Source organism: Zea mays, chromosome 10 (assembly GCF_902167145.1).
Source record: "Zea mays cultivar B73 chromosome 10, Zm-B73-REFERENCE-NAM-5.0, whole genome shotgun sequence".
NCBI classification, from domain to species: domain Eukaryota; kingdom Viridiplantae; phylum Streptophyta; class Magnoliopsida; order Poales; family Poaceae; genus Zea; species Zea mays.
The window spans coordinates 110027598-110099189 of record NC_050105.1 but is presented as its reverse complement, the minus strand read 5'-3'; the positions used below and the strand labels follow the sequence as shown (position 1 = coordinate 110099189).

The 71592-nt window shown below is 47.8% G+C and overlaps 2 protein-coding genes across 3 annotated transcripts; both read right to left on the bottom strand.

Annotated features, from left to right (window-relative positions):
* Positions 1–27737: 27737 nt before the first annotated feature.
* LOC103641571 (serine carboxypeptidase 1) lies at positions 27738–36052 on the bottom strand. Of its 2 annotated transcripts, none has more exons than XM_008664913.3 (14): positions 35730–36052; positions 35481–35626; positions 35282–35358; positions 33649–33771; positions 33452–33554; positions 33299–33336; positions 33104–33205; positions 32943–33023; positions 32613–32852; positions 32460–32525; positions 32248–32369; positions 31731–31844; positions 28426–28471; positions 27738–28089 (listed from the first exon to the last, which is right to left on the bottom strand). In XM_008664913.3, the coding sequence occupies exons 1-14, from the start codon at positions 35945–35947 to the stop codon at positions 28006–28008; spliced, it is 1560 nt and encodes a 519-aa protein (XP_008663135.1). In that variant the 5' UTR covers positions 35948–36052; the 3' UTR covers positions 27738–28005. The 2 variants fall into 2 exon arrangements, with proteins under 2 accessions (XP_008663135.1, XP_020401300.1); XM_020545711.2 differs by having other exon boundaries at positions 33649–33836; positions 35730–36043.
* A 4262-nt stretch (positions 36053–40314) lies between these two features.
* LOC103642702 (uncharacterized) lies at positions 40315–41651 on the bottom strand. Its single transcript, XM_020545455.1, has 2 exons — positions 40539–41651; positions 40315–40428 (listed from the first exon to the last, which is right to left on the bottom strand). The coding sequence occupies exons 1-2, from the start codon at positions 41649–41651 to the stop codon at positions 40315–40317; spliced, it is 1227 nt and encodes a 408-aa protein (XP_020401044.1).
* Positions 41652–71592: the final 29941 nt, after the last annotated feature.

Sequence of the window (71592 nt, the reverse complement as noted above, 5' to 3'; positions counted from 1 at the left end):
CCACATGGATTCCTTCCTTGATTGGTCTTCTGGTGCTTCATCAACAAAACTTGGGTGACCACTTCTCATCCAGAAACTTATATGCTTTGATGATCTGGTCCTCCATAAGCTTGCTACAGGCCTTCTTCCTTTTCTCCATAGCAGGAACCTTACTGGAATACTAACCCACTTAAAATGAATGAGGGTAGAACTCTTGAATCTTGGGGACTTGAACTCCTTGAAGTACCTCATAACAAGGGCGTTACAAGGCCTTCTTCTGCTGTTGCTGCTTGAACAGGCTGCAGAGAGATGACTGACACAGGGTTGATTCTGGGAGAACCTTCTTCTTATCTTCTCTTCACTATCTTCTTTTCTCTTCTCACTTTTCACTTTTCACTGCCTCTTTCTTTCTCTTTGCTCTTCCCACTGTAGGATTCTATCAAAGAGTATTACCATCATACAGAGGAGGAAACCGAAGACTATGAACCATGTACAACAGTCTTCAACCCAAGAATCACCAAGCATTGTGATCTTAGGGGCGAGGGAGTGGAAAATGGAGTTGCTTGCTATTTGGCAGGGGGGTCTATCTAGAGTGTGCTTTGCTTTGAGCGAGATGGGAGTTGAGGTAGCTCGTGGGGGGTTTTTATAGGCGAGCGGGGGTGCTCGGGGGGGGGGGGGTGTGGAGTGGTAGTGATGGAGCAGGTGACACAAGGCAGCAGGTGCGACAAGGGGAAGGGGGGTTGTTGCCGGCGATGATGGCGGTAGTGGGTGCGCTGCAAAGGGGGGTGGGCGGCGGTAGTGCGCTGCAAAGGGGGCATGGGGCGGCGGTGGTAGTGCGCATGGAGGCGGGCACGCGTGCGGGGGGCACGGGTGAGTGGTGGGGTCGATGACCCTAATGTTTGTGGTCTCTGGTTCCAAGAATCTTTGCCTCTCTGTATGGTAATAACTCCTTCTGTCCTCTTTTCCTGTTTACTTTGACTTAGGGGCAGTGCTTTGATTCTCACGGTCGGTCCTTTTGACTGAGCGGCTGGACTGGTTCCTTCTGTAGCTTATTCTAGGCTTCAAGGGTAAGCTTCTCAGTATCTTCTTGGGTAAAGCACTTTTCTCTTGAGATGGGTTAAGATGAGAATGGAAGCATAAGGTGAGGATTAGATCTAATTTGTGATCTATGTTTTTAGAGAAAACCTTTCTTAAAAAGAAAGAAAACACATAAGTTCAGCAATGATAAGCACAAACAAATCAAATGTTTTGAATAAGGGAAGGATAGAGTTTTTCCAAAGCACGGACTACTCAGATTCGGGGGCTAAGCATAACTACTATTGCTTGGCTCCTGAATTGAGAACTATGCTAAATGCGACTTATGAGCACTAACGTTAAAGCATCACATATGCACTCAAAAGGGGAGAAAACATCAAGCGAAATTCATTTTGAAATGCCATAGGGGGCCACACAAATAGGGTTTTTCAAAGCACGGGACTACACGATTACCTCTCATACATGCAGGGCTCTAGCCAAAGTGAAGAAAAACTTCACTACCCAATGCATGAAGAGGACTGGGCATACTAACTTCAGATCTGGCAGCTTCTCTTCTAGCAAGGCTGACGCACAACTTCAATCTGAGATATCTCCTGGATGGGTCAACAGGGAGCTGATGTTGATGACTTCTTCTGGCGGCGACTGAGATGGCAGGACAGGGTCGAACTCTTCTTCAAGCGGGACTGGCTCTTGTAGCTCCTCTGAGGGCGGCGGTGCTGGCGGGGTGCTTGCAGCTTCTTCCTTGACCTCAAGGGACGGTGCTGGAATCTTCTTCATGGTGAGGGGCTCAAACAACTCTGGCGGGGGATCTTGGGAGGATTCAGGGTGCTCTTGCTTATCCATAGCCTTAGGGGAGACTGGAATTCCTTCCAAGACTATGACTCCTTCTAGGAGTTCCCAAGCCTTCTTCTCTCCTTTGATAGAGACCGGGTGACCTTCAAGAATCTAGGGATCTTCAGCTCTCACAGATTGAACTGGGTTGGATGAAGCGGGCTCTTGGATCCGCAGAGCTCTACGTTGGTTATGGGTTACCAAGTAGGCATCCATCAGCTTCTGGACATGCTCATCCTTGGCTTGCTTCAGGGCTTCAACAGCAATGACTTTACGACTTTCCATAGCAGTTGCACGGGCTTGAGCTGTGGTGAGATCCACATGGAGCTGACGGTTGCGCTTCTCTGCATCTTCTGCTCGGGCAATCATCTGATGGTGGTGCCGAGCCAAGAAATCATATTGTGTATCAAGGGTGAGCAGGTATGCAGTGAGGTACACGACTGTGGGGTCGTCCTCAAGCAGTTGCAGCTCTTCCAATGCATGCATCCTAGCCATCCAAACGGGACGTCTCTCTGAAAGGGCGGAAAGAATCTGAGCGGGGTGTCGGCCATTTCTTCTTCATAGATCTGACACAGGGCCCTCAATGCCTTGCGAACGACGACTTGGCAGGTGTCTCTGAATCTGTGCCCAGCAGCAGTGACACTCCATTCCACATGGTGTGGACTGGATCCAATGTATACAGTCACGACACACTTCTCTGTGCCATGCTCGACGAATTCACGACCATCATACTCTGGCTGACTCCTGATTCTGAGGCGAACTGTGCATGCTCTCAGCAACTTGGGGAAACCATCTTCATTCTGGCAAAAGCTGGTTTGGCAACAAACTTCCATCTGACTTCTGAGAGAAGGAAAGGAGGAAAGCATTTTTGAAATGAAGGGATGAGAGCAAGAATTTTTTTAAGAAAATAGTTTGGACTCAAAAACTTTTGGATCAGGCTAAGGGTTACATCCTGCGGCCAACCTAACAGCTCTGATACCACCTGAAGCGTCCCAATCCTCTGGGACTCAAATGTGATACAATTACTAGTCCCAGGAGGCTAGTAAACACATTTATACATCAAATGATTCCAGATCTGCTTAAACGAGACAAACCTATAAAGGTGGCGAACAACTTTAAGAGTTGGTCCACAACTCGGGACATATCATCAGAGTGGGGCTGAAGCAGCCCGATATACGCAGCGAAGGAAATCAGCAGTCCAACAGCCACAGGCAAGGTTGGGAACAGTCGTAACTCTTACCCGATCTCCTTTTTCTGAAAAACAACAAATAAGCAAGGGTGAGTACAAACGTACTCAGCAGCCCACCTTCACCCGCGGAATGGGGAAATCAGATATAATGCATGGAATATGTGGAGCTCAGAATATTTTGCAGAAACATCAATAGTTTTTTGCAGGGTTGTTTTTGAAAAACATTTTGTATTTTGCAAAGCGCATCCTCTCCAAAAGGAGCAGGAAGTTTTTCAGTATTATAACAAAATCCCTTGGACTAAACCATCCAGGTATCTCAGCAGTTCCCACTGGTTTTCATTTTCAAAAACAGCTACTGGACTTCCCGTCCACCATAGCTCACGGCTCAACCGCCGAACCTTTTAAAAACCACTTTTCTCAAAACCATCTCTTTTTTTTGAAAACAAAACATTAATTGCCATACCATACCAGACTCGTCAATTCCTATGGACACATACTATTCGAATAGGTTTGAACTCTGCGCAGAGGGGTACACTTTACCCACTAGTTCGGCTCTGCGATCCCATGGCCAATGAGACCCGAATCCGACTCTCTTTCTTTCCTCGCACGTCCTAACCTTAACGATTATCCGGAAGGAGTCAGGCCACCACCATGTCCAAACCGGACAAAACTTTCTCCCTCCTTATCCTCCCGGTGCTCCCCAGCCTTCATAACCCTGGGGTTGGACCGTACGAGTTCAGATTGAGTGACTGCCCACACAGTCTCGAGTGGTTGTACTATTAAAGAGTACATGTAGTGAAGATGACAAACCGGTCCTTGTATGAGGGGACAATCCTTCTGCTCACGCCTAAACCAGCTGAGCCAACACCTTAGGCCCTCCCCTAAACTAGGGAGTCCCTGATTATCCCACTCACAAGGTGATAAGGGTGAAAACCCTTCATCACACACATTTTGAAAAACATTTTCTTTTGAAAAGTCACACCTGTTCTCAAGTCATTTGGAACATATATATCAGGGATTGCTTGCGGCAAGCGGCTGGGTGGCCATAATAACTTGTCCCAAAATCATATCATGCATAAAATAACAGGCTGAGGGTTGTGGTTGAAAAATCATAGGTAATTTATGCATCAAAGGGATCCAGTGAGCTTGCCGTGCTTATTCGGCGAAGGGGGAAGGGGAGCTCATGGAACTGGCTTCTGGCTCCACCGCCTAGCGTAGACTTGCGGATCTGGCCTCCACGAGACGGCACGAACTCTCCGATAACTATGCAACATGAACAAGCAAACATACAAATGAGCAAGTATACCAACAAATATTTAGTATAGTGGTCAGAATAGTGATACATGGATGGGTAGAGTCTTGAGTAGAATATGTGTCATGTGGTGTTGAGATACTACTAGTGGTGGAGCGGAGGTGCTTACCAGGAGGGTGGACTGGAGGCGAAGCGACACTATGCGTGTAGCCGGCAGAGCAGAGTAACTGAGTGGGTGGGGTGTTTGCCTTGGCTGAGGGTGTTGAGTGTGTGTGGAGAGGGAGAGGGTAGATGGGTGTATTTATAGCTGGGTGTATGTGGTGTAGCACAGTGAAGTTCACTGTTGGTGAGAATAGTGACGAATGAATCGTCTGACTTAGTATGAACAGGAGAGTTATAGGCAGAATATGGGACAAGAGTATTTTGGGAGTTTTCTAGAATATGGACCATGCTTAAGGGATGACATGGTTGGATAGAGAATAGTTTGATAAGAATTTAGAAACGAGAATTATTGGAATCTGAGTTTGGGAGCCTGGTTCGAAGGAATCTCAAAGTTAAGTGTGCTTAACTTGGAGAAACCTAGGATGGGTGACCAGATGGGAAGTTCCCTACTGGAAGGAAAATCACAGTCACCAGAGTTCGTATGACTGGAATATGGGTCTGGCTGGTCTTAGGTGGACTGGACAGCATGATGTATGAGTAGTTGAAATTTGGGGTGATCGACTAATCGATGAATAGTAACGATGAATAATGACGACGAAAAAGTTACTAGATATCATCGATGAGTAGTAACGATGATGAATAGTGACGATGATGAATAGAAACACTGAATAGTAACGATGGTGAATAGTGTTAGTGAATAGTAATAATGAATAGTAACGGTGAATAGTGATGATGAATAGTAGTATGAACGAACGATGAACGATGAATAGGAACTATGAACGAACGATGAATAGGAACTATGAACGAACGGACGAACGATCGGAATTTCGACAGCATAACGGCAGGACAAAGATTATCTGGAAGAACGATGAATAGGGATCATGAACGAACGATGAACGATGAATAGGAACTATGAACGAACGATGAACAATTGAATGATCGAACGAACGAACGATCGGAATTCAGAGTATAACATAAACTATGGCATACATTAAATTTATTTGAAAATAGATTATTATTTCCCTAGGTGTTATTTACAAGTACATAATCATAGATCAATTTATTTTATGGTGACCTAAAATTTAGAACAGATATGAACTTATGTAATACATACTATCAATCTCACAAGCTTAAACAAGTTTAAATCTCTAAGGTTCTCCTTTTATTTATTTTAGTAAATAAATGAAACATACATCTACATCAGTTCATATTCAATCCTAAAAATTAGAGTGTGCAGTCAGTAAGTGAAACCATTTTATTTAAACAGAGAATAATTCTATGAACATTTTTCAATTTGAATCACTAAATTTGGAGTTCATATGCAAAAGTTATGAAATAAACAAGTTTGGGAATTCAAAATATGAAATTAGGGCTAATTCTATGAATATTTAAAAGTCTAGTGCTAAATCTGCAAGATTACAGGGGCCTGTGCGCGAAAACCAGGGACAATAGGTTGATTTCCATTAAACCGAGGGTCTCTTTAAGAAAACTACCGCGCGAGGGGGTATCGGGTGAATCTAACCGTCAGATATAAAACCAATGACCGAGATTAGATCTGCGGTCAAGGGCGAGCGCTGACAGGAGGGCCAGGGAGTGTCAGCGACAAAGGCGGAGAGCGCGCTGAACGAGCGGGCCCAACGCTAGAGGGTTTGGGCGCTGACAGGCGGGCCAGGGCGGCAGTGTGCGCGTGCGCGAAGCGTTATCCGTGATCTGAGCCGTTTGGTCCAAATCGGACGGAGGGGATCAGACCAGGGGGAAAACAGATGGCTGCGGGCGGTGCCGCTCCTCTCTGCGGCAGTGAGGTCGCCGGAGTTGAGGTTGGCGCGAGCTAGGGTGGCTCCGGGGTCACCGGAGTTGGGCCGAGAGGAAGAGGGCGCCACGGCGAACTCAATAGCGGGGAAGGGGCCATGAATCCACGGGCCGAGAGGGGGGAACAGTGGTGAGAAAGCCTCAGGCGGGCCGGAGCAACTTCGGTGAGCCATTCCGGCCACGGGCAGGGGACTTAAGGTGCGCTAAGGCCTTGGCTATCTTCAGCAGCGGCAAGGGCGACACAGGGACCTACTCCGGTGAACTAGACCAGGCTAAATCGACCGGCCACCTCGCGAGCACGGCGGACAGCTGCGGTCGAGCACCGGCGAAGGTGAAATTGGCCGAACACAGGGCGCAATAGAGGAAATTAGGCATGGGGATGGGTGTCTCACCTCGGGGTGAAGCTCGGGGAGGCTTGGAGCGGTCTCCGGCGAGCTGGATGGCTGGGAACGCGGGCGCGGGTCTCTTGCGGCGGCTGGCGGCGTGGGCAGAGCGCGAGAGAGGGTGAAGCTGAGCGAAATGAGGCGAGGGGTGTGCGCGGGGCACTGGCGGGGCTCTAAGAAGGGAGCTAGACGCGTGGGCGGGCGTCGTGGCCGAGAAATCCGGCGACGTGCACGAGTGCGCACGCGTCGGTCCACGGCGAGCGCGGAGGGGGCGGAACTGACACGGTAGGCCCACGGCGCAGAGAGAGGAAAAAGGGGGCGCATGGGGCAACGACTCGGCGACTAGCGATCCGGGCCCGCGAGACAGAGAGAGAGAGAGCGCATGGGTGAAGGAAACTTGCGCCGACAGATCGGCCCCACTAGGCAGCGAGCGAGAGAGAGAGGACGCACGTGAGGGAGAACTGCCGCTGACAGGCGGGGCCCGCCTGTCAGACAGCGCAGGCGCGTGGCCTGGCTGGGCTTAGTGGGCCGACTAGGCTGCTTTCTCTTTCCCTTTTCTCTGGATTTTCTAACTCCTTTTCCATTTCTTTTTCTATAGAGTTTTCAAATCCAAATTCAAACTAGGTTTCAAATTCAAATAAATTCAAACTTGTGAAACACTTCAAAGAATATTTTAAGCTCAGCATGATGCAACATGTCATGACCCATAAGGTTTTGGTAAAAATAAATAATTAATCTCCACTAGTTTAAGCTATTTCTAACCAAAAGGAAAAAAGAGAGAAAGAATCTAGAGAGAGAGAAAGCCTAGAGTGAGAAAAAGAAGAGTAACACATGATTTTGGGTGATAATTAGAAAGAAATTTTATATCCCAAAAATCAGGGTGTTACACCATTCCATTTTCAATGTTTTTCTTGTAGATTCTTTAGATTATAACTTGCTTTCAGTTTCTCAATTATGCAAAATGGGTTACAATTGTCTTTTTACGGATATAGGTGTTACTGTCTTTAGAAGAAGTGATGATTCAGTAGCATTTAAGGGAGTATTAGAGGGTCAGCTATACTTAGTTGATTTTAATAGAGCTAAACTCGATACTTGCTTAATTGCTAAGACTAATATGGGTTGGCTCTGGCATCACCGACTAGCCCATGTTGGGATGAAGAATCTTCACAAGCTTCTAAAGGGAGAACACATTTTGGGACTAACCAATGTTCATTTTGAGAAAGACAGGGTTTGTAGCGCATGTCAAGCAGGGAAGCAAGTTGGTACCCACCATCCACACAAGAACATCATGACGACCGATAGGCCGCTTGAGCTACTCCACATGGATTTATTCGACCCGATCGCTTACATAAGCATCGGCGGGAGTAATTATTGTCTTGTAATTGTGGTTGATTATTCTCGCTTCACTTGGGTATTCTTTTTGCAGGAAAAATCTCAAACCTAAGAGACTTTAAAGGGATTCTTGAGATGAGCTCAAAATGAGTTCGGATTAAGGATCAAGAAGATAAGAAGCGATAACGAGACGGAGTTCAAGAACTCTCAAGTTGAAGGCTTTCTTGAGGAAGAGGGCATCAAGCATGAGTTCTCTTCTCCCTACACACCTCAGTAAAATGGTGTAGTGGAGAGGAAGAATAGAACTCTACTAGACATGGCGAGGATCATGCTTGATGAGTACAAGACTCCGGACCAGTTTTGGGCTGAGGCGATTAACACCGCCTGCTACTCCATCAACCGGCTCTACCTTCACTGAATCCTCAAGAAGACATCATATGAACTCCTCACCGTTAAAAAGTCCAATGTTTCATATTTTAGAGTCTTTGGTAGCAAATGTTTTATTCTTGTTAAAAGAGGTAGAAAATCTAAATTTGCTCCTAAGGCTGTAGAAGGCTTTTTACTTGGTTATGACTCAAACACAAGGGCATATAGAGTCTTCAACAAATCCACTGGGTTAGTTGAGGTTTCTTATGACATTGTGTTTGATGAGACTAATGGCTCTCAAGTAGAGCAAGTTGATCTTGATGAGCTAGATGATGAAGAGGCTCCATGCGTCGCGCTAAGGAACATGTCCATTGGGGATGTGTGTCCTAAGGAATCCGAAGAGCCCACTCAAGCTCAAGATCAACCGACATCATCTTCAAATCAAGCATCTCCACCAACTCAAGATGAGGATCAGGCTCAAGACAATGAAGAAGATGATCAAGAAGATGAGTCACCTCAAGAGGAGGGCAATGATCAAGGGGGAGATGACCATGACAAAGACAAGGTTGATGATCAAGAAGAACATGGTCAAAGACCGCCACACCCAAGAGTCCACCAAGCGATACAACGAGATCACCCCGTGAACTCCATCCTCAGCGATATTCATAAAGGGGTAACCACTCGATCTTGTGTCGCTTATTTTTGTGAACATTACTCTTTTGTTTCCTCTATTGAGCCATACAGGGTAGAGGACGCATTAAGAGATTCAGATTGGGTGTTGGCAATGCAAGAGGAGCTCAACAACTTCACAAGGAATGAGGTATGACATCAGGGACTTTCCGTTTTTGGGGAGATCCCTGGTGTCTTGGGCTTCAAAGAAACAAAACTCAGTAGCTCTTTCTACCGCCGAAGCCGAGTACATTGTCGCAGGCCATTGTTGCGCGCAATTGATTTGGATGAGGCAAACCCTCAGGGACTATGGCTACAAATTGAGCAAAGTCTCTCTCCTATGTGACAATGAGAGTGCAATCTGCATGGCGGATAATCCCGTTGAACACAGCCGCACTAAGCACATAGCCATTCGGTATCACTTTTTGAGAGATCACCAACAAAGGGGGGATATCGAGATTGCTTATGTTAGCACAAAAGAACAATTAGCCGATATCTTTACCAAACCTTTAGATGAGAAAACCTTTACCAAACTTAGGAATGAGCTAAACATTCTTGATTCTCGGAACTTTGATTGACACTTTTCACACATAGCTCCTTTATATACCTTTGATCATATCTCTTTTATGTCTACGACTAATGTGTTTTCAAGTGTATTCCTATGCTAAGTCGTAGATTGAAAGGGAAATGGAGTCTTCGGCAAAGAGAAGGCTTCCACTCCACTCTATCGGTATTATTTACTCTTCGTCGTCACTCCGCACCGCTCTCCACTTTGATATAATCTTCACTCTTATTACTCATACCATATAGGAGAAAGTAAAAAAAGGGCTCTCAAAAGATTTCATTTTTGGCGATTAATGCCAAAGGGGGAGAAATATAGCACAAAGCAAAAGGACCGCACCACCACCAATTTCAAGTTTTTTAAAAGAAGTTTTCAATTGGTATCTAAATCTCTTTCATATTGGTAAAACCCTCTTGAACACTAAGAGGAGAATTTCATCCAGGGGGAGTTTTGTTTTAGTCAAAGGAAAAGCATTTGAAATAGGGAGAGAAAATCTCAAATCTTGAAAATGCTTCTTGAAATCTTATTCATATACCTTTGACTGTTTGCAAAAGACCTTGAAAAAGAATTTCCAAAAAATATTTGCAAAAACAAAACAAGTGGTGCAAATGTGGTCCAAAATGTTAAAAGAAAGAAAGCAATCCATTCATATCTAGTAAAAGTATAAATTGGTTTAATTCCAAGTAAACTTTGCACTTACCTTATGCAAACTAGTTCAAATCTGCACTCATATATTTGCTTTGGTTTGTGTTTGCATCAATCACCAAAAAGGGGGAGATTGAAAGGGAAATAGGGTCAAACCTTTTCCTAAATGATTTTGGTGGTTGAAATGCCCAACACAAATAATTGGACTAACTAGTTTGCTCTAGATTATATGTTCTACAGGTGCTAAAGGTTCAACACAAACCAATAAAAATATCAAAGTTAGGGTTCAAAAGAAAGGAGCAAAAGAAACCGAAAAGAACCCTGGTCTGGCGCACCGGACAGTGTCCGGTGCACCAGGGGCGATCGACTCAAACTCTTCACCTTCGGGTTTCTGGAGAGCCGCTCCGCTATACTTCACCAGACTGTCCAGTGGGTCACCAGACTGTCCGGTGTGCCAGTGGAGCAACGGCTAAGAAGCGCAACGGTCGACTCTAACGGTCGCCTGCAAACGTGAACAGTGTGCGGACAGTTCGCGCAGAGTCAGAGCAGCGCCAAAAGGCGCACCGGACAGTGAACAGTGCCTGTCCGGTGCGGCACCGAACTGTCCGGTGCCCCCAAGTTGTCAGAGCTCCAACGGTCGAAACCGTTAGAACCATAATGGTTGGGTGACGTGGCTGGAGCACTGGACAGTGTCCGGTGGCGCACCGGACTGTCCGGTGCGCCCATCGACAGACAGCCTCCCCAACGGTTGGTTTGGTGGTTGGGGCTATAAATACCCCCCCAACCACCACCACTTCAAGAATACAAGTTTTTCAGACATCTCATTCAATACAAGAGCTAATGCAATTAATACAAGACACAATTCAATAGAATCAAAGCCTCTCCAAGTCCCAAATCCACTCCAAACAAATAGTGACTAGAGAGAGAGTTTTGCTCGTGTTCTTTGAGCTCTTGTTCTTGGATCGCTTTCTTCTTCCCATTCTTGTTCTTCAAACACTTGTAATCAAAGCAAGAGACACCAAGTTGTGGTGGTCCTTGTGAGGGGTCTAAGTGACCCGTTTGATTAAGGAGAAAGCTCACTCGGTCTAGGTGACCGTTTGAGAGAGGGAAAGGGTTGAAAGAGACCCGGTCTTTGTGACCACCTCAACGGGGACTAGGTTCTTTGGAACCGAACCTCGGTAAAACAAATCACTGTGTCATCCGCTCCATTTGCTTGTGATTTGTTTTAGCCCTCTCTTTTGGACTGCAATTTATTTCTAACGCTAACCCCGGCTTGTAGTTGTGCTTAAAGTTTGTGAATTTCAGTTTCTGCCTATTCACCCCCCTCTAGGCGACTTTCACCTGGCGATACTCTCTGCGGCGGTGCAGACTGTCCATGACTCGGGGCCGGATGGTCCGCGACCTCGCTGCAAGAACAGTTTCTCTCTGTGTCGGGTGGTCTTGGGGTTGGCAAACCAACCAAGACACCTTTAGATGATGTAGGGTCAAATAAAGTTGAAGATCTTTGGAGCACTGAATCACCTCTATGATGGCCACCACCTATTTATGATCAAACATCAAAGAAGCCTAGGGCCTTCTCATGATGAGCAATACCTTGGGTTCAGCTCTATGAGGTGGACGGCGGCTGCAGCATTTCGCGACGGGTCATCGGGTTACATGGCAGTGCTCACTGCAGCGGCGCAGACTGTCCACAACTCTTGACTGAAGGGTCCGTGCCCCTACTGCCGGAGCAAATCTTCCCTGCGCATTGGCCAGAGGGTCCACGCTTTGGGCCAGACAATCCGTGATTGCGTAGGGTCATCTTCTTCCTCACAGGAACCCAGATCCTGCCCCTAGGGGAGAGACCTTAGGGTGCTCCGGATCGGTAGGTCACCCGGGGCATCCCCAAACAACATAGAGTCGCCTAGGAATTAACAAATCAGGTTGAGGAAGAGACATAAAGACATTAACCCTCCTAGCAGATAACTAGGAAGGTAAGGACCTCGTTATGGTAAGATCCTGGGGTTGTCTTAGGGTCGGTAGAACACCTAATTAGACTTGAATAGGGGTGAAGGTGGATATGCGGAAAGCTATAAGTAAAGGTACATTACATCTACTCCTAGGACAAGAAAGGTAAATAAATTAGATTGGTTCAATTGAATGTGTTAGGGGGTTCTCAAATGATCGTACCCCTTTATAGTTATAGGGGAGGAGGTCTAGACCTGTTCCTAGGCAAGATCCATTAGATCCCTATGGATAGGTTAAGATAACCCCGCATGGGATAAGTACTCTCGCCCGTGCTTATCTGGTCACGTGGGCGCGGACCGTCCGGTCATGCCTAGGTGCCAAATATGGTGTCAAACACATGCCTTCCTACCATTTGGTGGAGCTTGATGAACCAAAAGCACCTGGTACTATCAGGCTTTTTTAGGGAACAGTAGATTCCGCAGCTTGCCTTGTTCCCGAAGTATGAACTCTAGCCCGATGTAAGTCACCAGATTTGGTTATCAGATAATATAACTATTTGATAAACTCTAATGCACAAAGGTCGTTTTGAATTGCATCCTATTTGGCCATATTTATCTGATCAACATATCAATAGGCAAAACTTGTGTTGTCCCTAGCCCGAATTAGCAAATGGATTGGACCAGTATTACAGATTCATCATCGTACCACCCCACACTTGAGTAGGACAACACATTGGCAATGAATAGACCGGACAACACAATGACATCCCTGGAAGAGGATGACCAAGCTATCTTGGTTGCACCACTTTTTTGTATAGATCACACTTTTGACTAATTATTTTACTGGTTGAACGTGTGGAATGGCCTTCTTCATATATTTAGCAAGCAACTGATCAAAAGTAGGGCTGACTCTGTTGAGCCAACCAGATGTATTATATGTGTTTTGCTTACTAGTACCTGTTTTAAGATGTTGTGGTATGAGGTTGCTACTTGTTCTGGTTGTCCATGGACCATCCAACCTTCATGGTCGAACTGTCCGTGACTGTACGGGCTTTATTGGTCGAACATGGCCTAACCAAGACTTTCTTGTCCACCAATCCTAATGTCTCACAGCGATAGATTATCTATCAATCTTCAACAACAACAACAACAACAAAGCCTTTTGTCCCAAGCACGTTGGGGTAGGCTAGAGATGAAACCCCATATGAAAACCTCAGAGCTCAACCCCCAAAGAAAAAAGGGGAAACAAAGGCAAAGGAGAACCGAAAACGACAAAACGGGGGAACACATAAAAGAGATAAAACCCACAAGAACCAGCAAGGTCTAAATGGGCACAAGAAAAGGTCAAATGATTAAGGAGGAAAAGCGGAACTATAAATCAAGGTTCTGGCACATGAATTGCACACTTCCACCCCTTCCTATCCACGGCGAGCTCTTTATCAATATTCCACTCCTTCAGGTCCCTCTTCACTGCCTCTGTCCACATCAAGGTTGGTCGACCTCTACCTCTCTTCACATTCTCGGGACGCCTAATTATTCCGATATGCACTGGTGCCTCTTCAGGTCTTCGTTGGATATGTCCAAACCATCTCAAACGATGTTGCATAAGCTTCTCCTCAATTGGCGCCACTCCTACTCTCTCTCGTATGTCATCATTCCGGACTCGGTCTCTCCTTGTGTGGCCACATATCCAGCGCAACATACGCATCTCTGCCACACATAGTTGTTGGACATGTCGTCTTTTAGTGGGCCAACATTCTGCTCCATACAACATAGCCGGCCGGATTGCTGTCCTGTAGAATTTGCCTTTTAGTTTGTGTGGCACCCGGGGGTCGCATAAGACACCCGCCGCTTGCCGCCACTTCAACCATCCAGCTTTAATTCTATGACTGACATCCTCATCGATGTCTCCATCCTTCTGAAGCATTGATCCTAAGTAACGAAAAGTGTCTTTCTTGGGTACCACTTGCCCATCAAGACTAACATCGCCATCTTCATACCCCATGGCACTGAAATCACACTTCATATACTCCGTTTTAGACCTACTAAGCCTAAAACCTTTTGCTTCCAGCGTCTGCCTCCACAATTCCAACTTTTGCGAAACACCACTCCTACTCTCCTCGATAAGTACCACATCATCGGCAAAAAGCATACACCACGGTATATCTCCTTGTATGTCCCTTGTGACCTCATCTATCACCAAAGCGAAAAGATAAGGGCTCAAAGCCGACCCTTGATGTAGTCCTATGTTAATTGGAAAGTCATCAGTGTCCCCATCACTTGTTCGGACACTTGTCACAACATTAGTGTACATATCTTTAATAAGATTAATGTACTTTGTTGCTACTTTGTGTTTTTCCAAGGCCCACCACATTACACTCCTGGGTACTTTGTCATAAGCCTTCTCCAAGTCTATGAAGACCATATGCAGGTCTTTCTTTTGTTCTCTGAATCTCTCCATAAGTTGTCTTAGTAAGAAAATGGCCTCCATAGTTGATCTCCCGGGCATGAAACCAAACTGATTTTGGGTCACGCTCGTCAGCTTTCGCAGGCGGTGTTCAATGACTCTCTCCCATAGCTTCATTGTATGGCTCATGAGTTTAATTCCACGGTAATTAGTACAACTTTGAACATCTCCTTTGTTCTTGAAGATTGGTACTAATGTACTCCGCTGCCACTCGTCGGGCATTCTGTTTGTCCGAAAGATGGTGTTGAAAAGCTTAGTCAGCCATACTATCGCTATGTCTCCAAGGCATCTCCATACCTCGATAGGGATACCATCAGGACCCATCGCGTTTCCTACCTTCATCCTTTTTAGCGCCTCCTTAACTTCATATTCTTGTATCCTTCGCACAAAACCCCTGTTGTTGTCATCGAATGGTTCGTCCAATTCTATTGTAGAACTCTCATTCCCTCCATTGAACAATTTGTTGAAGTACTCCTTCCATCTATTCTTGATCTCTTCATTCTTCACTAATAGTTGGTTTGCTTCATCGTTGATGCATTTGACTTGGTTGACATCCCTTGTCTTCCTTTCACGAATCTTGGCCATCCTATAGATATCCTTTTCTCCCTGCTTTGTGTCCAACCGTTGATAAAGGTTGTCAAAGGCTTGACCCCGGGCTCTACTAACCGCTCGCTTTGCAGACTTCTTCGCTATCCTATACTTCTCTATGTTTTCTGCACACTTGTCATGATGTAAGCGTTTGTAGCAATCTTTCTTCTCCTTGATAGCCTTTTGGACATCTTCGTTCCACCACCAAATGTCTTTAACTTCCCTTCTGTTTCCTTGACTCAACCCAAACTCTTCTGAAGCTATCTTTCGGATGCACATCGCCATCTTCCTCCACATGATATTTGAGTCTCCCTCTTCTGCCCAAGGGCCCTCCTCGATAACTCTCTCCTTGAAAGTTTGGGCCACATCCCCTTTAAGCTTCCACCACTTTGTTCTAGTGACCTTGTTATGCTTATTCCGTTGTAAACGAATCTTAAAACGAAAGTCAGCTGCGACAAGCTTATGTTGGGTTACCACACACTCTCCAGGTATAACCTTGCAATCTAAGCAGGCATGCCTGTCCTCTTTTCTCAAGAGGACGAAATCAATCTGGCTAGTGTGTTGGCCACTACTGAAGGTCACCAGGTGGGATGTCCTCTTCCTAAAGAAAGTGTTTGCTATAAACATGTCATAGGCTAGGGCAAAGTTCAGGATTTCCTCTCCTTCTTGATTCCTAGTCCCAAAGCCGAAGCCTCCATGCACACCCTCGAAATTGGTGCTAGATGTACCCACATGGCCATTGAGATCTCCTCCTATGAAGAGCTTCTCGCCAACTGGCACACTACTAACCATGTCCTCCAGGCCTTCCCAGAACTCCCTCTTTGAGTTCTCATTAAGGCCTACTTGAGGAGCATACGCGCTGATAACATTGAGAACCAAGTCCCCGATGACCAGCTTGACTAGGATGATTCTATCTCCTACCCTCTTAACATCTACTACTCCATCTTTAAGGCTCTTATCGATCAAGACGCCTACTCCATTCTTGTTTGTTGCAGTCCCCGTGTACCACAACTTGAAGCCTGTACCTTCCACTTCCTTCGCCTTCTGTCCTTTCCACTTGGTCTCTTGAACGCATAAAATATTTACTCGTCTCCTCACCGCAACGTCAACTATTTCTCGTAACTTACCTGTTAAGGAACCTACGTTCCAACTACCTACATGAACCCTAGTTGGCTCGACTAACTTCCTTACCCTTCGCACCCGCCGAGGAAGATGCAAAGACCCTTGCTCATTTTCCACTACACCCGGGCGTCGATGTAGCGCGCCACTAAGGATGCGACGACCCGATCCTTGCTCATTTATCACCGGCTCCAGATCAAGAGACGGCGCATCACTTAAGGGGTGATGGCCCGGCCCTTGCTCATTTAACACCATACCCGGGTTCCGATATGGCGCGTCGCTAAGAGGGTTACGCCCCAACGATTTTCTTTGTGGTTTCATCTCCATAAGATTTGGCTGGTTTTGACGTTGGTTTGCCGGACCTAACACAACCCTCCTCCTTTACCGGGCTTGGGACCGGCTATGTTGAAACGACTTAAGGAAGTCTTCCAATCAACATAGGCGGAGTTATTATCTATCAATCTTCATTTCTTGAAATCTCAATCAGCCTTGATTTACAACTGATTGTATTGTCGACCAAAGACATTACAACCATTGGTGTTCTAGAAAAAGGAGCCATGTCATTTACATTATACACACCTTTTTGCGACAATTTGATGTTTCCATTCTTAGGTAGCTCGTCAAATATTTTATCACACTTAGCAACATTAAATGTGAACTTAGCTTTTCCCTTTTGTGCGAAAAGCAGGGGAGAGCGAGCAACAGATTTGGCCTTAGCAGGCCAAACAAGCTCAGCGACCTGCAATTTTTTCGGCTTCGCAGGGGCCGAAAGGCATTCAGCCTCATGCGCGGGTGATGGCATGCCGCGACTATGGTGTGCTGTAGGTGGGGTGAAGTGTGAAGATTGTGCCTGACGCCCGGTACCCTATCATGTGTATGCACACCCAGACGGTCTGACTTTGGTGATCGTACGGTCCACAGAGGGACCAGACGGTCTAGTATTGTATCTAGACCGTCTGGTCTTGTAGAGCTTTGCCTATGAGCCTTATGGTAGGCTCTGAGTGACTCTAGACTGTCCATTCGTGCCTATAGCCGATCTACCGTGCAGTGAGGATGGTGACAACATTTGCCCCAGATATGAGTTCATAGACATACCACAATATGAATGGGACTGAGAAGCCCCATTTGTTGCCGATGTGTTTGACGCAGTTATTTTATTGCCCAATTCGTGTGACAAAAAATTACGTGTATGAGTTTTTCTAATACATGTGTCATATTCTCTATATCCTCCATTATAATTTTAATCCGATTATCAAAAGAAACGTTAATAGATTGAATATTGGTCAATGGTGTGGTGTTACTTACAATGGGGAGCTGATGCAGCAAGGCTGATAGGGAATCATACTTTACTTCCCTCTCCTTAACGACCTTCTGGTGGCGATCTACTGAAAGGGAAATGTGTCTTTGGGCAATTTCTACTATGTTTTGGTGATTAAGTGTCCAACACATTTAATTGAGTTCTTAAGTGCTAAATGAAGAAAGAAGTGCAAATCAAAGAGAAGGTATGTTTCTAGACTTAGTAGTTGGTTTTTGTATACTAATGAAGTTATCCAAGTGTTAGAAATAGAGAAAAGAAATGAATTGGATTGCAAAAGTCTGGCTGCCTACAGCCGAAGACCAGCTCGGCTTGGCACACCGGACTGTCCGGTGGTGCACCGGACAGTGTCTGGTGCGCCAGGCTGGCCTCCGATGGAAAGGCTACTCTCGGGAAAGTTTGGCGGCGTACGGCTATAATTCACCGAACTGTCCGGTGGTCCACTGGATTGTCCGGTGAGCCAACGGCCGCCAGCGCAACGGTCGGTCGCGCAATCCGCGGGCGACGCGTGGCCCACGCCAACGGTCGGCAGGGGGCACCGGACAGTGTCCGGTGCGCCAACCGGCTCGGCGCTGCAATGGTTGACTTCGCCAGAAAAGGAAGGAGATCGCGCACCGGACAGCTACAGTGACTGTCCGGTGGTGCACCGGACTGTCCGGTGCGCCACCTGACAGAAGGCAAGGATAGCCTTCCTTGTTGGCCTCCAACGACTCCTAGCTGCCTTGGGGCTATAAAAGGGACCCCTAGGCGCATGGAGGAGTCACCCAAGCACACTCTAAGCATTCCAAGACTTCTAGTCCTCACTTTCACGCAATCGTTCATCGTTCTTGAGATTGGAGCACTTTTCGAGTTGTAAACTCCTCGCGCGTGTTTTGTGTGCTCATCTTCTCACTTGTGTGCGTGTTTGCAGTGTGGATTTAATTCTAGTGTGTGTTGCTCTTCCCAACCTTACTCTGTGCTTTCTTTGTGATCAATCTTGTAAGGGCGAGAGGCTCCAACTTGTGGAGATTCCTCGCAAACGAGAAGAAAACTATAAGGAAGAATACCGTGGTATTCAAGTTGATCATCAGATCACTTGAAAAGGGTTGAGTGCAACCCTCATCCATTGGGACGCCACAACGTGGAGGTAGGCAACTGTTATACTTGGCCGAACCACGGGATAAACCACTATGTCTCTTGTGTTGTCTTTCTCTGTGATTCGCAAGAGCTCGCTCTATAGCCACTTGGTTCTATTGCACTAACACATTTATAACCAAGCTTGTGGCTATTTAGTATTGAATTTTACAGGATCACCTATTCACCCCCCCTCTAGGTGCTCTCAATTGGTATCGGAGCCGTTCTCTTCACTTAAGGGACTAATCGCCCGAAGAGATGGATCCTAAGGGAAAGGGGATGGTGGTAAACGATAAGGAGAAGGAGTCCATCTTCAACGAGCCAAGGGATGACAAGCCAACTGACTCTGGCTCGAGTCACAACAAGAAGGACGGGAAGAAGAAGAGGCGCATCAAGAAGATCGTCTACTACGACAGCGACGAATCTTCTTCTTCACCAAGAGACGACAACGACGAGAAAAAGAAACCGGTTAATTCAAAATTTTCATTTGATTATTCTCGTATTCCTTTTAATTCCAATGCTCATTTGCTTTCAATTCCTCTTGGTAAACCTCCACACTTTGATGGAGAAGACTACTCTTTTTGGAGTCACAAAATGCGTAGTCACTTATTTTCTCTCCATCCTAGTATTTGGGAGATAGTTGAAAATGGAATAAAATTTGATAGTACGGATAACCCTGTATTTATTAACGAGCAAATTCATAAAAATGCACAAATCTGGGACACCCTCAAAATATCACATGAGGGAAACGACGCCACCATGATCACCAAAATGGAGTTGGTGGAGGGCGAGCTGGGAAGATTCGCGATGATCAGGGGAGAGGAGCCAACACAAACGTACAACAGGCTCAAGACCCTGGTCAACAAGATTAGGAGCTATGAAAGCACAAGATGGACGGACCACGACGTCGTTCGACTTATGCTCAGGTCTTTTATTGTTATTGACCCTCATCTTGTGAACCTCATCCATGAAAATCCCAGGTACACAAAGATGATGCCCGAGGAGATACTCGGAAAGTTTGTGAGCGGGCGCATGATGGTGAAAGAAGCCCGATATGTAGACGACGTGCTTAATGGTCCATTACCCGTCTACGAGCCCCAACCGTTGCTCTCAAAGCAACAAGCAGCAGGGAGGCGCTACCAAGCAAGGTGGCACAAGTTGAGGCGGCCGGGCTAAACGAAGATGAGATGGCTCTAATCATCAAGCGTTTCAAGACTGTGCTAAAAGGACGCAAGGAGTATCCCAACAAGAGCAAAGCAAAGGGAAAGCGTTCTTGTTTTAAATGCGGTAAGACTGGTCATTTTATAGCACAATGCCCCGATAATAACAATGACCAGGAACAAGAAAAGCATGGGAAGAGGGAGAAGAAGAAGGCCTACAAGAAGGCAAAGGGCGAGGCACACCTTGGCAAAGAATGGGATTCGGACTGCTCTTCTTCCGACTCCGACGACGAAGGACTTGCTGCCTCAGCCTTCAACAAGTCCTCTCTCTTCCCCAACGAACACCACACTTGCCTCATGGCAATGGAGAAAAAAGTAAGCGTTCGAGAAACCCCTAAGTATACTACTTCAAGCGATGATGATTCTAGTGATGATGAAGTAGATTATACTGATTTATTTAAGGGGTTAGATAGAGCAAAAGTAGATAAAATTAATGAGTTAATTGATGCTCTAAATGAAAAAGATAGATTGCTAGAGAAGCAAGAGGACATTTTATATGAAGAACATGACAAATTTGTTAGTGTACAAAATTCTCTTGCTTTAGAAACTAAAAGAAATGAAATATTATCCTCTGAGTTATCTGCTTGTCATGAAACTATGTCTAGCTTAAAGAGTGTTAATGATGATTTAAATGCTAAGCTAGAAGTAGCTAATAAATCTAGTTCATGTGTGGAACATGTTGTAATTTGCAATAGATGCAAGGATTTTAATATTAATGCTTGTAATGAACATCTTGCATCCATTACAAAATTAAATGATGAAGTGGCAAGTCTTAATGCTCAACTTAAGACTTGCAAGATAGATTTTGATAAACTAAAGTTTGCTAGGGATGCCTACACAATTGGTAGACACCCCTCAATTAAGGATGGACTTGGCTTTCGAAAGGAAGCCAAGAACTTAACGAGCCAAAGGGCTCCCATTCCCAACAAGGAGAAAGGGAAGGCCCCTATGGCTAGTAGTAATCAAAAGAATCATGCTTTCATGTATAATAGGAAAATTGCTAGTCATAATAGGAGATATGATCATGATGCTTGTGATTCACATGCTATGTTTACTTCAAGTTCTAATTTTAATGGTAGGCCTAGGAGAAATTTTGTGTCTCATGCTCCTAAGAAAATGTGTAATAAACCTACCACTGTCTTTCATGCTTGCAACACTACGTTTGTATTTTCATGTAAAAATGAAAAAGTGGTTGCTAGAAAATTGGGATCCAAATGCAAAGGAGGCAAGGCTTGCATTTGGGTACCAAAAGCTATTGTGACTAACCTTGTAGGACCCAACAAGAGTTGGGTACCTAAAACCCAAGCCTAATTTGCCTTGCAGGTTTATGCATCCGGGGGCTCAAGCTGGATTATCGACAGTGGATGCACAAACCACATGACGGGGGAGAAGAAGATGTTCACCTCCTACGTCAAGAACAAGGATTCCCAGGATACGATTATTTTTGGAGATGAGAATCAAGGCAAGGTCAAAGGTTTGGGAAAAATAGCCATCACAAGCGAGCACTCTATTTCCAATGTATTTTTAGTAGAGTCGATAGGCTATAATCTCCTGTTTGTAAGTTAATTGTGCCACATGGGCTACAATTGTTTGTTTACAAATGTTGATGTATCTGTCTTTAGAAGGAGTGATGGTTCATTAGCGTTTAAGGGTGTACTAGATGGCAAACTCTACTTAGTTGATTTTTCGAATGAGGAGGCCAATCTAGATGCATGCTTAATAGCTAAGACTAGCATGGGCTGGTTGTGGCATCATTGTCTAGCACATGTTGGGATGAAGAACCTTCATAAACTTCTAAAGGGAGAACATGTGTTAGGACTAACCAATGTCTGCTTCGAAAAAGATAGACCTTGTGCAGCTTGTCAGGCAGGGAAATAGGTGGGAAGCACTCATCACAGCAAGAATGTGATGACAACATCAAGACGACTGGAGCTTCTCCACATGGACATCTTCGGACCCGTCGCTTACCTTAGCATCGGGGGAAGTAAGTATGGTCTGGTTATTGTAGATGACTTTTCCCGCTTCACTTGGGTGTTCTTTTTACATGATAAATCTGAAACCCAAGGGACCCTAAAGCGCTTTCTAAGGAGGGCTCAAAACGAATTCGAGCTCAAGGTGAAAAAGATAAGGAGCGACAACGGGTCTGAATTCAAGAACTTACAAGTTGAGGAGTATCTTGAGGAGGAAGGTGTCAAGCTTGAGTTCTTCGCTCCCTACACACCACAGCAAAATGGTGTGGTAGAGAGGAAGAACAGGATACTTATCGACATGGCGAGGACAATGCTTGGAGAGTTCAAGACGCCCGAGCGGTTTTGGTCGGAAGTTGTGAACACAGCTTGCCATGCCATAAACCGGCTCTACCTTCATCGCCTCCTCAAGAAGACCTCGTATGAACTTTTTACCGGTAACAAACCCAACGTCTCATACTTTCGTGTATTTGGGAGCAAATGTTACATTCTAGTGAAGAAAGGTAGAAATTCTAAATTTGCCCCCAAGGCTATAGAAGGGTTTTTACTAGGGTATGACTCAAATACAAGGGCGTATAGAGTCTTCAACAAATCATCGGGTTTGGTTGAAGTCTCTAGTGATGTTGTATTTGATGAGACTAATGGCTCTCCAAGAGAGCAAGTTGATTTTGATGATGTAGATGAAGATGATGTTCCAACGGCTGCAATACGCACCATGGCGATCGGAGATGTGCGACCACAGGAACAACAAGAGCAAGATCAACCTTCTTCCTCAACAATGGTGATTCCCCCAACTCAAGATGATGAACAGGTTCATCAAGAAGAGGCATGTGATCAAGGGGGAGCACAAGAAGAACAAGTTATGGAAGAAGAAGCACCACTGGCCCCTCCAACTCAAGTCCGAGCGACGATTCAAAGGAATCACCCCATCGATTAGATTCTTGGTGACATAAGCAAGGGAGTAACTACTCGCTCAAGATTAGCTAATTTTTGTGAGCATTACTTGTTTGTCTCTTCTATTGAGCCTTTCAGGGTAGAAGAGGCCTTGCAAGATCCGGACAGGGTGTTGGCCATGCAGGAAGAGCTCAACAACTTCAAGAGGAATGAAGTTTGGAGCCTGGTGCCACGTCCAAAGCAAAACGTTGTGGGAACCAAGTAGGTGTTCCGCAACAAGCAAGACGAGCACGGAGTGGTGACAAGAAACAAGGCTCGACTTGTGGTAAAAGGTTATGCCCAAGTCGCAGGTTTGGATTTCGAGGGGACTTTTGCTCCTGTGGCTAGGCTAGAGTCGATTAGAATATTATTAGCCTATGCCGCTCACCATTCTTTCAGGTTGTTTCAAATGGATGTGAAGAGCGCTTTCCTCAACGGGCCAATCAAGGAGGAGGTGTACGTGGAACAACCCCCTAGCTTTGAGGATGACAGGTATCCCGACCAAGTTTTTAAGCTCTCGAAGGCGCTCTATGGACTTAAGCAAGCCCCAAGAGCATGGTATGAATGCCTTAGAGATTTCTTAATTGCTAATGCTTTAAAGGTTGGGAAAGCCGATCCCACTCTTTCCACTAAGACTTGTGACGGTGGCCTCTTTGTGTGCCAAATTTATGTCGATGACATAATATTTGGTTCTACTAATCAAAAGTCTTGTGAGGAGTTTAGCAGGGTGATGACACAGAAATTTGAGATGTCGATGATGGGCGAGTTGACGTACTTCCTTGGGTTCCAAGTGAAGCAACTCAAGGATGGCACCTTCCTCTCCCAAACGAAGTACACACAAGATCTTCTCAAGCGGTTTGGGATGAAGGACGCCAAGCCCACGAAGACACCAATGGGAACCGACGGACATATCGACCTCAACAAAGGAGGTAAGTCCGTTGATCAAAAAGCATACCGGTCTATGATAGGGTCATTACTTTATTTATGTGCTAGTAGACCGGATATTATGCTTAGCGTATGCATGTGTGCTAGATTTCAATCCGACCCAAGGGAATGTCACCTTGTGGCGGTTAAGCGGATTCATAGATATTTAGTTGCTACGCTTTGCTTCGGGATCTGGTATCCAAAGGGGTATACCTTTGACTTTATTGGATATTCAGACTCCGATTATGCCGGGTGTAAGGTTGATAGGAAGAGCACATCGGGGACGTGCCAATTTCTAGGAAGGTCCCTGGTGTCGTGGAGCTCAAAGAAACAAACCTCTGTTGCCCTATCCACCGCTGAGGCCGAGTATGTCGTCGTAGGACAGTGTTGCGCGCAACTACTTTGGATGAGGCAAACCCTCCGGGACTTTGGCTACAATCTGAGCAAAGTCCCACTCCTATGTGACAATGAGAGTGCAATCCGCATGGCGGAGAATCCTGTTGAACACAGCCGCACTAAGCACATAGACATCTGGCATCACTTTTTGAGGGACCACCAGCAAAAGGGAGATATCGAAGTGTATCATGTTAGCACCGAGAACCAGCTAGCCGATATCTTTACCAAGCCGTTAGATGAGAAAACCTTTTGCAGGCTGCGAAGTGAGCTAAATGTCTTAGATTCGCGTAACTTGGATTGATCTATAGCATACATGTGTTTTATGCCTTTGATCAAGTTATTTTATGCATTTCTGAAATTTGTTGCTTATTTATGGTGTTCAAGTTGTGCAAGGGATCCCCGGACCTCACAAGTCCATGTGTGAATGATGCACATATCTATGGGGAGAAGTGCTACAACTTGACCCTTTGAGACTAACCTTTGTGTCTAAGTGTTCTTGTTGTAGTCTCAAAGGTGCATTGAAAGGGAAAAGGTGAACTTGGACCATGCAAAGACTTCCACTGCACTCCGGTATTAGTGTACTCACCTCCAAGTTCATTCTTGTGCTCTTATTGCCTTTTGCTCTTAATTGACAATTTTTGGTGAGGCAATTTTTGTAAACTCCCCGCGCGTGTTTTGTGTGCTCATCTTCTCACTTGTGTGCGTGTTTGCAGTGTGGATTTAATTCTAGTGTGTGTTGCTCTTCCCAACCTTACTCTGTGCTTTCTTTGTGATCAATCTTGTAAGGGCGAGAGGCTCCAACATGTGGAGATTCCTCGCAAACGGGAAGAAAACTATAAGGAAGAATACCGTGGTATTCAAGTTGATCATCGGATCACTTGAAAGGGGTTGAGTGCAACCCTCGTCCATTGGGATGCCACAACGTGGAGGTAGGCAAGTGTTATACTTGGCCGAACCACGAGATAAACCACTGTGTCTCTTGTGTTGTCTTTCTCTGTGATTATTGTGATTCGCAAGAGCTCGCTCTATAGCCACTTGGTTCTATTGCACTAACACATTTATAACCAAGCTTGTGGCTATTTAGTATTGAATTTTACAAGATCACCTATTCACCCCCCCCCCCTCTAGGTGCTCTCATCTACCATGAAGTGCAAGAGGTACCACTTTTATGTCATCTTGCTAATATGAGCCCTTTGTCGTTGGAACTCCTCGTCTAGCCTTTTCATGTGGTCTTCTAATTTCTCATCCTTAGTGGTCAATGAGTTAGTCAACCTTGTATTGTTGTCTAGGGCAATATTGTTGTGATCTTTGGGATCGGCCATTGTGGCCGATCTAATAGGTCTAACATAATAGATATAATCTAATGGATCGGGTCTGATAGATATGATATTTTTGTCCCAGCGGAGTCACCAAAAGTGTGTTGGCGCTGATTTGGTCACAAAACACTAAGTGTACTGCTTGGCGGTACTCTCTACAGAAGCGGGTTTTCTCCATGTCAGGTGGTCTTGAGGTTGGCAAACCAACCAAGGCACCTTTAGATGATGTAGGGTCAAATAAAGTTGAAGATCTTTAGAGCACTGAATCACCTCTATGATGGCAACCACCAATTTTGGACCAAACAACAATAAAACCTAGGCCTTCTCGTGATGAGCAATACCCTTGGGTTTGGCTCTGTGAGGTGGACGGTGGCAGTGGTCCACAACAGGTCGCGGGGTCGCCTGGTGGTGCTTTATGTGGTGGTGCGGACTTTTCACGACTCTAGGCCGAACGGTCCGTGGCCCTGCTGTCGAAGCAAATCTTCCCTACGCGTTGATCGGATGGTCCACGCTCTGGGCCAGATGATCCGCGATGGCGCAGGGTCATCTTCTTCCTCACACGAACCTAGATCCCGCCCCCTAGGGTAGAGACCTTAGGATGCTCTGGATCGGCAGGTCACTCTGGACGTACCCAGACGACGTAGAGTCGCCTAGGAATTAAGAAATCAAGTCGAGAAAGAGATCTAAAGACATTAAGGCCTCGTTTGGCAGAGCTCCGCTCCATGCTTCTCTAGCTCTGAGAGCTAATTCTCTAATAGAGTGATTCCAAATGATTCTCAAGTAGAAGTGAATCTATTTGACGAAAACTGTTTGGCAAATTGTGCGTGAAGTGATTCCTGAGGGGTTGGAGTGTGGAGAGCAGGTTGGGAGCAGTGGGAAGCAGTTTGTTTTGGCTCCCACTCTCTAGTACAAAATGGAGACTAGATTCACTTCACTCCCACCATGGAGCAACTCAGTTTCTAGCCGTTTCGCTTTCTAGAAGTGATTCTTGTTGGGAGCAGAGCTGTGGGAGCTCTGCCATACGCTCCCTAACCCTCCTAGCAGATAACTAGAAATGTAAGGACCTCGTTAGGATAAGATCTTGGGGTCATCTTGGGGCGGCATCCCACCCAAGACGAATCTAGACGACGTAGAGTCGAATAGGGGTGGAGGTTGATATGCAGAAAGCTATAAATAAGATATGTTGCATCTACTCCTAGGGTAGGAAAGGTAAATAAAGTAGATTGGTTTGATTGGAGTGTGTTCGAGGTTCTCAATCGGTCATACCCCTTTATATCTATAGGGGAGAAGGTATGGATCTGTTTCTAGGCAAGATCCAACAGATCCTCATGGATAGGTTAGGATAACTACGCATAGGATAAGTACTCTCGCCCGTGCTTATCTGGTCGCGAGGGTGCAGACTGTCCGGGACGTAGGGTCGAACCGTCCGGTCGTGCCCAGATGCCAAATATGGTGTCCAACACACATGAACTACAAATCCTATAAGGGTAATATTGTCTTTTTCTCTCTCGTGTCGCGTCGACCAATGTTTTGGATTCTTCTCATCCACTTCTACTTCGTGTGTTAGTAACTCGAAGCTGAAGCTTCTTTTCTCCTTTGTTTCTGTCACCTAGTCAATTCCGCGAAGCTGAAGCTTCCTAGCTTCGTCCCTTCCTCGCGGGCCGCTTCAGACGAAGGTTAGCTTCGCTATCTCTTGTTAGTACCTGAAACGTATTTGACTGATAATATAATGCTTTGAGGGCCTTCGGCAATAAAGGATTCCAACAGTAGCCCCTCACAAGAACTAATTGCTTAACATGCATATAATAAAAATGACTTAGTATCGGTATGACTGGCTAAACGTCAAATGACAAATAATAAAAGCGAACAAAAATCAGTAGAATGACTGAAACCGTATTAAATAACATAAAAGTGACTCACCTAATAAAAAGGGATATAAATAAATTGTCGCCCCCACCAAATCGGCGTGCACGAATCCAATAAATGGGTTAATCACACATGTTCCGGGTCTGGTGGGCTGGTTCCACCATCCGATTAGTTCTAGATGACACATTGATTGGTTCGTCACTTTATGTTTGTATGCACACACGTTCAGTGAAAGATAATCCCATTTACATCACTCTTGACCCCACCCCTCTCGCTCTCTGCTTCTAACACTACTTTCATCCATCCATATTTATGCTGTGACCATGCCTCTTTTGTCACTAACCCATGGTTAATTGATATCTTGTGAGTATTTATTTCTGTATATTTAAATTATTCTTTATATAATAGTAGAATAATATTGCCAATGGATCTGACCCATGGTTAATTGAGTAGAGGTGAAGATCCCACGTTAAAAATCTCTTCAGCTGTATACAGAGGCTTACACAGCCGAGTGAACGGATCTGATCTGCATACATCTACTCTGAGTCCATGCACACAGTAATTGTCCGATGAGCGACGAATAACTGAAGGCTTGTGAAATCTGTAATGGTCCTGGTCTTCTTAGAACTTCTCTCCTGCCAGCCAGCGACTGTAGAACGCGAGAGCCTCCTTGGGCTTGTACTCGGGCACAGCATGTCCGGCTCCCTGCAATGTTGCCACCACCACCATATGAAAAACAAAATAGTTTAAACCCTAAAACCATTGAGATTTCACCGGGTTCCTTTCATTCCCAGGAATGAGGTGCTAAATTCTATGGAAATGGTAGTACGAAAACCAAGACTGATATGCCAAGTTTGTTTTAGGGGCAACTCCAAACTTGCCAATCCTTTTAACCTTTTTGAAAATCTATCCCTAACAAAAATATGTCACAAGAACTATCATGGCGTTCCTGGGAAAAAAAAGTATCATGGCGTTCCTGGGAAAAAAAAAGTAAGAGAACTCTGGAAAAATTTACTGGAGTCTCATTTGTTTCCTGCTTACCTTTATAGTGAGGAAGGTAATATTGTGACCGTATCCTTCTGTATATCTGCAATGGCACAAGCTAAATTAGGACCAAACTTTGAGGAATTCTGACTCATGACGTCCAACCAAGTTGCTGCCCAGACATTTTCTTGGTATAAATAAAACAAGAAAACCTTAGAGAAGTCTTTGGTTACTCATTGGGCAAATAAGCAAAGAAGACGGCCAAACTTGCCACAAACTGAGAACTAGCTAGAAGATATTGCAAAACTCGTTTCCTTTCTTTTTTTATTATTCTTTTATATCTTTGTTTCGAGCTTGTAAAATTCTCTCTTTTTTTAACCAACAGTGGAAGCTTCTTTTTTGTTTCATAAAAAGCTCAAAGCGGTGCAATGTTTACGGGAGTCTAATCATGGCTCACTATTGCAACTTTAAAACACAGAACAACTATATATCATTTGAGTGTCACGTGATGTGATAGAAGGTGCATCAAAGAAAGTAAGCGTGAGACCAACCTGAAGTCATTTCATAGTGGTAAAGTGTTCTATATGATTGGAGATCAAATAAAGTAGACTTGTAAAACAAACTAGTGGTTGACTGATGGAGAGACCCCTTATGATAAGGTCTAGATCGTTAAAGAAGCATGTTTCTCCGTTATTGTATGACAAGTTGTCTAAATTCTTAATATGATCCAAGTAGGTTATTTAAGTATGGATGTTGTCCTATAGAAAATCTTAGAAGGAACACACATATATGAGTTTGACTGCTAGTCATAGTCTATAGGACGTGAGTCATAATCTCTAGATACTTATGAAAGGCCTCAAAGTGTGACTTGTATGCTTCAAACAAAGGAGATAGTTGTAGCAGACTAGTGCAAGAAAGAATCTTGGTGAAAAGCATTTCACCAAAAATTGTAATTTAAGGCATAGTCCATTGTTCAGTTGTGAATAAATCTAACCCTTGTTCTAGTTGAATGTTTAACTTAACAGTCTCCACCACAATCATAGCATGTTAAAGGACATTGGCTTTGAGATTGTTTAAGGCGTGCCCTAGTATTTGATGGAAATTATTAGTTTTTTGTGGGTTTGGCCCATATAAATAATAGAATAAATTCTAAAGTCCCATATTAAATAAGGTGTGTGTTATAGTTTAGCACCATATGGGATGTTGGCAGGATGTTAACATAATTTATATTGTTGGTCTACATGAAATTGTTGAAAACAATGATGAAGATGAGCCACACATGCGCGCTATCGCTACAATCAGAGTCGAGACGAGGTGTGACATGGAACAATCGTTAATCGCGATGTTTTGCATACAAGAAGTTTGTGTTGATCTACTGGTCCCGCTCAATTCTTCTAACTCGTCTATATAAGCTTCATCATGTTATTATTATTGGGTTTGCCTTTGCTTATGTTGTTACCCAAGAACTCCAATTCCAGTTCTCGTGCGTACAAGTATTAGAAGAACAAGCCTCCGAAAGTGGTCCGTGATCGAGTTGACCTCCTCAGGTGAAGACCGGTAATTATGTATTGGGAGAGTGTATGCAAGCGGCACAATTGCTTGCTCGCTTTATCCTCTTCTTACTGGTGCTGGTGGTGAACTGGTGATCAACGTTTCATCTTCTCCTTTTCGATCGGCACTGCTGCCTCACTGAACTGCACCAAACCAAACGGGACGGCTACAACAATTGACACTGTCTACCGCTCGATATGTTTTTTTTTCTTTCTCATTAGATCAAATTCATGTTACTTAGTATTACCTATATTTTCATCACCCTTAGATCACACGATCTACGTATCTGATGTCACACGTCTGTTGATTTTCTTTTCTGAATTAAATTGCTACCGAAATTGCTTAAATTTCTAACACGTTTTTGGCATGAATCAAGGGTTACTTCCAATGGATTGAGTATATGCAATATAATAATATCTCGTCGGCTTCTTGAGGAGGTGACATATAAAGGCTCACAATATTAAATACTCTCTCTTTGTGAGAGAAAAGTGGACACAATATTAAATACTATCTCTCTATTCTTTTTTATTTGTCACAGTTTAGTTTAAAAATAAACTAATGGACGATAAATATTTGAGAACGTATGTAGTAAATAGCTTGAATTATAATAGAGTTATTATAAGAGCAGACTTTTAGTTGGCTATATGTGACATGATAATATTATAAAGCATGTTATGGGCTTTATTATTAAACTTGATCTAACGGATTTGTTAGAACCATAAATGAAGGCTATTTCTATAGCAGTGACCACCTAGGACCACACTGAAAGTGTTGTATCTCAATGAGGCATCTTTTATGTCAGAACTAGGGTTTGATCCTTCGTTGGCAGCACATATATAGTAGCAGGGATCATTTCACGCGCTATCCATGCATTATCAAAGAACTAGTTCTGAAAATGATGGAACGTTCTCCAAAACAAATAATTGCTGAAAATTACGTGTTGTCGCCCTGCACATCCCTAGCTGATTTTACGTGTTGTCGCCAACATGGAGTCACTACATACCATGTTATACCTTAGCGATGATAATTTTGGTGCTGGGATCATGCTCATTCACCATACTTATTCATAATAAATAAATAATTTTGTAGGTATAGAGAAACTGCTACGGTGTGAGACACTACATATTGATTTTTTGTTATCAATATTTTTGGTAGACTAGTCTCCAAAAAAATATTGTGACAAGGTCTCATGTTGAATTTTAACTCTAGTTTACCATAACTTTTTTAAGACCAAAAGGCTTTTTGGTAAAATCAGGCAGAATTAGCTAATTAGGTGCATGTGTAGTGGGGTGAATTTTATATTATAGAAAAAACTGAATATAGATGGCTAGGGATGTAAACAGATCTGATGTCGATAGATATATATGGATATGAATACATATAGCTACCTTATTCTTTGGGTTCGGATTCAGCTATATAGCATCAGTTGTATCAGATAAGGTATGATGAATATCGACATCATATATGATCTATGTTCAAATTTTAGTATCTTGATACTGAAATAGTATGGATATTGACTGCTCGAATTTGGAGTACGGATAGGAATCCCTTCGGGTTAATCTGGAAATATCCATACAATTTACACCCTAGTGTGGTGAACCTTTGCCACACCAAAGATTTTGTCTGATCAAATCGTAAGTCCAATTAACATATAATATGATGATTTTTTGCAATATTTCATAAAGCGAGTTGTTACTGGACAACGAAAAATGGCACATAAATGAACCCTAATAATCCCTAAACATGTACTCCTATTCGGACGATCATAATGGAGGCAATATAATGGAAAGAAAGGGCAGAGTTCAGCGTACCCGGCAACTTGGTCTCCGAAGTACCATGGCCGCCATCTATCAGTAACTTGGTAGCCTATTGATTTCACCCACGCTTCGGTACCAGGGTAAGGAATACACAGGTCATGGTCTCCGCTGCAGGACGACGCAGATAAACACACATCACATATACGTACATTCTTCAATTCTTAAATAAATTGTTTGATGATTCTGACAAATTGTTCTATGCAAATGAAAGCAGGAATCATATTATATTAGATCAACTTAATGATCATGTTATCTTTTTTTGGGCACATGTCGTTTTCAACTTTAATTTCACACCACTAGTCTTTGAACTGAAACATATATTCAACCAATACAACATGAAACCTTTTGGTTTCTGTTTCCAACCCAAATGTGAGATAGAATCAATCAGCTAGCGCACTGATCGAGCGAGGGTGGGTATATATGTTCTAGTCCGAAAAGAGTTGTGTAGTACACTCGCTACAAAGTTCTACTAGAAACTACCTCATATGTAATCAATCGGTTTTGTATGTACCTGTAGATTAGCACGCGATATCCCAAAGCCGTAAACTTCTTGTGGTAGCTCACCATCGTCCCTGTATCATGAGTGAAGTCTATCCTTGCAGTGTACAGTTCCCATGATCCAATTAAGCTTTTCTGATGATGTGCACATAGACTAGAGGATCAGTGCTAACTTTGAGGGTTAAGTCTTTTTTTTACCTACCACACACACTACATATATCTTACTGGTTTGGCATGAATCGCAGCTCTAACATCTTCGTCGTCCAGCCACGCCGTAGCGACTTCATCACTCTACATGCAGTCATGTAGACATGGAAATGCCAAATAAAACGCAGTAGAAAAGAAGGTGCAAGCACACCACCACCAGCAGCAGCATACCGTGCAGGGAAGTGATCTGCCACTAAGGCCTGGCCACATGGGGACGTGGCCGTCCTTGAGAGCAAGACGGAGCGGCCAAGAACGCCCCGACATCCGCTTCCTCACTGGAAACGGCCTGTCCGTCTCTCCTAGCCTTCTGAAACTCCGCGGCAAGCTGCTGTTGCTGAACTCTACCTCTTGGATTTCGGGATGATGGTAGCAAGGCGCAAGGATGTTGTACTTGTTCAGGTCCTTCAGTTCCTGCAGACACCCAATGGCCCAACCCATCAGACGACGATGCTGTCGACTCAATGTGTTCTGTTCTGTGGCTCCAGTCCTGAGACGCATTACCCAGCGCACTCTGTCGATCTTCTCCTGGCACAGATCATCCACGGCGCCGAAGAATGTGCCGCGGCAGGACGCTTTGACATCCTGAAACAAATTGTATCTGGTCGGTCGATGGATTTCGGTATGCAACAATCTGGATTAATTATACAATCTGAACCACTGACCTCATACATGTCGGTTGAGATGAGGCCCATCCCATGCGCAAATGGCACGAAGGAATTGAAATCGTAGTCCACGTCAGTTAACGGATTGCCAATCAGATAGCCCTGTGGGCAGAATTTTCGGAAGATTCTAAACTCGTTAAAACTTTGGCTCCGAATTATACAGCGAAACACTAAAGGAATGTGCCTGGAGAGAACCTTGAAATTGATTCTTGGCTTCACACCTCTCTCAATGCCTGTCAGGACAGGACACACCAACATGTATTGTACTGTTAGGATAGGATAGATAGGATAGACTAGCTTGGGACAGCAATAATGCTGGTTTTCTGTTTTGATTTCCAAAGTGCCAACCTTTAACAACTTCGTCAGTGATCGTGGGGATGTAGACCCCTGCGTACGACTCCCCCGAGATGTAGAACGGGTTCAACTGAAACTCGGGGTACAACTCGAACCACTGCAAGATGCATCAGGTTATTATTCCGGCAAAGCGCATGATATTATATAGATAGATTTATATATGGCAAAGTTTTCGTAGCAGAGCGGAGTACCTTCGACAGGAATTTGTGGGCGTCAGCTGCGGTTTTCAGGTCACCTGTTACATAATCCGATCTGTTCAGCGAGTACGACATCCCCACACCGGCAGGAGAGTCTAGGTACATGATGTTCGAGACCTTCTCAATGACAGATTCAAAGCCATCACTTGGATTGTTGTAGCTAGGCTCACACACAGAATCAACTGCCAAACAAACAAAACCTGGCTAGGCAATTCTTTACTTGCCATTAATCTACAAGCATCAGATCTATTTCTTTATATCTCTTCTTAAAGTATACTATCGGAAACATACTTATTAGCTGGCCTAAGTTAGAGAGATTTGACTTAAAAACAAAGCAAGTTCAAGAATGGCAAGAGTAGTTTGTCTATAAAAATTTGGCTGGCCTAACCGACGGATAGTAGGTCATCCCATATCGGAATCAGAATCGGATACGGATAGTTAGAACTTAAAAATGGAACGGATACGGATACATGGACTGGATATTTATTCGGACGGATAAGTGACAGATACAGATATTATTTGGTCGGATACCAGATACTTGTTGGATAATATATATACATGAATTGCTTACCATTTACTCCAATTTTGTTCGTGAACAATTATACGGGAGTATTGTATAGAACGTAGATCAATATAGCAATAAATTTAAATCATATAATAGTCAAACACAATTTTTCGAATATGATGACAAGATTCGAAACACATAATAGTCTAATTCAACAAAATTTAGTCTTCAAATGGCATAAGACAGTCTAATACAACACAAGATAGTCCGACACAATAGTTCAAATATAATAACAAGGTTTGAATCATACAATAGTCTAATATAACATAAGATATTATATATATACACATACCATTATATATATGTGTTACCATTATAATTAGCATGCACACATATAATAGACTAAGCAAGTTATTAGAGACGCCAATACCTTGTATTTTTTAAAAAAATAAGCAAATTACAATAATTTAGTATAAATTTAGATACTATTTTAATAATTTAGACTCTATTTGAATAATGTGGACATGTAGATGTATTCAGACAAAAATACGATGTACTACAAAGTTGTAGATCTCTTTGAGCTCTATGATTTTGATATAAACTTTATCTTCACCTAAGTTTATATGCAAAAATTATGAATTTATAACAATGTTTACAGATAAAAAGAAACGGGTACCCGTATCCGACCCAAATATCAAAGTATTTACCAGGTAGTCCTCGCTTCGTATCCGATCCGAATACAAAGCTGCACTATTCGGGTAGTACTCGTATCCATCCCGAGTATAAAAATACTAGCATCCATATTCGACCCGAATCCAAAGCTGCACTATTCGGATAGTACACGTATATGTTCCAAACATGAAAATAGCAGCATCTATATCCAAAAAATAGGTATTTATACTATCTGTATCCGGTATCCGACGAGTATACTTGACCCGTCTTCACCCATATATATATAACATAACAGGTGCAACAGACCACGGTAACCACTCGTTTTAAAAAATATCAAATGTATTGCACTGTTTGCCTACTACATGCCAACAACAACTAGCCGGTAGATAGACAGTGACACCTAGCTAGCGATATGGATTGGCATGAAGAAATGTAACTGCCACTATTTACCTTTGACCAGCTGTAGGGGTTGAGCTGCAGCTTGGGCAGGCTTCCAGGCGAGCTCCCAGGCTCGAAATTGAAGGGTCCTGTGGATAAGATAAGCATATAGCTAGCTAGCTAAGCTGCCTCTCAGAATGCAATCGATCGGCAGGCAGAACGAAGACACAGACGACAGAGTAGAGCAACACTAGCTCGTGCGCGCGCTGACCGTTCCCGTAGACGAAGCCGTCGAAACTGGAGCATCCCGGACCTCCGTTGAGCCAGACCACGACGGGGTCGCCGGCCGGGTCGCGCTCCGACAGCACCAGGTAGTAGAAGAGGCTCCGCTCGCTGCGCTCGTCCACGGTCACGTACCTGCACCCAGCGGCCACACCGACCGTAGCACCAGCAGGCATATATAGGCTGCGAGCATCTGAAATGGATCGAAGAGAGAGAGAAGGCGGCACGCAGAGATTACCCGGAGTAGTGCTTGGAGGGGAAGGCGCCATGGAAGCCCGGGAGACCGGTGACGAGGTGCTCCTCGGGCGCCGCGACGGCAGGCGGCCAGAGGAGCGCCGCCACGACGACGAGGAGGAGGAGGAAAAGAGAGGCCATGGAGATCCGAGCTGGCAGCTCAGCTAGAGTGCGGCAGCACCGCAAGGTGGGAGTGGGAGCCTGCGACTGGGAGTGCATCATCGTCCCTCACTCGTTAGAGAAAGGATGAAGAAGCACTAGCTGGCAGGGCACCAAGCCACCAACCATCAAGAATCAACGACAGCAACCGCGCGCCTTCTTTCGTTGCTCACGGGATGATGGTCCCACCACTGGCGGATTTGTTGAGAGGGTGTGGGACCGGCGACACACCGGGCAACGGGTGGGCCCCACGTCCTTCCCGCGACAAACCGGCTCGTGCGGCATTTTTTTTGGGTGGGATTTCTCGAGAGGGTGTATGAGCCGTTCTAAATTTCATCGTAAGATTCTATCTTCATCTTTATTGTCTTCAACAAAATTCTCTAAATTTCAACATTGTCTAAATTTCATCTTCTATAAGTTAGCCTCTTTAATATACCAACTTAATTAACAGGATATATTCTTTTACTAAACAATTACTACTAATGCGAGGCGTCGTAACCTTAGTTTATGCCTTTAACAGAACTAGAAAAGTTGTTTATGACTTCACAACGACTTGAGCATTTCGTCGAGCACCTTGCGTACGACATCCCAGCACCTCGCACCATGGCTGTAGCTCGGGATGACAGTCAGACACGTGGGTATTGATACCCGCGGGTTTCGTACCCGATGGACATGGATATGGGTATTAAAACTTACCTATAGGTATTGTCGGGTCGGGTACCCGAAATATACCGGAAAAGGGTACAAATACCATATTTTACCCGTGGGAATTCAGTGGATATCCGAGATACCAATTCAAAGCTTTATATGGACCGTATTCAGAAAATAAGGCCCATCTAGCCAAAGCCCAAAAAAAACCCTAAGTCATACCACCTGTGGTTATCCATGCGCTATGCTCGTGCTTTATCCACCTGCCAGCCCCACCCCCAAATCTAGGGATGTCAATGGGTACCCGAAACCCGAAACCCGATGGGTAAAAACCCTATTAGGGCACGGGTATGGCGGATTTTGATACCCATGGGTATTTTATTGGGTCATTTGTTATGCCCATCGGGTACGGTGGGCGTGGGTATGTTCTCTGTTGCCCCATACCCGCTACCCGATGGGGAACCCGCTAATATATGACACATGGGTCCGGATTTATATGTCTCATATAAAATAAATTTGATCTCGCTATTTACTAACCCTAATACCCTGTCCCTAACGCGGCCACCAGGAGTCCAGCCGTCCAGGCCTCCAGGGCACCACGCTCCACGCACGGACTCATGCACTAGGCGTCCTGCCGCCCGCGTCCAGGCAGCCGCTAGCCGCCAGACGGAGTGACGAGTGACGGACCCAAGCTCGCGTCCAGGCAGCCGTCAGACGGAGTCCCGCCGCCCGTGTCCAGGCAGCCGCCAGCCGCCCGCGTCCAGGCAACCGCCACTCCGCCAGCCGTCTCCCAGGTACGCTGCCGCTGCAGATGTTATGTTGGTACTTATTTTTGTGATTCAAATGATCATGTCTATCGTAATGTTAATGGGTATGGGTACCCGATGGGTACCCGCTACCCATGGTGGGTATGGGTATGGCGTAATTTTGTACCCATGATGGGTAGTGGGTATGGGTATGGGTCAATTTTTTCCTAGTGGGTATGGGTATGGCTTCGTGTGCCCACTGGGTACCTTACCCACTGCCATCCCTACCCAAATCCTCGATGCCCAAACTCTTCCCTACCGCAGCTCCCACACGGCCACCCACTCCTCGTGGGCCACGTTGCATCACCCCGTCCTCACCTATGGTTCACACCGGAGACTCAGAGGTCGATGCTGCGTCGCCGCAGAGCTCCGCGCATTCGCAGGGAGCGCTACGCCGAGCCGTCGCCCAGGCCAGAAGATCGCCGCCTCGGCCCCACCCAAGATTCGCGTCGGGCTCGACGCCGTGCCGCGCCGCCAGCTCCGCTTCCAAGCTCCAGCGACCTGCCAGCTCTACGCGTAGTGAGGTAGTTATGTGAACTGAATCGATGATGTTGCTCATCAGTTGTTATGAAATGTGATATTGCTTACTCGTTTTCCATGATATTATTTAGTCTACAATAACATATCCACTGGGTACCTGATATCCGGCGGGTACACTGTGGGCACGGGTACAAGTACAATTCCTGGCCCGATTGATTTGGAGGATATGGATACGTATAAGTCTTATACAATATCGGATCGGGTATTATTATACCCGAATACCCGACTCGCTGTAGCTTGAAGCACCTCACGCCATGGCTGCAGCACCTTGCAGCATGGTCGTTTTTTCCTGCAGTCTCCAGCTACTCCAGCTCGCCATCGAGGACGCCATGGCAACGACGGGGACTGGGCCAAGTGGCGGCGCGCTCGTGCTTGTTGCTGGCGGCCGCGTGGTCTCCTCATCCTCGCCGGTGGCTGTGTGCGCTCGTGCTTGTCGCCGCGGCCGCGCGCTCTCCTTCTCGCCGGCGTCTACGCGCGCTCTACTGCTCCCCGACGCACGCGCGTCGTCCTCCACTCCGTTGTGGACGACCGTACAGCCAGTATTTTAATGGACCAGTTACTGAAGCTTGCTGGAGGGATAAGATAAGGGACAGGATGGTTTAGACGAGCTCCAGCAACGAACGCTAAAGGGTTCTCTACCATGGTCCTCTACGCTCTCTAAACGGTCCTCTAAATTTAGAGGACACTGTTAAACTCTCTATATACAGAGTTTCTCTAAACGGTCCTCTATCCATTTGAATACTTTAAATAACCGGTTTAGCAAAAATAAAATATGTACAATATATTGAGAGTATGACAAATACGTATGTAAAAAAATAAAAATAAAAATGTCTCTAATATCGGTATTTGAGTATAGAGGACGTAATTTAGAGGACGTTGTTAGAGAGGAAAGAGATATAGATGATACAATCTTTTAGAGGAGACTGTAAAGGACGGATATATAGGATGGATATAAAGGACGTTGCTGGAGACAGCCAACCAATGTATTGTTGAAGAGTGTATCAGTGTATGTATGAGTCGGCAACAAGGTTAGACTGTAGAATAAAGAAACAAATTACACATTCAAAAGATAACAGAGAGCTTGTTAGTTGGAAGCCTGAGTGGGTTACCTCTCACAAAAAAAAATATGCTGCCCAAGACTTGTTTAAAAAGTTGAGGTTGTTTGTTTACCTAATCAGGCGTATTCAGTAATGTGTGTTTGGTTGGAGGCCTCTGTCGCCAAAAAGTCAATGTTTGTTTACCCCTAACTACCTCACTTAGTACCAAATGGTTTCTCAAATCAAACGCTCTATATATATTACTATTTCAAGCCAACTCACCAACTAATAAAACCAACAAGTTTACTTTTACAAAATATGGATTTCCGTACAAAGATGTCTTGAGTTTGAATAAAATATACGGACTCACGTCACAAGTTGGGCCCTGGAACTATAACCTTGTATCCGCATTAAATGTTTATCCAAAGTAACTGAAATTTGCTAAAGATAATTTAGGTTCACTCTAAAACTAATAGTTAGCGGCTAAAATTATCTGAAGATTTAAAACGTGCCTATCTATCAACTACCGGAAACACGTTCTTTGCTGAGTGTTCACAGGTTTGTCGAGTCCAAAATCTCGGACACTTGGCAAAAAAATTATTTCCTTACGCTCAGCGAAGATTGACATTCGACAAGGGACCTTTTCTCCTGCCACTCGACAAAGTTAATTTGCTTTTTTTTCTTTTTCCCCAGCTTTTTTTGGTGTGTTTCTATAGTCTCTTTGTTACACGCAAAATCCTTTTTTGGGATTTATAAATGATGCTTCAAAAGATTAAGAATTAAAATTATCTCTTAATATGAAATCCTCACTTTTAAAGTTAGTTCTCCCAAAATAAATGTGGTCTCTACATAAGAGAATGGATAAAAAGATCATCATAAGAATTAAATCACCCTTTGGATGAATTATACATTTAGGATAAGTTCTCCAAAGATTTAAACTAAATACCTGCTAGATCAAGATTTCACTTTTAAAATGATTTATTTCGGCCAAAATAAATAGATGATAAACACTTTTTCAATATATTTTTCCTAGAATAAATAAGTATAAGGCATAGAACTTTTGATTTAGTTTTTAATTACACTATAAATTCAAAATAAGTTTTTTCTCTCTCTCTCTCTCTTTCTTTCTTAAGAATACTAATTTTCTTTGCGTGTACACTACATACTTAGAGCATTGGATTAAAAAAATTAATATAAGCATATACAACTAAATTTTGCATCCATGCCGAGGTTTTGATTGCACATTTAAATTGGAGTTTGAAACTTAAAACAAAATGTGAATTTAAATTAGTTTGGAAATTGAAAATAGAAACAGAAAAGATAAAAAAGAAAAAAAGAAGGGCTTGCCTGGGACGAATTTCCCGTGTCAGCCCAGCCTGCTTTCGCGCGTGCCCACGCCTCACCACGGCGCCGACATGTGGGGCCCGCATGTCAGCCCTAGTTCGCGCGCACTCACATTACCCGCGGTCGCTGGTGAGCTTTTTGGAACCGTGATATTCCGAACACTGGGCTTCTGAAAATTGGTATCCCGAACAGAGCAATTGAAAATATAGTATTATAATTCGTTGAACTTCGGAATTGTAGTATCTGCGTTAGATTTAGCCTAGTAATCCTCGTTTTTACGGCATTCCGTTTCTTACAACATCTACGGGCGCTCCTCTCCCCGAGCGCTGCTCTCCCTGGGCGATCCAGCTTTCCCCGACGAGCGCTCCTCCTCGACGGCGCTCCTCGGCCTGGCGGGCTTCTTGGACGGCCGCTCTCGGTGTTCTTGGATTTCCCGGGCATCGGCTGTGGTGGCTCCTGCGTCGCGGCTTCCTGCTTGGCCGCCAGCGCGGCCGCCGCCGCGGCGGCGTCCTTTGCCCTCTGCCTCTCGGCGGCCTCCTCGTCCAGAACGGCTGACATGATGAACGAGTAACCCTTCTGCAGCATCCTGTACAGCAGCAGCGCGGACATGCACGCCTGGTCGCGCACCGCCTCGAGGTCGCGGTGCTCGTCCATGAGCTCCAGGCGCTCCCCGAACACCACCGCGCGGTCGGGCTTGAGCTTCAGGGATAGCAGCAGGTGTGCGCGCTCCAGCTCCGAGCGCGGGCACCCGCGCCGCACGCCCAGCAGCAGGTAGTAGTCGATGTTGCACGCCTCGCCGGCGGCGACACGGCCGCGCAGCCCCTGGATGCGGGCCGTCAGCTTGCGATACGCGCCGGCGATCTCGCAGTACCGCACTCCGCCCTGCGGCCACCACCGTGGCCCCGGGAGCTTGCCGTCCCGTAGCGTGGCGTCGTACAGGAGCTTCAGGTGGTCGAGGTCACGGAGGCAGTCGGCGACCGCGCCCACGGACTGGAGGAGGTCGGCGTGGGCACGGAGCGCCGGAATGTAGGCAAGATCCAGAGCCAGCGAGCGGTTGCAGTCCGCGATGGCGTCGGCTGGACGACCACCGGCCTGGAACGCGGCGGCGCGGCCCACGAGGCAGGCGGCGGCGAACGGGTGCGGCAGCACGCCGTGCCGCGCCTCCAGGATCTTGGTGAAATGGCGCACGGCCTCGGCAGGGAGGCCGGCGTCCAGCGCCGCCATGGCAGCCGCGCGGCGCCGGGGCAGGAGCTTCACGTGCGCCAGGAGCTGGGACACGGCCTCCGACTTGGATGTTTTGCCGGACGGGACGGAGGGAGCCGCGGCAGCGGTGGCGGACGACGACGAGAAGCTGTCGCTCCTGCACGGCCGCCGGCTCGGACGTCCACACATCGAGCGCCGCCGCCGCTCCTGCACGGTCGTGGAGAACTCTCGCGCTCTGGAGATTTTGCGCCCTTGGATCCGTTGCAAGAAACAGACTGCCGTAACAATAAGGATTACTAGGCTAAAACTGACTCAGATACTACAATTCTGAAGTTCAACGGATTATAATACTACAATTCCAATTACTCTGTTCGGGGTACTAATTTTCAGAAGCCCTGTGTTGGTGATATCACGGTTCCAAAAAGCTCGTCGCTGGTGCCGTGGCCCTGCTGGCCAACCACGCACACGCGCTCGCTCTCGCGCTCTTTCGCTGTCACGTGGACCCAGCGGCACTGTTTTCTTCCCTCTTCGACGCGCAACAGAAACTACGTCGCCGCCTAAGTAAGGTTGTTGGGATATCGGCTAGATATATCGACCAGCGCTTGCAACACCGTTCAAGGTTCTTAGTGTGGTCACGGAGCATAGTGGGAGTTTGAGGGACCTCGACGGAGTGTCTGCACGCTAGGAGGTTGGCTGGATTCCATGGATAGATGGAACTTGGGTCGTCCGATCCGAATCGGGCACATGAGAATTGATCTAGACGTTTTAAAATCCAGGGCGTCAATTATGGATCCCGTGGCCGAGATTTTATGTCGGGTCGATCTAATCTACAGCTTAGGTTGGTGATCCAACGGCTTCGATTACAGCGTACCCCTTCGGCTAAATAGATTTGCAAAAGAGACCCCACCTTTCTAAGAAACTAACTCGTCGTCCATTAGTCAATTAAAATAAATGAAACTAAATCGGGATCTTCTAGTTTTGCCCGTGGAAGATATTTTTAGGTATAAATTTAATATTTAAACACCTAGAAACATGGTTAATCCACATCTTATCTGTTCTAACTCTGATTTAGTCTATTCAAGTTGCGTTAGCTTCGTAATAAAGCTACATACGCAGTAATAACATTATTTTATCATACTATTTAAATTTATAAATAGATATTGGTTTAGCCTATGTTTAGTAGATTAATCTCTCTCATGAAAGTTAATTTGACCATACATATAATCTGACTAAAATATGATCTCTAATCACGTTATAACTTAGGATAAAGTTGAAATAGTTACTTATTTAGAATATCTTTCTCACGTGATTTATATTAATCAACATAGAATATAGTTTTATTGCTTAATCACATAACTCTTCCAAAAATCATATCTTTTTAACCATAACTCTGATCTTTGTGGTTCTTGAACCCACAATCTCGTAATGACGTGTACAATATTACTGTGTGGTTTGTTTTTATCTTTGGTGTAATGTTATTTTTACCCATTCTTTATTTATCTATATGTATTGCTACGGGTAGAAGCGAGGTAACGAGGAACCTAAAACCCAAACTTGAGGAAGTACCTGATGTTGCACCAAAAAAGCAAGTTATGTCCTTGATCACATTCTCTGACCTTATAATGTTTATCATTGTTAATCACCATGGCACTGTTAGGCTTAACTTGATGGGACCTAATAGGTTACCTAGTTTTGTTTACCCTACACCTTGCAAACAAATGAATTATTGGGTAGTCTTGCTATTGCTCTACCTAGTTTTGTGATTAATGCTATCCATATGATTTATGATTAGGGATGAAAACAGATGGAAACGGATGGAAAATTCCCTCTCCCGTTTCCGTATCTGCATTTTATCATCGAAAACGTGATCGGGTCCGGAATAGTCAGGAATGGAAACAGGAGCGAGATAAATGGAATTGCAAAAACGAACGGAAACGGAAATACTAACAGAAATTCATAATTTAATACAAATAGAAATGGTATTGATGTTTGACTAGTGATTGATTGGCAAAACAATAACATAAAATAAATAGATATAGAGAGCTAACATTATATTTGTCGGCGTTTCGAGACCGGGGGGTCCCTAAGCCGACGAGTGAATGTCGCCGCGTGCCCCAGCCCAGATGGGTCGACGCGAGGCCGAGCGCGAAGGGGGGAAGTGAGGTGGCCGGAGATGGGCGTGAGAGAGGTGGAAATCCCGCGGCCTTCGTGTTCGTCCCGCGCCCAGGTCGGGTGCGCTTGGAGTAGGGGGTTACAAGCGTCCACGCGAGAGAGGGAAGCGAGTGGCCCCAAGAGAGCGCCTGCCCCGTCCTCGTCCCCGCGCGGCCAACCCTCTCTAAGAGGGCTCTGGTCCTTCCTTTTATAGGCGTAAGGAGAGGATCCAGGTGTACAATGGGGGTGTAGCAGAGTGCTACGTGTCTAGCGGGGGAGAGCTAGCGCCCTAAGTACATGCCGATGTGGCAGCCGGAGAGATTTTGGCACCCAGCTGGTGTGATGTCGTGGCCGTCGGAGGAGCGACGGAGCCTGGCGGAGGGACAGCTGTCGGAGCGGTTGGGTCCTTGCTGACGTCCTTCTGCTTCCGTAAGAGAGCTGAGAGCCGCCGTCGTCACAGAGCATGCGGGGCGCCATCATTGCCTATCTGGCGGAGCTAGCCAGATGGGACACCGGTCTTGTTCTCTGCGGCCCGAGTCAGCTCGGGGTAGGGTGATGATGGCGCTTCCTGTTGACGTGGCTGGCCCGTGCCCTAGGTTGGGCGACGTGGAGGTTCCTCCGAAGCCGAGGTCGAGTCTGTCTTCCATGGCCGAGGCCGAGTCCGAGCCCCTGGGTCGGGCGAGGCGGAGAATGTTCGGCAGAGGCCAGGGCGGAGTTCGAGCCCTGGGGTCGGGCGAAGCGGAGTTCGTCGTCTTCTGGGGCTGAGCCCGAGTCCGAGCCCTGGGTCGGGCGGAGCGGAGTTCGTCGTCTTCTGGGGCTGAGCCCGAGTCCGAGCCCTAGGGTCGGGCGGAGCGGAGTTCGCCGTCTTCCGGGACTTAGCCCGAGTCCGAGCCCTGGGGTCGGGCGGAGCGGAGTTCGCCGTCTTCCGGGACCTAGCCCGAGTCCGAGCCCTGGGTCGGGCGGAGCGGAGCTTCCTATGGTGCCTTTGGCAGGGCCTGACTGCCTGTCGGTCTCACTCTGTCAAGTGGCACTGCAGTCGGAGTGGCGCAGGCGGCGCTGTCCTTTTGTCAGGCCGGTCAGTGGAGCGGCGAAGTGACGGCGGTCACTTCGGCTCTGCCGGGGGGCGTGCATCAGGATAAAGGTGTCAGGCCACCTTTGCGTTAAATGTTCCTGCGATTCGGTCGGTCGGTGCGGCGATTTAGTCAGGGTTGCTTCTTAGCGAAGGCAGGGCCTCGGGCGAGCCGGAGATGTGTCCGCCGTTGGAGGGGGGCCTCGGGCGAGATGGAAATCCCCCGGGGTCGGCTGCCCTTGTCCGAGGCTAGGCTCGGGCGAGGCATGATCGAGTCGCTCGAATGGACTGATCCCTGACTTAATCGCACCCATCAGGCTTTTGCAGCTTTATGCTGATGGGGGTTACCAGCTGAGAATTAGGAGTCTTGAGGGTACCCCTAATTATGGTCCCCGACAGTAGCCCCCGAGCCTCGAAGGGAGTGTTAGCACTCGCTTGGAGGCTTTCGTCGCACTTTTTTGCAAGGGGACCAGCCTTTCTCGGTTGCATTTTGTTCCGGTGGGTGCGCGCGAGGGCACCCGCCGGGTGTAGCCCCCGAGGCCTCAGAGGAGTGGTTTCACTCCTCCGAGGTCTTAATGCCTTGCGTAACGCTTCGGTCGGTCTGGTTGTTCCCTCATGCGAACTGGCCGTAGCCCGGGTGTACGGTCGGGGCCCAAGTTCTCGGGCTGGTACGTTGACGCTGTCAACGGTTCGGCCAGAGCCGGGTTTGCGAGAGCAGCCCCCGAGCCTCCGCACAGGACGAGAGGGCGATCAGGTACAGACTCGGCTTTTTTACATACGCCCCTGCGTCGCCTTTCCGCAAGGAGGAGGGGGGAAAGCGCCATGTTACCCTCGATGGGCGCCGAACATGGTGTCTCCGGTGAGCTGCAAGCGGGTAATCCGAGTGGACGTCCGTGCCCCGTTCGTTAGGGGTCGGCTAGGGGCCCAGAGGCACGCCCAAAAGTACCTGCGGGTGATCTGCCGGACCCGGTCCCCTGGCGACGGGGTCCGAGGGCTCGATGCCTCCCTCTGATGGGATTCCGTTACAAGATCGCTCCCGCTGGTCTCGGAAATGTCCTAGGGTACCTCGGGAGCGCAGCCCGAGCCTTGGTTATGTATCGAACGTACCCCTGGTCATCCCTCGCTCGGCGTCTGAGGCGGCTGTGAACCCTTCGGGGGCCAGCCTTCGAACCCCTGATCAGTAATGGGCGCGGAGCCCGAGTAGCCTGAGGCGGCCGTGGAACCCTTCGGGGGGCCGGCCTTCGAACCTCTGACCAGTAGTGGGTGTAGGGCCCACGCGATCTGAGGCGACTGTTGAAACCCTTCGGGGGGCCAGCCTTCGAACCTCTGATCAGTAAGGAGGCTCGGAGCCTGGTTCCTTCACGGGGAAGGATCTTTTTCGGGGTATCCCCCTTTCCCGGTCCCTGTTGCAAGAGATAGAGAAAGAGGAAAAACGGAAAAGGATACGAAATCGAACGACGCGGCGTACCTTTTTTGGCGCGGTTATTACGGCGAAGGCGAAGCGTCGCCCGCTTCTCCTGCCAGAAGCGCCGTCTGTCCCTCCGCGGAGTTAATGCGACGGGGCGAGTTGTTGGCAGGGCGGCCGTTGCGCGTGCGCGAGCCGTTCGAGGAACGGCTGTTTCGCTTCGCGTTTTTTGAATCCCGCATCCGGTCCGGGCGGAACGTTGGAAACGGTCTCGCCTTGGTCTTTATATACCTGGGAGAGGGTCTGCTGACGGTTCTTCGCTCTGCTTCCTGCCTCCTTCTTAGGTTTTCGCAACCCGAGAGACTTTAGCCAGAGAAGAGAAAATCGTCCTTCCAGCCCCTTGCGCCGCCATCCCTTCCGTTTGGTGATGGCTGACCGGGTGACCATCATCTCGCCGCGCGATCCATGGCCCTTTTCCACGGTGACGGCGAGCGATCTGGAGGATCTTGTCGGCGAGGGTTTGCTTCGCCCTCTCACCGATGAGCAACGACCGGAATGGATTCCTCCCGTGGGCGGAGCCGCTCCATCCCCTCTGCCGGGGTACGTCGTGAGCTTCGTCTCCTTCCACGAGCGGGGATTCGGTGTGCCAGCGGGCCGCTTTATGCGGGCGATCCTGTACCACTATGGGGTGGAGTTGCACAACCTCACCCCCAACTCCATCTCGCAGGCCGCTATCTTCGTAGCGGTGTGCGAGGGGTATTTAGGGATCGCCCCCCATTGGGATTTGTGGACCCATCTCTTTTTCGCGGAGCTTTTTGCCTCGCTGACGGGGGAGAGGAAGGTCCGCGCGGCGGTGCGGGCCGGCGGCTGCACCCTCCTGCTGAGGCAGTCGCGGGCGTCGCAGTATATTCCTGCCATCCTCGCGTCCTCGAACAAGGGGTGGCAGCGCCGGTGGTTCTACCTCTGGAATGACGGCGAGTTGCTTCCACCGTTCTCCCAGCGAGTAGTCACCACCGCCACCGACGTTTGGCGCCACGGGACCCCGCACGAAAGACAGAAGAACCTCGAACCCCTTCTCCAGGCCTTGGAGGCGTTGCGGGAGGGGGGACTCACCGCTGCGGGAGTGATTGCCGCCATCCACCGTCGGAGGGTGCTTCCCTTGGCGGAGCGACGGCTGTCGCTTTGGGAAATGACCCCAGAGGCTGACTGGGAGGGCTCGCGGATGTCCCCTGATCCTCTTCCCTTCGACGCCCTCCAATGGCGGGTGTCGGCTGCGTTGGGGAAGCCGGACCCCCACGCCTTCTCCCAGCTTCTAATGCGCCCCGACCAGGGGTGCGTGACTCTGGTGAGTGTTCGCTCCTTCCTTCTTCATACATTGGGTTGCTTCTGGTTCTTACGATCGGGTTTCCTTCCCCCCCCCTTCTTCAGGAGGTGGGGTGGCACAAGCCTTCCCTGCCACGGGTTCCGCAGGATGCGGTGGCCCGAGCAGCGCGGCAGGTCGCCGCGGAGGAGAAGAAGAGGAAGAAGGACGCAGAGAAGGCCCGGGCCCGTGAGCGGAGGAGGGCTCAAGACGCCTTGGAAAAGCGCCGTCGCCAGCAGGAGAGGGAGGGACTCCCGAGGGAGCCGTCGCCGGAAACGCCCGACGACGACGACGATGATGATGATCATGATGAGGAGGACGACATGGCCGCCCGTCTCGGCCTCAGCCCCGGCTTGGGGTGTGGCCAGGAGTCGTCGAGCCAGCCCCCGAGCGGGCCGACGCCGTCAGTCCCCAGAGTCGGGGCGTCGGGGTCCCGGCCCGAGGTACGGGGGCAACCCGAGAGGGCACCTGACCCCTCGGCTGGAGGAGCTGAGGTGACTCCGGGGGGCCAGGCCAGGGCGTCTGCTCTCCGAGAGCCGCCGCTCGTGCCGGCAGCGCATGGAGGTGACCCTCAAGTCACCGTGACAGTGCCTGGGCAATCTGCTCCCCGGGTGTCCAAAGCAAGGGTGGCGCCGAAGTTGCCGGCGAAGCGGACCTCGGCGGCTGTTCCGGGAGCTGGGATCCAAGAGACTTCCCCCCAGGCGCAGTGGATCATGGCCCGGAGCGGGTAGGTATCTCGGAATGTCTTCGTCCTGGCTTTCCATTCATATGTCTTGGTCGTGATTTTCCTTTTTCCTTCAGCAAGCGAAGCCATGGCCAGACCGACTTGGCACCCCGGAAGGCCCTTAAGACGGCGCTGGCCTGTGCGGCCAGCGCCGCTCCGGGCCTTGTCGTTCAGCCGACCCTCTCGCAAGGCGTCCCACCGCAGGGGGCTCGGGCGGCACCTGTCGCTGTGGAGCAGGTTCCCGAGGCTGGCTCTTCTGCCGAGGCGGCCATCGTGATAGGGGAGGCGGCTGACGCTGGCGTGGTCCCGAGCCCACCTGACGTGCCGGCCATGCCGGCGCTTGCCGCTACCGAAGTCGCCGCCGTCCCAGTCGGGGAGCGACCGGTTGCTGCCGGCGTCGAGACGGCTGATGCGTCGGCGCCCAGTGCCTCGGAAGAGGTGGGCGTGGAGGCGCGATCCGTCCCGCCGGGCGGCAGCCTCATCGCTATGCGGCGGAGCCCCGGGGCATGGCGCCAGTTGCTCCGGTTTCGGACCCGCGAGGCCTCGGACCCTGTCTTCATTCTCGACGATGAACAGGAGGACCAGTCCTGGGATGAGCTCCGCGAGTGTGCGGAAGCAACGGTGGGGTCGCTCCGGTCGTCGCTGGAGGTTTTCTGCAGAGACGTCCCCAAAATCCTCCAGGTAACGGTTTCAGGCATACCTTTTCTTTTCTGTGAATGAGGCGTTCTTCGTGACGCCCCGTTTCCTTCCCCCAGGATCTGACGAATCGGAGCGCCGCCAAGTCGTCGTTCATCCGCCGCGAGGCCGATGTCTGGGGCTCGCTGCGATCCCTGAGGACCTCGCTCGCCGGGGCTACTGCGCGCCTTTCTCAGCAGGGTGCCAAGGTAGCGGACCTCCAGTTGCTCTGCACTGACCTGAGAGCCGAGGCGGCAGCGGCGCGCGCAGAGGTGCAACGACAGCGGTCGGAGTTCGTCCAGGTCGTCGAGGAGCGGGACCAATCTCGAAGCCGAGCTGCCGAGGCCGAAAGCCGGGCTGAAACCCTCGCAGCCGACTTAGCCGCAGCCCAGGTCGCGGCCTCGGAGCAGCGTGCCCGAGCCGGAGGTACGCCTTGGCCGTCCTTGGTTCTTGTTCTTGTCTGTTTCCTCTGCTTGTGTTTGAGATCTTTCTTCTGGCTGTTCGTAGAGCTCGAGTCCGCCCTTGACGAGTCCGCCAAGGCGCTTGCCGAGGCGCTTGCCGGAGCTACCGAGCAGAGGGAGGCCGATCTCGCGGCCATGTCCGAGGCCGTCTCGGACGTTTATCGGATCCTTGGCTCCGGCGACGTCCCTTCAGGAAGCTCCCCTCAAAGCCGCCTTCAAGCCTTGGGTGATCACGCGCGCGGCAGAGTCCGCGAGGCGCTACACCACGGCGTCAGGCGGGCCTTCGCCGTGCTCGCTTCCCACTACGTTGTGGACCTGGAGCGGGTTAGTGAGGGGTATTGTCTTCCTGACGAAGACGAAGCTGCCCTGGCAGAAGTTCAGCGGCTCGACGCGGTCGCCGCGGGTCCGAGCGCAGTGCTGGCGACCACCTTTGAGGTGGAGATCCTTCCCCCTGCGCCGTCGCCGGAAGCCGAGATGGACCTTACCGAAGGCGGGGACGGAGCTGAAGGCGCGGCTCCTTCCCAAGGCGACGCCTAACTCTTGTTGGAACAGTTTCTGTTGGATGTGCGTGTGTCCTACTGCGGCCGCTGAGGCCTGAACACTTTGTTTTCATTGCATGAAGTCGTACTCTTCTTCCTTTTATTTTGCGTGTCCGGCTTAGCCTGTCAATAATAGGGTGGCTTCCCGAGTAGGGTCATTTTTCGTGGCAGGTGATGAGTGAGGTGTCCCTAACCCGGAGGCATAGGAGTTCCTCGGCTCAGTCGACCTTGCCACTTACATGCACCCACGTTCGCTCCTTGGGGCCCTGCTTCTGACATAGCCGGGAGAACACAAAAGCCTTTTTGATCGAAAATTTTGGATGCGGAGAGGTACACCCAATCTTGACGCAAAGGGGTTCCCCCTTTTTAGCCCCCGAGGGAGGGTCGGGCTCTGCCGAGGCGAGGTCGATCCTTCCTTGACGACTGAGACTTGTGTGGGAGCGAGGAATACGAACAACTTGAAAACATCTTAAGGGTAGAAGCGACGTAGCTGTCGGACGTTCCAAGCGTTGCCGTAGACCTCGCCTTGACCGCCGGCCAGCTTGTACGTTCCGGGCTCCAGAACGTCGGCGGTGACAAGCGGCCTTTCCCGGGGGTGCGTACGGCCCCCGGGTACCCCCAGCAAGGGCTCGGGGTGTTGTGCGATGGTCGGGGTCTTCTCCTGGTTGGCTTCGATGCCCCGTTTGGAGATAATGAACTCCAAGACCATGCCCTGGGGCGCCCCGAGGACCCACCTTTCAGGGTTGAGCTTGACGCTTTTCGCTTCTTTTAGCTTGTGGATCTCCTCGCCTATCGCTCTACGCTTCTCCCCGTTGAATCAGCGCAGAGGCTATTTGACGGGTCGGGCTCCGGCCCGAATATCCAGCGAGTGCTCGGCGTCATTCCTCGGTATGCCGGGCATGTCCGAGGGACTCCACGCGAAGACGTCGGCGTTCGCGCGGAGAAAGTCGACGAGCACTGCTTCCTATTTGGGGTCGAGCCCGGATCCGATCCAGATCTGCTTGGAGGCATCGCCACTGGGGTCAAGAGGGACGGCCTTGACCGTCTCCACTGGCTCGAAGTTGCCGGCATGGCGCTTCACGTCTGGCACCTCTTCGGAGAGGCTTTCCAGGTCGACGATGAGGGCCTCGGCGTACTCCACGCACTCCACGTCGCATTCGAACGCGTGTTTGTACGTGGGGCCGACGGTGATGACCCCGTTGGGGCCCGGCATCTTGAGCTTCAGGTAGGTGTAGTTGGGGACGGCCATAAACTTCGCGTAGCATGGCCTCCCCAGTACCGCGTGGTAGGTTCCTCGGAACCCGACCACCTCGAACGTCAGAGTCTCCCTTCGGAAGTTGGAGGGCGTTCCGAAGCAGACGGGAAGGTCGAGTCGTCCGAGGGGCTGGACGCGCTTCCCGGGAATGATCCCGTGGAAGGGCGCAGCGCCTGCTCGGACGGAGGACAGATCGACGCGCAGGAGCCTGAGGGTCTCGGCGTAGATGATGTTGAGGCTGCTGCCCCCGTCCATAAGGACCTTGGTGAGCCTGACGTCGCCGACGACGGGGTCGACGACGAGCGGGTATTTCCCCAGGCTCGGCATGTGGTCGGGGTGGTCAGCTTGGTCGAAGGTGATGGGCTTGTCGGACCAGTCTAGGTAGACTGGCGCCGCCACCTTCACCGAGCAGACCTCCCGGCGCTCTTGCTTGCGATGCCGAGCCGAGGCATTCGCCACATGCCCACCGTAGATCGTGAAGCAGTCGCGGACCTCGGGGAACTCTCCTGCTTGGTGATCTTCCTTCTTGTCGTCGTCGCGGTCCCTGCCACCCTCCGTGGGTGGCCCGGCCCTGTGGAAGTGGCGCCGAAGCATGACGCACTCCTCAAGGGTGTGCTTGACGGGCCCCTGATGATAGGGGCACGGCTCCTTGAGCATCTTGTCGAAGAGGTTAGCACCTCCGGGGGGCTTCCGAGGGTTCTTGTACTCGGCGGCGGCGACAAGGTCCGCGTCGGCGGCGTCGCGTTTCGCTTGCGACTTCTTCTTGCCTTTCTTCTTGGCACCGCGCGGAGTAGACGCCTCGGGAGCATCTTCCGATGGGCGGCCCTGGGGCTGCTTGTCCTTTCGGAAGATAGCCTCGACCGCCTCCTGGCCAGAGGCGAACTTGGTGGCGATGTCCATCAGCTCGCTCGCCCTGGTGGGGGTCTTGCGACCCAACTTACTCACCAGGTCGCGGCAGGTGGTGCCGGCAAGGAACGCGCCGATGACATCCGAGTCGGTGATGTTGGGCAGCTCGGTGCGCTGCTTCGAGAATCGCCGGATGTAGTCCCGGAGAGACTCTCCCGGCTGCTGCCGGCAGCTTCGGAGGTCCCAGGAATTCTCGGGGCGCACGTACGTGCCCTGGAAATTGCCGGCGAAGGCTTGGACCAGGTCATCCCAGTTGGAGATCTGCCCCGGAGGCAGGTGCTCCAACCAGGCGCGAGCGGTGTCGGAGAGGAACAGGGGGAGGTTGCGGATGATGAGGTTGTCGTCGTCCGTTCCACCCAGTTGGCAGGCCAGGCGGTAGTCCGCGAGCCACAGTTCCGGTCTCGTTTCCCCCGAGTACTTTGTGATAGTAGTCGGGGGCCGGAACCGGGTCGGGAACGGTGCCCGTCGGATGGCCCGGCTGAAGGTCTGCGGACCGGGTGGTTCGGGCAAGGGACTTCGATCCTCCCCGCTGTCGTAGCGTCCCCCACGCCTGGGGTGGTAACCTCGGCGCACCCTCTCGTCGAGGGGGGCCCGACGGTCGCGATGATGGTGCTCATTGCCGAGGTGGCCCGGGGCCGCAGGCGCGGTGTTGCGCGTGCGCCCGGTGTAGACCGAGGCTTCCCACATGAATCGGGAAGTCGCGGCATGAGGTTCTGAGGGGTATCCCTGCCTTCGGGAGGCAGAGCTCTCAGCCCGTCGGACCACAGCGCCTTCCAGGAGATTCTTGAGCTCTCCCTGGATTCGCCGACCCTCGGTGGTTGATGGCTCCGGTATCGCGCGGAGAAGCATCGCTGCTGCAGCCAGGTTCTGACCGACCCCACTGGATGCAGGTGGCGGCCTGACCCTGACGCCGTCGGCGACGCGATGCTGGAGACCCTGGGGCAGGTGACGTATTTCTCCGGCCGGGGGTTGGCCCGCCCATGCCTGCCCGACGTCCCGGCGGATCGGCTCAAGCGCTCCTGCTCCCTCGTCAAGCCTGGCTTGCGCCCCTCGGACTTGCTCGAGCTGTGGGTCGTGACCCCCCGCCGGAACGGGGACCACAGCTACCTCCCGTGGGATGTCAGCGCGAGGCACCGGCCTAGGGAGATCACCGTCCTCCGGCATGCTGAGATGATTGCCTTCGGAGGGATCCCCTAGATCGACGTGGAAACATTCGCGGCTTGGGCCACAGTCCTCGTCGTCGAGGCTGCGGCTACCGTCGGAACAGTCGGAGAGGCAGTAGTCACATGCGGTCATGAAGTCCCGCATGGCACTGGGGTTGCCAAATCCAGAGAAGTCCAAACAGATGTTGGGGTCGTCATCTTCCTCGGACCCAGGGGGCCCGTAGGTCGAGATGTCCGTCAGCCGGTCCCAAGGCGACCGCATGCGAAACCCCAGAGGGTTTGAACTCGCCTCTACGAGAGCGCCCGCCAAAGCAAGGTCGCTAGGCGGGTTGAGGCTGAGTCCAAATGACGTAGGATGGGAATCGGTCGGTACCTTTCGATCGACGAGCAGCGACATAGTCACGTCGGGGACTGATTGCACCGCCGTCTCAGGTACGAGGGCGACATCCTGCAAGCTCTCCGCGAGCGCACTGGCGTCGTCCACTTGCTCGGGATTGGCGTGTCGTGGGGAGACGACGCTCGCCTTTGTCTCAAACGCGAGGTCGACGCCCGACGCGCCCCCCGTTGGAGCGCTGGGGACGTCGACTCGCTCGACAGCCGACGAGGCGCGGCCTCCCGCTTGGCCTTGGTTGCCCCGCCTCCTCCTCCGTTGGTGGGGGAGAGGACGGGGCGAGCTCGAACGTTGTTCTTCCACCACGTGGGGAAGACGTCGTCGATTCCGCCGCCGGCGGGCGGGCTGTCGGCCGCCATTGTCGTTGTCGCGCGGCGGTGGAAGGAGTATCATGTCGTAGCTGCCGTCGAAGGACATGAACTCAAGACTCCCGAAACGGAGTACCGTCCCGGGTCGGAGAGGTTGCTGGAGACTGCCCATCTGGAGCTTGACGGGAAGCTGTTCGTCAACACGCAGCAGGCCCCTACCTGGCGCGCCAACTGTCGGCGTTTCGAGACCGGGGGGTCCCTAAGCCGACGAGTGAATGTCGCCGCGTGCCCCAGCCCAGATGGGTCGACGCGAGGCCGAGCGCGAAGGGGGGAAGTGAGGTGGCCGGAGATGGGCGTGAGAGAGGTGGAAATCCCGCGGCCTTCGTGTTCGTCCCGCGCCCAGGTCGGGTGCGCTTGCAGTAGGGGGTTACAAGCGTCCACGCGGGAGAGGGAAGCGAGCGGCCCCAAGAGAGCGCATGTCCCGTCCTCGTCCCCGCGCGGCCAACCCTCTCTAAGAGGGCCCTGGTCCTTTCTTTTATAGGCGTAAGGAGAGGATCCAGGTGTACAATGGGGGTGTAGCAGAGTGCTACGTGTCTAGCGGGGGAGAGCTAGCGCCCTAAGTACATGCCGATGTGGCAGCCGGAGAGATTTTGGCACCCAGCTGGTGTGATGTCGTGGCCGTCGGAGGAGCGACGGAGCCTGGCGGAGGGACAGCTGTCGGAGCGGTTGGGTCCTTGCTGACGTCCTTCTGCTTCCGTAAGAGAGCTGAGAGCCGCCGTCGTCACAGAGCATGCGGGGCGCCATCATTGCCTATCTGGCGGAGCTAGCCAGATGGGACACCGGTCTTGTTCTCTGCGGCCCGAGTCAGCTCGGGGTAGGGTGATGATGGCGCTTCCTGTTGACGTGGCTGGCCCGCGCCCTAGGTTGGGCGACGTGGAGGTTCCTCCGAAGCCGAGGTCGAGTCTGTCTTCCATGGCCGAGGCCGAGTCCGAGCCCCTGGGTCGGGCGAGGCGGAGAACGTTCGGCAGAGGCCAGGGTGGAGTCCGAGCCCTAGGGTCGGGCGAAGCGGAGTTCGTCGTCTTCTGGGGCTGAGCCCGAGTCCGAGCCCTGGGTCGGGCGGAGCGGAGTTCGTCGTCTTCTGGGGCTGAGCCCGAGTCCGAGCCCTAGGGTCGGGCGGAGCGGAGTTCGCCGTCTTCCGAGACTTAGCCCGAGTCCGAGCCCTGGGGTCGGGCGGAGCGGAGTTCGCCGTCTTCCGGGACTTAGCCCGAGTCCGAGCCCTAGGGTCGGGCGGAGCGGAGTTCGCCGTCTTCCGGGACCTAGCCCGAGTCCGAGCCCTGGGTCGGGCGGAGCGGAGCTTCCCATGGTGCCTTTGGCAGGGCCTGACTGCCTGTCGGTCTCACTCTGTCAAGTGGCACTGCAGTCGGAGTGGCGCAGGCGGCGCTGTCCTTTTGTCAGGTCGGTCAGTGGAGCGACGAAGTGACGGCGGTCACTTCGGCTCTGCCGGGGGGCGTGCGTCAGGATAAAGGTGTCAGGCCACCTTTGCGTTAAATGCTCCTGCGATTCGGTCGGTCGGTGCGGCGATTTAGTCAGGGTTGCTTCTTAGCGAAGGCAGGGCCTCGGGCGAGCCGGAGATGTGTCCGCCGTTGGAGGGGGGCCTCGGGCGAGACGGAAATCCCCCGGGGTCGGCTGCCCTTGTCCGAGGCTAGGCTCGGGCGAGGCATGATCGAGTCGCTCGAATGGACTGATCCCTGACTTAATCGCACCCATCAGGCCTTTGCAGCTTTATGCTGATGGGGGTTACCAGCTGAGAATTAGGAGTCTTGAGGGTACCCCTAATTATGGTCCCCGACAATATTGTTGTTTGGTTGTTAATAATGTACATTTAGCTACATCCGATGTTGTTTAAGACTTTAGACCACTTGTCATTGAAAAGAGCCGATGGTTACAATGTCCACTTGTGCTATAATTTGTCACCTAAAGATACGAGACTTTAGTTTATATACTAATGCATATTAGGCTCGTCCCATATTTATCAAATACAGAATAAATATGGGTTCAATCCGGATAAAAACGGGATCCCGCAAAAACGGACGGAATAAACCCTATCCCGTTTCTGTCCCGTTTCCATATTTTTCCATAAATACGGAAACGGTCGGGTCAAATGTAGAAAACGGTACAGGGCCACCGGATAGTGTCCGGTGCCCAGGGTCGTACAACTTCAAACTTGCCACCTTCGGGTTTCTAGAGAGCCGCTCCGCTATAATTCACCGGACTGTCCGGTGTGCCACCGGACTGTCCAGTGTGCCAGCGAAGCAACGGCTGGGGAGCGCAACGGTCGACTCCAACGGTCGCCTGCAACGTGAACAGTGCGCGGACAGTTCGCGCAGAGTCAGAGCAGCGCCAGAAGGCGCACTGGACAGTGAACAGGACCTGTCCGGTGCGGCACCGGACTGTCCGGTGCCCCAAGATATCAAAGCTCCAACGGTCGAAATCGTCAAAACCCTAACGGTTGGGTGACATGGCTGGCGCACCGGACAGTGTACGGTGGCGCACCGGACTGTCCGGTGCGCCCATCGGCAGACAACCTCCCCAACGGTTGGTTTGGTTGTTAGGGCTATAAATACCCCCAACCACCACCACTCCAAACATCTAAGTTTTTCAGACATCTCATTCAATACAAGAGCTAGTGCAATCAATAAAAGACACAATTCAAAAGAATCAAAGCCTCTCCAAGTCCAAAACACACTCCAAAAGCCTAGTGACTAGAGAGAGAGTTTTGCTCGTGTTCTTTGAGCTCTTGTTCTTGGATCGCTTTCTTCTTCCCCAATTCTTGTTCTTCAAACACTTGTAATCAAAGCAAGAGACACCAATTGTGTGGTGGTCCTTGTGGGGTCTAAGTGACTCGTTTGATTAAGGAGAAAGCTCACTCGGTCTAGGTGACCGTTTGAGAGAGGGAAAGGGTTGAAAGAGACCCGGTCTTTGTGACCACCTCAACGGAGACTAGGTTCATCGGAACCAAACCTCGGTAAAACAAATCACCGTGTCATCTGCTCTATTTCTTTGGTTGATTTGTTTTTCCCTCTCTTTCGAACTCGGATTTATTTCTAACGCTAACCCCGGCTTGTAGTGCTTAAAGTTTATAAATTTCAGTTTCCGCCTATCCACCCCCCTCTAGGCGACTTTCAATTGGTATCAGAGCCAGTACTTCATTAAGAGTCTAACCACTCAAAGTGATGTCGGGAGGATCCGCCAAGAGGGAGATGGAAACGGACACAAGCCACGGGAAGGCTCCATCAAGGGAGTCCGGCGCCAAAAGAAGGGAGGAATCACCTCCTCGCGTCAAGTCGCATCGGAGTGGCGACAAGAAGAAGAAGATGAAGAAAGTGGTCTACTACGAGACCGATTCTTCGTCACCCTCCACCTCTGGCTCCGACGCACCATCCGTCACTTTTAAGCGCCATGAGCGCAAGAAGTTTAGTAAGGTCCCCCTACGCTATCCTCGCATTTCTAAACACACTCCTTTACTTTCCATCCCATTAGGCAAACCACCGGTTTTGACGGTGAAGATTATTGTATGTGGAGTGATAAAATGAGGCATCATCTAACCTCACTCCACGCTAGCATTTGGGACATTGTTGAGTTTGGAGCGCAGGTACCATCCGTGGGGGATGAAGGCTACGACTCGGACGAGGTCGCCCAACTTCGGCACTTCAACTCCCAAGCCACTACCATACTCCTCGCCTCTCTATGTCGAGAGGAGTATAATAAGGTGCAAGGGTTGAAGAGTGCCAAAGAATTTTGGGACGTGCTAAAGACCGCGCACAAAGAAGATGAGGTGACCAAGATCACCAAGCGGGAGACGATCGAGGGGGAGCTCGGTCGATTCATCCTCAACCAAGGAGAGGAGCCACATGCCATGTACAACCAGCTCAAGACCTTGGTCAACCAAGTGTGCAACCTCGGAAGCACCAAGTGGGACGACCATGAAATGGTAAAGGTTATTCTTAGATCACTTGTTTTTCGTAATCCCACTCAAGTTTAATTAATTCGTGGTAATCCTAGATATAAGTTAATGTCTCCTGAGGAAGTGATAGGAAAGTTTGTGAGCTTTGATTTGATGATCAAAGGCTCCAAACAAATCATCGAGCAAGGCGGCACCTCCACATCTGAGGTGCAACCCGTCGCATTCAAAGCGACGGAAGACAAGAAAGAAGAGTCTACTTCAAGTAGGCTCCCCATCGACGCCTCCAAGCTCGACAACGAGGAAATGGCACTCATCATCAAGAGCTTCCACAAAATCCTCAAACAAAGGAGGGGGAAGGATTACAAACCCTGCTCCAAGAAGGTTTGCTACAAATGTGGTAAGCCCGATCATTTTATCGCTAAATGCCCTATGTCTAGTGATAGTGACAGGGACAATGACAAGAGGGGGAAGAAGAAGGAGAAGAAGAGATATTACAAGAAGAAGGGCAGAGATGCCCACGTGTGTCGGGAATAGGACTCCGACGAGAGCACCACCGACTCCTCCGATGACGAGGACGCCGCCAACATCGCTGTCAACAAGGGTCTCCTCTTCCCCAACATCGGCCAAAATACGGCAAAAAGAAGAAGGTAAAATCTAGAGCCTCCACTAAATATACAACATCTAGTGATGAGGGTAGCTCTAGTGAAGATGAGGATGATTTGCTTAGTCTTTTTGCTAACCTTAGTATGCAACAAAAGGAAAAACTAAATGAATTGATAGGTGCTATTCATGAGAAGGATGAACTCTTGGATAGCCAAGAGGAATTTCTTATTAAGAAAAACAAGAAGCATGTTAAGGTAAAAAATGCTTATGCTCAGGAGATAGAAAAATGTGAAAACTTAACTAGAGAGCTTAGCATTTGCCATGACACCATTTCCAACCTTAGAAATGAGAATGAGAATTTGTTGGGGGCCTTCGGCTTTCGAAGGTCCTCAAAAACATGATTTAACAATGTCTCTGGAGTATAATGTGTAAACAGGTACCTTCGGACTTAAAACAAAACCACGACGTGAAGATGCACAAATAATATGAAGGATGGCGCAGAGCCGAAGCTGTGCGCAGGGGAGCTTCGGCGTGATAGCAGAAGAAGAAACCGACTTAAAAGGGAAAAGGCTATTTAGACCCCGATGGATTGCTATAGAGTTATTAGCAAATGTAAAGGGCATGGGTGTAATTTTACATGGGTTGTGTCCCGTACCTATAAATAGATGAACAGTGCTCCCGTACTGTTCACGCTGACTTGGTATTTACTTTCGCGTCACGCTTGTACCCCTGCTTTCCTTCGAACCGAAGGTACATTTATAATTTGTTATTGTTGATATAGTAACGCAAATAAAAATAAGTTGATAATAATGTTTAAAGTGTTTATATTATTTTTCATATCTTGTGTATGAATCCTTCTTCATCATTTATTGTGCTTATGAAGGTTTGTCCTTTATAACCTTCGTCCGGAATTCATTATATCCGAACGGAGATAATGCTTCGAAGGACGAATGACTTTAACATTTAACATTTTTTATGTTGCCTTGTTCTTAACTCTTAGCATTTGAGAACAAGTCCCCAACAGAATTTACTTGCTAAGGTTGAAAAATCAAATATTAGTCATGATTCAATTGCTAATCTTAAAAATGATAATGCTAGTTTAATTGCTAAGATTGACAAATTACATGAATCAATTTCTAGCCTTAGACTTGAGAATGATAAACTAATTGCTAAGGCTAAGGATTTAAATGTATGCAATGATTCTATTTCATGTCTTAGAAATGAGAATGCTACTTTACATGCTAAGATAGAAGAATTATGATCTTGCAAACCCTCTACATCTAGTGTTGATCATGTTTCTATTTGTACTAGATGTAAAGATATTAATGTTGATGCTATTCATGATCACCTTGCTTTAATTAAACAACAAAATGGTCATATAGCTCAACTAACTGCTAAAATTAATGAGCATGATATAGAAAATGAAAAATTTAAATTTGCTAGAAGCATGCTCTATAATGGGAGACACTCTGGCATTAAGGATGGCATTGGCTTCCAACAGAGAGACAATGTCAAGCTTAATGCCCCCAAGGAATTGCCTAATTTTGTTAAGGGTAAGGCTCCCATGGCTTAGGATAATGAGGGCTATATTTTATATCCTGCTGGTTATCCCGAGCATAAGGTTAGGAGAATTCATACTAGGAAGTCTCATTATGTTTCCCATCATGCTTTTATGTACAAGAATGAGGCATCTAGCTCTAGGCATTCTACCCATGCTAAAATGTCTAGAAAGAAATCTCCTGTTGCATCAAATGATCATAACATTTCATTTAAGACTTTTGATGCTTCATATGTGCTTACTAACAAATCAGGCAAAGTAGTTGCCAAATATGTTGGGGGCAAACACAAGGGGTCAAAGACTTGTGTTTGGGTACCCAAGGTGCTTGTTTCTAATGTGAAAGGACTCAAGACCGTTTGGGTACCTAAGAATAAGGCCTAAACTTGTTTTGTAGGTTTATGCATCCGGGGCTCAAGTTGGATAATTGATAGTGGGTGCATAAACCACATGACAGGGGAGAAAAGGATGTTCTCCTCCTACGAGAAAAACGAAGATCCCCAAAGAGCTATCACATTCGGGGATGGAAATCAAGGTTTGGTCAAAGGACTTGGTAAAATTGCTATATCACCTGACTATTCTATTTCCAATGTTTTTCTTGTAGATTCTTTCGATTACAATTTGCTTTCAGTTTCTCAATTATGCAAAATGGGATACAACTATCTTTTTACGGATATAGGTGTTACTGTCTTTAGAAGAAGTGATGATTCAGTAGCATTTAAGGGAGTATTAGAGGGTCAGCTATACTTAGTTGATTTTAATAGAGCTGAACTCGATACTTGCTTAATTGCTAAGACTAATATGGGTTGGCTCTGGCATCGCCGACTAGCCCATGTTTGGATGAAGAATCTTCACAACTTCTAAAGGGAGAACACATTTTGGGACTAACAAATGTTCATTTTGAGAAAGACAGAGTTTGTAGCGCATGTCAAGCAGGGAAGCAAGTTGGTACCCACCATCCACACAAGAACATCATGACGACTGACAGTCCGCTTGAGCTACTCCATATGGATTTATTCAGCCCGATCGCTTACATAAGCATCGGCGGGAGTAAGTATTGTCTTGTAATTGTGGATGACTATTCTCGCTTCACTTGGGTATTCTTTTTGCAGGAAAAATCTCAAACCCAAGAGACTTCAAAGGGATTCTTGAGACGGGCTCAAAATGAGTTCGGATTGAGGATCAAGAAAATAAGAAGCGATAATGGGACGGAGTTCAAGAACTCACAAATTGAAAGCTTTTTTGAGAAAGAGGGCATCAAGCATGAGTTCTCTTCTCCCTACACACCTCAACAAAAATGGTGTAGTGGAGAGGAAGAATAGAACTCTACTGGACATGGCAAGAACCATGCTTGATGAGTACAAGACACCGGACCGGTTTGGGGCTGAGGCGATTAACACCGCCTGCTACTCCATCAACCGACTCTACCTTCACCGAATCCTCAAGAAGACATCATATGAACTCCTCACCGGTAAAAAGCCCAATGTTTCATATTTTAGAGTCTTTGGTAGCAAATGTTTTATTCTTGTTAAAAGAGGTAGAAAATCTAAATTTGCTCATAAGGTTGTAGAAGGCTTTTTACTTGGTTATGACTCAAACACAAGGGCATATAGAGTCTTTAACAAGTCCACTGGACTAGTTGAAGTTTCTTATGACATTGTGTTTGATGAGACTAACGGCTCTCAAGTAGAGCAAGTTGATCTTGATGAGCTAGATGATGAAGAGGCTCTGTGCATCGCACTAAGGAACATGTCCATTGGGGATGTGTGTCCTAAGGAATCCGAAGAGTCTCCACAAGCACAGGATCAACCATCATCTTCTATACAAGGATCTCCACCAACTCAAGATGATGATCTGGCTCAAGATGATAAGGATCAAGAGGATGAGCCACCTCAAGAGGAGGACAATGATCAAAGGGGAGATCAAGTCAATGAAGACAAGGAAGATGATCAAGAAATTCAGGGTCAAAGACCGCCACACCCAAGAGTCCATCAAGCGATTCAAAGAGATCACCCTGTGAACTCCATCCTCGGTGATATTCATAAGGGGGTAACAACTTGATCTCGAGTCGCTCATTTCTGTGGACATTACTCTTTTATGTCTTCTATTGAGCCATACAGTGTGGAAGATGCATTAAGAGATTTGGATTGGGTGTTGGCAATGCAAGAGGAGCTCAACAACTTCACGAGGAATGAGGTATGACATTTAGTTCTACGCCCTAACCAAAATGTTGTAGGAACCAAGTGGGTGTTCCGCAATAAGCAATATGAACATGGTGTGGTGACAAGGAACAAAGCCCGACTTGTAGCCAAGGGATATTCACAAGTCGAAGGTTTGGATTTTGGTGAAACCTATGTGAAAGAGAAATAGGGTCAAACCGTTTCCTAAATGATTTTGGTGGTTGATTTGCCCAACACAAATAATTGGACTAACTAGTTTGCTCTAGATTGTAGGTTCTACAGTTGCCAAAGGTTTAACACAAACCAATAAAAAGTCCAAGAAAGGGTTCAAATAAAAAAGAGCAAAGAAAACTGAAGGCTGCCCTGGTCTGGCGCACCGGACCGTCCGGTGTGCCATCGGACAGTGTCCGGTTAACCAGGGTGAATCAACTCCAACTGCTCAGCTTCGGGTTTCTGAAACTGCCACTGACATGTGTAGCACCGGACTGTCCGGTGTGCCATGCGGAGCAATGGCTACTGCGCCAATGGTCGAGTTCAACGGTCGGCTGACAACGCTACAGTGCGGACTGCGCGCGCAGAAGTCAGAGCAGGCACCGGAAGGCGCACTGGACAGTGAACAGTGACTATCCGGTGCACCACCAGACTGTCTGGTGGCCCCACATGTCAGAGCTCCAACGGTCGAACCCTAACGGTTGGGTGACGTGGCTGGCGTACCGGACAGTGTCCGGTGGCGCACCGGACTGTCCGGTGCGCCCTTCGACAGCATCCTTCCCCAACGACCACTTTGGTGGTTGGGGCTATAAATAACCCCCAACCACCACACTTCAAGGCATCCAAGTTTTCAGCCAACACATTCAATACAAGAGCTAGTGCATTCAATACAAGACACAATTAGAGTGAATCAAAATCTCTCCAAGTCCAATTCCACTCAAAGCAATAGTGACTAGAAGAGAGAGTTTTGTCATGTTCTTTTGAGCTCTTGCGCTTGGATCGCTTTTCTTCTTCCCCATTTCTTGTTCCCAAGATCTTTGTAATCAAAGCAAGAGAAACCAAATGTGTGGTGATCCTTGTGGGGACTAAGTGTCCCAATTGATTGAGAAGAGAAGCTCACTCGGTCTAAGTGACCGTTTGAGAGAGGGAAAGGGTTGAAAGAGACCCGGTCTTTGTGACCACCTCAACAGGGAATAGGTTTGCAAGAACCGAACCTCGGTAAAACAAATCATCGTGTCACTCTCGCTATTTGCTTGTGATTTGTTTTTCGCCCTCTCTTTCGGACTCGATTATATTCCTAACGCTAACCCCGGCTTGTAGTTGTGCTTAAACTTTATAAATTTCAGATTTGCCTATTCACCCCTCTCTAGGCGACTTTCAATTGGTATCAGAGCCAGTACTTCATTAGAGCCTAACCGCTCGAAGTGATGTCAGGAGCTCATGCCAAGAAGGAGATGGTGACCAGCGAGAAGCCCGCCACAAGCCACGGGAAAGCTCCATCGGGAGAGTCCGGCAACAAAAGGGAGGAATCACCTCCCCGCGTCAAGTTGCACCGGAGTGGCAACAAGAAGAAGAAAATGAATAAAGTGGTCTACTACAAGTCCGATTCTTCATCACCTTCCACCTCCGGCTCCGACACGTCGTCCGTCACTTCTAAGCGCCATGAGCGCAAGAAGTTTAGTAAGATCCCCTTACGCTATCCTCGCATTTCCAAACACACTCCTTTACTTTCCGTCCCACTAGGCAAACCATCGGTTTTTAATGGTGAAGATTATTGTATGTGGAGTGATAAAATGAGGCACCATCAAACCTCACTCCACGCTAGCATTTGGGACATTGTTGAGTTTGGAGCGCAGGAACCATCCATGGAGGATGAAAGCTATGATTCGGATGAGGTAGCCCAAATCCGGCACTTCAACTCTCAAGCCACTACTATACTCCTCGCCTCTCTAAGTCGAGAGGAGTATAATAAGATGCAAGGGTTGAAGAGTGCGAAGGAGATTTGGGACGTGCTCAAAACCGCGCACGAAGGAGATAAAGTGACCAAGATCACCAAGCAAGAAACGATCGAGGGGGAGCTCGGTCGATTTATGCTCAACCAAGGAAAGGAGCCACAAGCCATGTATAACCGGTTCAAGACCTTGGCAAACCAAGTGCGCAACCTCGGGAGCACCAAATGGGATGACTATGAAATGGTCAAGGTTATTCTAAGATCACTTGTATTTCTTAATCCTACTCAAGTACAATTAATTCGTGGTGATCCTAGATACAAACTAATGTCTCCCGAGGAGGTTATAGGAAAGTTTGTGAGCTTTGAGTTAATGATCAAAGGCTCCAAACAAATCATCGAGCGAGGCACCACCTCCACACCCGAGGTGCAACCCGTCGCCTTCAAAGAGACGGAGGAGAAGAAGGAAGAATCTACATCGAGTAGGCTTCCCATCGACGCATCCAAGCTCGACAATGAGGATATGGCTTTAATCATCAAAAGCTTTCGCCAAATCCTCAAGCAAAGGAAGGGGAGAGATTACAAGCCCCGTTCCAAAAAGGTTTGCTACAAGTGTGGTAAGCCCGGTCACTTTATTGCTAAATGTCCATTATCTAGTGATAGTGACAGGGGCGACGACAAGAAGGGAAAGAGAAGAGAAAAGAAGAGATACTACAAGAAGAAGGGCGGCGATGCCCATGTTTGTCGGGAGTGGGACTCCGATGAGAGCTCCACCGACTCCTCCTCCGACGAGGATGCCGCCAACATCACCGTCAACAAGGGTCTTCTCTTCCCCAACGTCGGCCACAAGTGCCTCATGGCAAGGGACGGCAAAAAGAAGGTAAAATCTAGAGCCTCCACTAAATATGCAACATCTAGTGATGAGGAGAACTCTAGTGATGATGAGGATAATTTGCTTGCCCTTTTTGCCAACCTCAACATGCAACAAAAAGAAAAGTTAAATGAATTGATAGGAGCTAGTCATGAGAAGGATGAACTCTTGGATAGCCAAGAGGACTTCCTTATTAAGGAAAATAAGAAGCATGTTAAGTTTAAAAATGCTTATGCTCAGGAAGTAGAGAAGTGTGAAAAATTGACTAATGAGCTAAGCACTTGCCATGATATTATCTCAAACCTTAGAAATAAAAATGCGAAATTAATTGCTAAGGTTGAGAAGTTAGATGTTTGTGATAATTCAATTGTTAGTCTTAGAAATGATAATGCTAGTTTGATTACTAAGATTGACAAGTTGAATGCATCACTCTCTAGCCTTAAAATTGAGAATGAAAAATTAATTGCTAAGGCTAAAGATTTAAATGTTTGCAATGATGTTATTTCCAATCTTAGAAATGAAAATGTCATGTTACATGCTAAGATTGATGAATTAAACGTTTGCAAACCCTCTACATCTACCATTGAGCATGTTACTATTTGTACTAGATGTAGAGATATTAATGTTGATGCTATTCATGATCACCTAGTTTTAATTAAACAACAAAATAATCACATAGCTCAACTTAGTGCTAAGATTAATGAGCATGACTTAGAAAATGAAAAATTTAAATTTGCTAGAAGCATGCTCTATAATGGGAGACGCCCTGGGATTAAGGATGACATTGGCTTCCAACAGGAAGACAATGTCAAGCTTAATGCCCCTAAAAGATTGTCTAATTTTGTTAAGGGTAAGGCTCACATGGCTCAAGATAACGAGGGTTACATTTTATATCCTGCTGGTTATCTCGAGCACAAAATTAGGAGAATTCATTCTATGAAGTCTCACTCTAGCTCTCATCATGCTTTTATGCATAAGAGTGAGGCATCTAGTTCTAGGCAATCCACTCATGTTAAATTGCCTAAAAAGAAAACTCCTATTGCATCAAATGAGCCTATTATTTCATTTAAGACTTTTGATGTTTCATATGTTTTAACTAACAAATCAGGCAAAGTAGTTGCCAAATATGTTGGGGCCAAACACAAGGGATCAAAGACTTGTGTTTGGGTACCTAAGAACAAGGCCTAAATTTGTTTTGTAAGTTTATGCATCTGGGGGCTCAAGTTGGATAATTGATAGCGGGTGCACAAACCACATGACTGGGGAGAAAAAGATGTTCTCCTCCTATGAGAAAAACCATGATCCCCAAAGAGCTATCACATTCGAGGATGGAAATCAAGGTTTGGTCAAAGGACTTGGTAAAATTGCTATATCTCCTGACCACTCTATTTCCAATGTTTTTCTTGTAGATTCTTTAGACTATAACTTGCTTTCAGTTTCTCAATTATGTAAAATGGGCTACAATTGTCTTTTTACGGATATAGGTGTTACTGTCTTTAGAAGAAGTGATGATTCTGTAGCATTTAAGGGAGTGTTAGAGGGTCAGCTATACTTAGTTGATTTTAATAGGGCTGAACTCGACACTTGTTTAATTGCTAAGACTAACATCGGTTGGCTCTGGCATCGCCGACTAGCCCACGTTGGGATGAAGAATCTTCATAAGCTTCTAAAGGGAGAGCACATTTTGGGACTAACAAATGTTCATTTTGAGAAAGACAGGATTTGTAGCGCATGTCAAGCAGGGAAGAAAGTTGGTGTTCAGCATCCACAAAAGAACATCATGACGACTGACAGGCCGCTTGAGCTACTCCACATGGATCTATTCAGCTCGATAGCTTACATAAGCATCGGCGGGAGTAAGTACTGTCTAGTTATTGTGGATGATTATTCTCGCTTCATTTGGGTGTTCTTTTTGCAGGATAAATCACACCCAAGAGACCTTAAAGGGATTCTTGAGTTCGGCTTGAGGATCAAAAAGATTAGAAGCGACAACGAGACGGAGTTCAAGAGCTCACAAATAGAAGGCTTCCGTGAGGATGAGGGCATCAAGAATGAGTTCTCTTCTCCCTACACACCACAACAAAATGGTATAGTGGAGATGAAGAATAGAACTCTACTTGACATGGCAAGGACCATGCTTGATGAGTACAAGACTTCAGACCGGTTTTGGGCAGAAGCAGTCAACACCGCTTGCTACGCCATCAACCGTCTCTACCTTCACCGAATCCTCAAGAAGACATCATATGAAATCCTAACCGGTAAAAAGCCCAATGTTTCATATTTTAGAGTCTTTAGTAGCAAATGTTTTATTCTTGTTAAAAGAGGTAGAAAATCTAAATTTGCTCATAAGGTTGTAGAAGGCTTTTTACTTGGTTATGACTCAAACACAAGGGCATATAGAGTCTTTAACAAGTCCACTGGACTAGTTGAAGTTTCTTATGACATTGTGTTTGATGAGACTAATGGCTCTCAAGTAGAGCAAGTTGATCTTGATGAGCTAGATGATGAAGAGGCTCTGTGCGTCGCGCTAAGGAACATGTCCATTGGGGATGTGTGTCCTAAGGAATCCGAAGAGCCTCCACAAGCACAAGATCAACCATCATCTTCAAATCAAGCATCTCCACCAACCCAAGATGAAGATCAAGCTCAAGAAGATGAATATGAAGATCAGGATGAGCCACCTCAAGAGGAGGACAATGATCAAGGGGGATATGCCAATAACCAAGACAAGGAAGATGATGTGGATCCAAGACCGCCACACCCAAGAGTCCACCAAGCGATACAACGAGATCACCCCGTGAACTCCATCCTCGGCGATATTCATAAGGGGGTAACCACTCGATCTTGTGTCGCTCATTTTTGTGAACATTACTCTTTTGTGTCTTCTATTGAGCCATACAGGGTGGAAGATGCATTAAGAGATTCGGATTGGGTGTTGGCGATGCAAGAGGAACTCAACGACTTCACGAGGAATGAGGTATGGCATCTTGTTCCACGTCCTAATCAAAATGTTGTAGGAACCAAGTGGGTCTTCCACAACAAGCAAGATGAGCATGGTGTGGTGACAAGGAACAAAGCCCGACTTGTGGCCAAGGGATATTCACAAGTCGAAGGTTTGGATTTCGGTGAAACCTATGCTCCCGTAGCTAGGCTTGAGTCAATTCGTATATTACTTGCCTATGCTACTTACCATGGCTTTAAGCTTTACCAAATGGACATGAAAAGTGCCTTCCTCAATGGACCAATCAAGGAGGAGTTCTATGTTGAGCAACCTCTCGGCTTTGAAGATAGTGAGTACCCTAATCATGTTTACAAACTCTCTAAGGTTCTTTATGGGTTCAAGCAAGCCCCAAGAACATGGTATGAATGCCAAAGAGATTTTCTTATCGCTAATGGCTTCAAAGTCGGAAAAGCCGATCCTACTCTCTTTACTAAAACTATTGCAAATGATTTGTTTGTATGCCAAATTTATGTTGATGATATCATATTTGGGTCTACTAACAAATCTACTTGTGAAGAGTTTAGTAGGATAATGGTTCAAAAATTCGAGATGTCTATGATGGGGGAGTTGAAGTATTTCTTAGGATTTCAAGTCAAGCAACTCCAAGAGGGCACCTTCATTAGCCAAACGAAGTACATTCAAGACATACTCACCAAGTTTGGGATGAAGGATGCCAAGCCCATCAAGACACCCATGGGAACCAATGGGCATCTCGACCTCGACACGGGAGGTAAATCCATAGATCAAAAGGTATACCGATCGATGATAGGATCTCTACTCTATTTATGTGCATCTCGACCGGATATTATGCTTTCCGTATGCATGTGTGCAAGATTCCAAGCCGATCCTAAGGAAGTTCACCTTAGGGCCGTAAAACGAATCTTGAGATATTTAGTTCATACACCTAAGTTTGGCCTTTGGTACCCCAAGGGATCCACTTTTGATTTAATAGGATATTCAGATGCTGATTAGGCAGGGTGTAAAATCGATAGAAAGAGCACATCAGGGACTTGTCAGTTCTTGGGAAGATCCCTGGTGTCTTGGGCTTCAAATGAACAAAATTCGGTAGCTCTTTCTACCGCCGAAGCCGAGTATATTGCTGCAGGCCATTGTTGCGCACAATTGCTTTGGATGAGGCAAACCCTTAGGGACTATGGTTACAAATTAACCAAAGTTCCTCTTCTATGTGATAATGAGAGTGCAATCTGCATGGCGGATAATCCCGTTGAGCACAGCCGCACTAAGCACATAGCCATTTGATATCACTTTTTGAGGGATCACCAACAAAGGGGGATATCGAGATTGCTTATGTTAGCACCAAAGAACAATTAGCCGATATCTTTACCAAGCCATTAGATGAGAAAACCTTTACCAAACTTAGGCATGAGCTAAACATTCTTGATTCTAGAAATTTTGATTGATACCTTGCACACATAGCTCATTTATATACGTTTGATCATATCTCTTTCATGTGCTATGACTCATGTGTTTTCAAGTATATTTCATGACAAGTCATAGATTGAAAGGGAAATGGAGTCTTTGGCGAAGACAAGGCTTCCACTCCACTCCATCATGTTATTTACACTTCGCTGTCACTCCGCATCGCTCTTCACTTTAGTATAATCCTTCACTCATATATTATTTGCCAAAGGGGGAGAGAGTTTGAAAAAAGGCTCATCTTTCACTCACAAGTATCCGTTTTTGGCGATTCATGCCAAAGGGGGAGAAAGTATTAGCCCAAAGCAAAAGGACCGCACCACCACCAATTTCAAAAAATGTGTTCTTTCAATTTGTATTAAAAAAGTTTTTCAATTGGTATCTTATTTTTTATATAATTTCAAATTTGTATGACCCCTTTCAAAATTAATATCTAAAACCGTCTTGAACACTAAGAGGAGAATTTCATTGAGGGGGAGTTTTGTTTTAGTCAAAGGAAAAGCATTTGAAACAAGGGGAGAAAATTTCAAATCTTGAAAATGCTTCTCGAAATCTTATTCATTTACCTTTGACTATTTGCAAAAAGACTTTGAAAAGAATTTCCAAAAGATTTTGCAAAAACAAAACAAGTGGTGCAAGCGTGGTCCAAAATATTAAAATGAAGAAAGCAATCCATGCATATCTTATGAAAATGTAAATTGGTTTAATTTTAAGTAACCTTTGCACTTACCTTATGCAAACTAGTTCAATTCTGCAGTTATATATTTGCTTTGGTTTGTGTTGGCATCAATCACCAAAAAGGGGGAGATTGAAAGGGAAATAGGGTCAAACCGTTCTCTAAATAATTTTGGTGGTTGAATTGCCCAACACAAATAATTGGATTAACTAGTTTGCTCTAGATTGTAAGTTCTACAGGTGCCAAAGGTTTAACACAAAGCAATAAAAAGTCCAAAAGAGGGTTCAAATAAAAAGGAGCAAAGAAAACCGAAGGATGCCCTGGTCTGGCGCACCGGACAGTCCGGTGCACCAGGGTGAATCAACTCCAACTGCTCAGCTTCGGGTTTCTGGAATTGCCACTCCGCTATAATTCACTGGACTGTCCGGTGTAGCACCAGACTGTCTGGTATGCCATGCGGAGCAACGGCTACTGCGCCAACGGTCGAGTTCAACGGTCGGCTGACAATGCTACAGTGCGAACTGCGCGCGCAGAAGTCAGAGCAGGCGCTAGAAGGCGCACCGGACAGTGAACAGTGACTGTCCGGTGCACCACCGGACTGTCCGATGGCCCCACATGTCAGAGCTCCAACGGTCGAACCCTAACTGTTGGGTGACGTGGCTGGTGCACCGGAAAGTGTCCGGTGGCGCACCGGACTGTCCGGTGCGCCCTTCGACAGCAGCCTTCCCCAACGGCCACTTTGGTGGTTGGGGCTATAAATACCCCCAACCACCACACTTCAAGGCATACAAGTTTTCAGCCAACACATTCAATACAAGAGCTAGTGCATTCAATACAAGACACAATTAGAGTGAATCAAAATCTCTCCAAGTCCCAATTCCACTCAAAGCAATAGTGACTAGAAGCGAGAGTTTTGCCGTGTTCTTTTGAGCTCTTGCGCTTGGATCACTTTTCTTCTTCCCCATTTCTTGTTCCCAAGATCTTTGTAATCAAAGCAAGAGACACCAATTGTGTGGTGATCCTTGTGGGGACTAAGTGTCCCAATTGATTGAGAAGAGAAGCTCACTCGGTCTAAGTGACCGTTTGAGAGAGGGAAAGGGTTGAAAGAGACTCGGTCTTTGTGACCACCTCAACGGGGAGTAGGTTTGCAAGAACCGAACCTCGGTAAAATAAATCATCGTGTCACTCTCGCTATTTGCTTGTGATTTGTTTTTCGCCCTCTCTTTCGGACTCGATTATATTCCTAACGCTAACCCCGGCTTGTAGTTGTGTTTAAACTTTATAAATTTCAGATTTGCCTATTCACCCCCTCTAGGCGACTTTCACTATGCATCTGTAGCTAGGCTTGAATCAATTCGCATATTACTTGCCTATGCTACTTACCATGGCTTTAAGCTTTACCAAATGGACGTGAAAAGTGCCTTCCTCAATGGACCAATCAAGGAAGAGGTCTATGTTGAGCAACCTCCTGGCTTTGAAGATAGTGAGTACCCTAAC

Excerpts from the sequence above, each read along its gene's own strand:
- LOC103641571 (XM_008664913.3), bottom strand. The coding sequence starts at position 35,947 with ATGATGCACTCCCAGTCGCAGGCTCCCACTCCCACCTTGCGGTGCTGC. Across the intron at positions 33,024-33,103 it reads TCTCAACCGACATGTATGAG|GATGTCAAAGCGTCCTGCCG; the intron begins GTCAGTGGTTCA and ends AATTTGTTTCAG. Across the intron at positions 32,853-32,942 it reads AGATCGACAGAGTGCGCTGG|GAACTGAAGGACCTGAACAA; the intron begins GTAATGCGTCTC and ends GGGTGTCTGCAG.
- LOC103642702 (XM_020545455.1), bottom strand. The coding sequence starts at position 41,651 with ATGTGTGGACGTCCGAGCCGGCGGCCGTGCAGGAGCGACAGCTTCTCG. Across the intron at positions 40,429-40,538 it reads GTTGTAAGAAACGGAATGCC|AAGCCCAGTGTTCGGAATAT; the intron begins GTAAAAACGAGG and ends ACCAATTTTCAG.